Raw genomic sequence first — 51,753 nt, forward strand, 5'->3', positions numbered from 1 at the left:
AACGTTGTCTTGCACTTCAAGCTACTTCAACTTTCCTTGACAAGCTCTAAAATCTTCGAGTTCAGAAATCGCCATGACTTTCGAGCAACATGTCTTGTTTCTCCTCAACAACCAAAACTTCGAAAGTTCAGTCGGGCCGAAGTTGGGAACTTATCGAAGTTCGCAATTTGATTCGCAAACTCGCAACGTAATTGGCAACTTCATAACCAAGTTTCCAATTTCCCAACAAACTTCGCAAAGCGGGCGGCCAAAGTAAACTGAAATCAACTGTAAAACATCTCGTTCAAACATTTAATGAACCGGTACAAGTATTAACTTTGCTGTTAAAAGCAACTACGATCGAGAGCAAAAACAGAATACGAGCGTGCCATTCCGTGACAATTCGATAACTCAATTAGTTCTTGTTTGTTGAATAGAATTTAGGTTGTGAATGAACGAAAATCTTTGTCGAACAGTTCTGACAGATTTTTGATTTGATGCGTTTATTACTTCGTTTATTATTAATAGTACTTTTCGTTCAATGTCTTTATGGAATCGTGGCTTTTTCGAGAAAAACAAGGGTATCGTGTTACGTTCGTTTTTAAAAAACAGAGGTCTCATGTTACAAAAGTGAGAAAAACAACAATATCATGTTTCAGTGTTTGGCAAAAAGCCAAAAGTATTCCGTAACAAACAAAAGTAACACGTAACGGTTGCAACAAAGCTAGCAACAAAATAACCGCTTAAACAGAATAAGAACGTGCCATTTTGTGACATTTTGATAATTGAATTAGTTTTTGTTTTTCAATTAAATGATGAAAATTTACATATTGAATAAAACATTTCTGATGTATCAAAATGCACGTAAAAGTTATTTTGTTTGCAAGCAAATTTTGTGCAAAAAGTGACTTCGTGGGCCGCCATACACAAATAGCTCAACCCATGGCATAAACTATCCCAACAGGACAATCACCCAGTTTCACCCCAAGCCACCCCATAAATTGAAAAAATAACTCCTGCACGCTTAGCGTGCCTATGTTTTGTAACGGGTTGTTAAGCTGTTTTTCTAAAAGTAGGAGTGATTGTTCCTTTTCAATATCAGTTTATTGAACATTGGAGAATGCAAACCAAATGTTTGTTTTGTTTTGAATAATTTACCTTTCATAATTGTGGTGTTTTATTGTGATTCTATTGTTGGGCTTAATTTTTTGTGGTCTTTTATATAGTCACATGTGTAGTTATGTATCAGTTCCAAAATTTAAATGACCAGGGGGTTGCCTGGAAGGGATGTTGAACTTTCGATTTGACTGATACATTACATTATTCTGTTATATTTCTTTAGGTTGGGCAAGCCAGATGATGCCTAGCAGTTAAAAAGGAGTTCTGCAGAGAAAAATAATTATTAATCCTTCATCTTTGCTGGAGCTGTATATTTTCACAAGGATGATGTTATTTTGAGTATAAAGAACATGCATAAGAGAAATGAAGGAATGCAGAAAGCCTCAAGCCCTCCCACAATATTGACATGCTGTAATAAAATAAATCCAGTTAAGAAATATAAACTCAAACAAATTTTAAAAAGAAAATTCTCAATTTTATGTTATTTGTCACTCTGTGATTTCCCTATCCAGCTTGTTGTCCTCTTAGTTCTTACCCTCAATTCCTCAGTTTTCCCCTGCATATCCATGCTAACAGTTGCCGCCAATATAACCTACAAATACACATCAAAATGATAAAACGAGTTCCTAAAGTTCACCAATGGCTATGTTGTCGTTCATTTATTATCCTATGTTCAATTTTTATTTTTTCTTCTGTTTTGTTTATGGTAATGTATGATCATTAATCAGTAAAAAAAGGGAAAATAGCAAGCCACAGCAACTATTTTTACAGTGCATAGTTTAATTTCTTATACATCATAAGCATGCCACTTCCAAAACGAGCTAAAAAATGCCACTCCAGTCTTGGAAAGTTGCCCCAAAATCAAATTTCAATGAAACAATCTCATGCAGAACAGAATACAAGACAGTAGGGTACCAACAAACTATATTTTAATCCTCTTGGAATAATGAATACATACATGTATTTCAAAATATCTTGATCGAAAAACAGTTCTTGGTTATTAAACAACATGGGCTTTTGTTTTTAGCTTTGCCTTGCAAAATTCCATCTCATCGTATCTGCTTTCATACGCGAAATTTAATTCCTGAATGAACTAAATAGGACAAACTATGCAGAGCGACCTCTCACAGTCCTTACTCTCAGTTCACTGTAAAAGTCCTCTCTTCCGAATATCAAAATTGAAGCTGCTCTAAAACAGCAACTACAGTGTATTGTCACCTGAGTCATGTTGTTTATACTGCGTCTTAATAGTCGTCGAACTCTCCCAGATGTTCTTCTGGTTAGCACATATCTGCCGAAATCGATGGAGAAGAAACATGCGAGGTAATCTCAAAAAAAAACCACAACTAGTTTCGGGGCATCGACAAGCGTCAGAAATCCATAAATTGGTCAACTTGCACCTTTACGCAACTGCTCGACTATCCGCCATATTGGATTCAAAAAATAATTATGCACGCATGCGCATCCTGTTTTTGTCTAGGCTTTCCCCGGTCGTTCGTCCCGGATACGTCACCGAAACGAGTAGTGACGTCAGTAATACCGTGAAGGCCTGGGGAAAAAGCCGTACAGGAACTAGGCAACAGGTTTCCATCGTTCTTGCTTACTTCGACGTAGATTTTTCGTAAAACCGCTCCAAGTCCTTCGCTGTGGCTGGATCAGGGATATTTTCCTCTTGAAGATACGCTTTCAAAATAAATCGACTCCCCTTCGTTGTTTTTTTCCGTGTTTTGACTTGTCTTCTAATAACTTAAATATGTTACCTCTTCATAATGCTCAAATCTAGCTCAAATCTGCTCGGCAGCAAAGCGGTTCAGTTGCGTGACGTCAGCAATCCTTGGGAACGAGGTTGCGATCGGATAATCATCCTTGGGAACGAGGTTGCGATCCAATATTTAGTAAATAAACCCCTTCGAGCGGCTGGTATATTGGAGGATAATGCCCGAGGCTGAAAGATTGTCGAAAAATAAACAATTGGCCGAGAAGCGAAGCTTCGAGGGCAACTGTGAAATTTTGAGAACAATCTTTCAGCCAAGGACATTATCCTCCAACATACCAGCAAGCCAGAAAGGGGTTTATTTATTTTATAACCCTCCAATTAATTTCTACAACGCGCTTTATCGCCAGTAAATTTATAGGAAAAACCTACGTAATAAAACCGGCGTAACTGTGGTTGAAACAAATGCAAATTGATTGATTTACGGATTTTTTAACTCTGTGATTTTATTAAAAGTTAAAATTGAATAAGGTGACTTCATTCGTTTGTTTTGTGCCTGCCTACAAAATCGGGCGACGGATATCAAATCGGACGGGGTATATTCGCTGATACCCGTCGTCTGATTTTGTACCACGTGATGCGTTTTGTCCAATGAGCGCGCGCAAAAGTTAATGGGTGGGTTATAATTTTTGTTATTATACATTAGAATTACTTTGAAACATGTGATTGGTCGAGAGCATTCAGTCAATATACAGTAGCATGTGAACTTGACATGATAACCCAATATCTGCAGCAGATATTGGGTTATCATGTCGAGTTCAAAGTCCGCCTAGTTTCCAAGCCCCTCGTCCGTGTAGTGCTGTCAAACTTTTGAAAATATGTCGAGTGGTTCGCCTCCGTTTCCAAAGAGGAATTGAAAGTTTTGATCGAGAACAAAGATTGTAAACATCAAGAGAACAAAAAAACAAGTGTAAAAATTCTGAATGATTATTTGAGGAAGAAAAACCTGGAGGAACCACAAGATAAAACCGCTTTGGCCAATGTTCGACGAAGTCTTACGCCGGCGCTAGAAAAAGTGATGGCAGTTTTCGTTTGCAAATTGTTTGAAAACGTATAATAAAACAATTATTGAATTCGGTTTTCGCATGATATCGTGAATTATCAAAACCTCGTGTCTGTGTTATCTGCCGAAGCCGAAGGCTGAGGCAGATAACACAGACCTCGGTTTTGATAATTCACGATATCATGCTCAACCTCATCCAATAATTGCTTAATATTAATGACGTCAATTGTCCAATAATTGGAATTTCTTCCAAATTTGGTCGGCGCTAGCCGGTTAGCTGGAATTAGTCGGGGATCGAAAGCCAATCAGAAACAGAGAAATATTTTGAATGAATAATAAAAGCTGTTATTATTATTATTATTATTATTATTATTATTATTATTATTATTGTTATTATTATAGTTGAGTTGCTATCTACTAAGAAAGGAGAAAGCTATGCGAATACCATGCAATGGGTGAGAGCAAGAGTCTCCTTTGCTCTAATACGCTCGGCCTTACTGTGCCTTAGAGGATCAAGATCCATAAGAAGAACACAGGACACTAACAATGTAGACATTGCAATAGATAACGCAATCGCCCGCCTAACTTAGTTTTGTCGAATTTTCATATTTTTATTTATTTTTTCTTTTTGTTTTTATTTTCGATTATTTTTTAGATTCATATTTCGCTATTATATATTATTAATTACTCTGTAAATAGACAACCAAAAATAAGTCGTATTTGTAATGTATGCTCAAATTTAAGTCAGAATGTATTTTTAGCCATTGTAAATATTTTAGAAATAGAGAAATAAAATTATTTGTATAATTTTATTTTTTTTAATTTAAAAAAAAAAATTATTATTATTATTATTATTATTATTATCTTCAGAGCATTTTCTGCCTAAAACAGAAAAAGTTGCTCAATATTAGTTATAGAGCAGCTGCTTACGAAGAGATACGAAATACGAAGAGATTGATTAAATTAGAGCAGTGTTTAACTAAATATCGACGATAACACGCTACTTAGTTAACAAGCGAGTTTAAACCTCTAGCAGCTAGTACCACAAGAACAACATAGGGTTTTCTGTAACAAATATGTACCTTATCAGAGGAAATTAACGCTCGTGTTAATTGAGGAATTTGAAATAAACGCGACTTAAATTAACGCGAATTGGAGGAAATTTACGCGAAAGAGGAGGTAAATTTTAAACTGAAGAAAATTAACACAAGGAAGTGCAGTTTTTGGTGACAACAAAAACATTTTTTTAAACATTTTTTTGGCCGAAGTCATAAGACGTTGATGTGTCAGATGTCGAACTGTCCTTCCGAAAGCGGGTTGTAAACAATATTCATGAGAATTTTACATTGCAAAAGATCGAAATACAGTTTTCAGAAAGGAAAGTCAACTATGTCTGGACTGGATCTAAAATTGAGGTAAAACGTGTGCAATAATTATTTAGAGGGGTGGTTGTGAAATGGATACATTAATTAATTAAGTTGCACCCCCCTCTCGCTATGCAAAAATTAATTTTAACACACCACTCCCTCACCAACTGATAATATTAAGATCACCCCCTACTCCTCATTGCTTTCCTCAGACCTATTAAATTAACGTGTTTTATGTCTTTCTCTGGCACAAACAACGTATGCGACCGCGCCTCTCCATCGGAATCACTTGACTGTGATTCTGAAGTTGTAGCGACTTCACACGAGTTATGAAATTCATCATCTTAAGAACGTCTCTGGTAGTATTCCTACATGCGTGGCTGAGAAGTCTTTTAGTTAAATGGGCCTTTTTGCATCTCATCTTGCCGGAGACCACTAAATAACCAACCTGTTGCCAATAAAGTAGTCCCATTTTAATAAATAACAGAGGTATTCATTTCCAACTGCCTGACAGACAGGAAAAATATCAAATAATCAGCCAGAGATCATAACACCTGGAGTTGATGTTTTCTCAAGTTTAATTTTAGTATAAGCAAGTATAAATACTAACTTGAATTCTAATTAACAACTAGACCACAAGCCCACGTTTTCTAAGAACATCAAATTTCCAAGGAGCATCTATCGGGCGTTATAGTTCGCCACTAAATTTTCTCCGATTCTGATTGGTTTAAATTGAACACGTGACGCGATAGTGCCCGTCCGCCGGAGGGCACTATCAGCCCATAGTGCCCTCCCGTGAAAAATGCCCGGATCGATAGTGCCCGCCCGCGACTGTTTTTTGTAAACAAGCTGCCTGCAGACAAAAAAAACCCAACCAAATTCACTGCATTTAGTGGGTTTCTCGTCTGGTTTTGTTTCGTTTGTTAAATTTCGGCTTTCAATTGAGTTTTTTATCCTCAAGAGTAAAAATAATGCACGATGCTTGTTTTTGTATGTGCGCGCGGAAGAAAATTTAGTGGTGAACAATAAAGACAATAGAGTGTTTCTGTCTCGGAACTATCGGTCTGATAGTTGCCCCTTGGAAATTTGATGTTCTTAAAACTAGCATATTTGCCCTCGAAGCTTCGCTTCTCGGGCAAATATTTGTTTTAAGAACATCAAATTTCCGCGAGGCAACTATCAGCCGATAGTTTCTCGACAGAAACACTCTATTGTTAAAATAGTTCTTTGACAGAAACACTCTTTTGTTTAAATAGAATATTAGTGATCTCTCTCTTTCGAGCGCCCTTTTAAGGGGTTGAAACCCGCTTGGGTTCAGTCCCTTTGCAGGGCGGGGGTAAGGAGAATTTAGGGACTGGACTAAGTTTCTACTAATAGCTCTTCTTCCACTTTTCCAGTTTGTGACAAGGAGTGAAAAAAGTAATGCCCCCCCCCCCCCTAGGTATTTAATTTTACACCCAACCCCCTCTCTCTAGTTGTGATTTTACCCTGCCCTCTGGTTTCCAATCCTTTCCTCCAGGTAATTATTATAAACAAAGTGGTCCTTTTACGTACAGCGTTCGAATTACTCTCACAACAACAACCATTTTATTTTGCCAAAATAAATAGAAATAACATGGGTTACCAAGCTTTTGCTGAAGCGAGAAGTCCTGGATGCTATAATATAGCCCACGAGGTTCCGTTTTCGTTTGGGTAGGTATGGACTTGTAGCAAAACGAATTTGCATATGGTGTTTATGTGCTATAATCCGCTTGGTAAGCTAAGGAAATAATCTCTTCAATCGTTTGATCCATAGGTGGCCATATTTTTCGTATTCGCTTTTTTCACGATCCCATAATACATCTTGTTTACCCCCCAAATTTTTTGCATAAGCATTGTCTTCAATTTCTCTTGGGACGGATGTACGTCATTGTAAATCCCAAGAGAAATTGAAAACAATTATGCAAAAATTTTGGGGGGTAAACAAGATGTATTATGGGAACGGTGAAAACAGCGAATACACTCAGAAACGGTACCCGATTCTCCAATGTCAAAGTTGCACGCCGTATGTAAATAACTGTATTCTATAGACATAGACATAGTTTAAACCACGAAGAGCTTAGGAGCCGTAGCTCGTTTAAGCGCTCTCGTGAAATAAAAAGGTTTTTTTCAAAAGGTTAAAAGTGTATATATGTACAAAATTTGATTATGATATAAATATATAGAAATCTATATAATTATAACTTGGCCTTGGCGATGAAGTGGAGGTTGGTGATGGAGTTCCCCAGAGTTTCCCTCAAGGATCACAAGTGGCGCCGGTTTTGTATACTCCTCAGGCGTCGGGACGATTAGAGAGACGTGATACACAGTAGACTGTGGCAAGAACTACGGCGAGCTTGAATGTGGTTGGAAATTTCTCAGACCGTGAGCCTGTTGTAAGCGAACCATTGCCAGAGGAGGACAGGCTTGCCGGAGGCATTGAGGAAGATCAATTGGCTGGGGTTATACGGGAGCCTACATACCTGGATGGCCATGAAGCGGCACGAACTGTGGCGGAAACAACGAAGTGAATTTATCGCGCCTATAAAAGGTTTGAAGATTTAAAGTTCTGCCCAACTCCTAAAGACCTGAATAGGTATAGCTTACGTAAGGATATTTTAAAATGAATTTATTAGACGTATTAGACTTAAGGAGTACTTTTTTAAGGGAGATAATGTTGCGGGGGATTTTTCGAGTGTTCCCGCTTTTAGGAATAAATCGGTTTGGTGTTCTGAACGGGGTAGGGAGTTTGCTATAGAGGCATATGCAGTAACTTGTCGACCTCGGAGCGCGAGGCCTTACAGTGCCTCTTACAAAAGCGTGAACACTAAAAATATGTCTGGAATGTTTGTGTTAAGCCAATCACATGCGAGAACTTCAGACCACAAAAACCACAGACAATCAATGGGTTTCCAAGGGTCACGGACCAACTTTGGTTCTTGTTTTGTTGCAGGATACACGCTCTGTCTTTTTCAGGAATTTGAAGAACTGCTATTCTTACTTATCGAGGGCCACATCCAGTACATGGTTATGTTCATTTACAATATTTGTTTCACATTGGCCCTGAAAAACCCCATTGGGGGAGTGGTCAATTAAGTATATTATATTATTATTTTTTTAAAGAAAACGGAGATGATAAACGATGATAACCAGCCGTTTAATTTTTTGGAAGTGCTCACAGTCGTCATCAAGGGACTCAAAGAGATGGGAGGCTGAATAGGATGGTATTTCTGTTACCTCTTTAAATGCCAGCCACGCGTGCCCTTTCCCCTAAAACTGGATGTGATGTTACAACCATACATAGCGTGGAACATTGCCAGAGAGCTTTCTAGGTACAGATGGAGGAATCGTTACTGGTGGTGTACTTTTATCTGGTTGGTTCTCAGTTGGAAACTGGAGGAGACTGATGCCAGTTCCATGAAAAGAGCTTTTTAAAGTAGTAGACGACGGATTATGGTCAAGGCTGTCTAAGACACCAACAGTGAACATACCTTTATGCAGGCAGGCAGGGGATACAACTCCATCTTCGTCAAAGCGTTCGCACAAAGCTTCTGCTCTGCCTCGTCCCCAGTCGCTCGCAATCGTTAGGAGAAATGCTAGTTAAATATTGAGGAAAGCGGGGACGAAATGAGGCACGGGAAGGAAAGGAAACTTCCCATCACCCGCGCTCGCGCTTCGCGCTCGCTCCCAATCCTCCCACTCGCGACTCTCTATCAGAACCCGCGCGATCCGCGCTCAATCGGCCTTAGAAAAGCCTGTGGAGCTCTTCAAGATGTATGACCCTGTCATAGGAAATAGAAATTCCCAGCTGGTGTAAATGCTGGATGATCCGCTTACTTCTCGCCAATACATGTATGTTCAAGTCAATGAAGACAGGCAAAGGCGGCTCACTCAACGATGAGTGCCTTTTTTCTGTATAGGATTCCTTTGATTTTTTTCTTAGTGCTGTAGACAATAGGCTGGCCAACGGTAAGACATGTTTGGGACTCGTGCTTATCTTGCTCTTTCAAACCGACGCCATTGAAAATTAAGGAAATAAAGGTTTTGAGGCTTTATGGTAACGACGCTTCTTGACTACCTTATTATAGGAAATTAACGCTTGTGTTAGTTAAGGTATTCGAAATTAACGCGACTTAAATTAACGCGAAACGAAGGAAAAATTACTTCCCAATAAAGGAAATTAATGCGAAATAGAGGGAAACGTTTTAAAATGAAGGAAATTAACGCGACGTACACAAAGAAAAACACTTGTTGAGAGAACAGGAACAAGTTTATTGCAATACTAGGCGTATAATCTTAAACGGAAACAATGTTCGTAATGCTTTACCCAGACGTATGGGTTAAGCGAAGGAATCTGACCGCTTCGAGCGTTCTTCGCAGTTTTAGTGATACTGATAGATTTTCACCAAGATGAAATAATTTTTTTGTTTTTTTTGTTTTTGTAAATAATAAAGATCTTTTAATTAGTGTTGATAGTATTTACAAGATTAAGTTACAGTAGACCATACAGCGTGCATATAACAGAAGCGTTTTACAGGATATTGAGATTAGCTACTTGAGATTATAATTTTATGAACAATGCATATAACTATCATATTTAGTTACAATGAAAAAAAAAACAAGTTACGACAAAAGAATTTAGTTAAAAGAATAATGCACAGAGAAAAAAAAAAAAAGGCAAAAATATAAAAGAAAAAAAAAATTACAAGAGATTTCCGTATGTTTGATTGAACTTATTAAGACTGTTATTTTGTATGGCAATTTCTCTTTGTATAATAAGTTTGTCCATTAAGAGTGCGAGAAAGCTGTTGAAACATAATTTTTCGTCGTGTAAGCTTTTACAGTATATGGAGTACTTAGCAATAAGAAGCGTGTAGTTTAAAGCGTACATGTGAATCTTGTTGTCAAAAATTCCATATAAAATCATAGAGTTTAATAAGGTAATATTTTCTTTAGTTTTGCTGGACCACCAATTTTGAAATAATTTCCAAAAAGCTAAAGTTGAAGGACAGTGCAAAAACATGTGATCTAAAGAATGTCTGTCAGTGAGACATTGAGGGCATATGTCATTATCCGATATTTTGGCCTTAAAAAGGCTAACCTTTGTTGGAAGAATATTATGAATAATCTTGAATTGAAACATTGATATCTTAATGTCATTTTTTATCTGGAAAGGTAATTCATAAACTCTGTTTATGTTTGCTGGATTAAAACCATACCTTAAGATTTTGCCTTCAGCGGTGGGGGGTAAAAAGGCGTTTTTTTTATCATAACGGAGTAGACGGTTTTGGTAGAGATTTGATTAGTTGTATTTTCATTTTCCGGCATTTGCCGGGGATTTCTTTTTATTGCTAATTTCCAATTCGACGGAATGCAATTTATCAATCCAAAATATAAAGTGAAAGGTGTTTCAAGATGAAATTTTTCGGAGAATTGATTAAAAGAAAGGAAATTACCGTCGTCTTGAAGAAGGTCTTTAATACGTAGAATATTTTTTTCGAACCAGTTTTTATAAAAAGGTGTTTTGCCTTCGATTTTTATGTTGCGGTTATTCCAAATTATTTCATTGTGTGGAGATGTAACGTTTTGAAAAGGTTGTTTTGTGCTTTGCCAATGTTTTAAGACTTCGTGATAGAAACTTGGGAGTAGGCTTTTATAGATTGTGCTCCTAAAAGTGGCATATTATGCTACTAGCAGTGCTCAAAATTTTGCCAAATTATGCAAAAATTATGCCAGAATTCCCAAATTATGCTTCTGATTTCCGAAATTATGCTCACAAAATGACGTAGATTCTATACATAGAGGTGCACAATAACGACACCAAATTATGATGTTTTTTAAATAAACTGTTGTTGTAAATTTATTTGTGTTTATGGCAGTTTATCACGGCCGTCAGCTGTCCAAATTAGCTGCTCGCATCTCTAAACCGTTTGTAAAATGCCTCCAACGACTTAACAATCACAATTGTATAGCTAAAACACTTATTGCAAGAACAAACTACCTAAATTTCATTTATTTCTGAAGAAAGTACACCATATTTACTACATTTTATGAATTTATGCTCCAAAAAGTGCTAAAAATTGCTAATTATGCCGTGGCAGTGCTCGTTTCACAAACTATGCTTTTTAGCTCCAATTATGCCAAAAATTATGCTAGCACAATCTATAAAAGCCTACTTGGGAGGCGGTTAAGTTGCAGGGAATTGATATCATAATTGCAGTGTGTCAGAAAAGACAGTCCTCCATAATTTTCCAACGCAATCTCGGGGATAATCTTCCAGGATGCGTCAGTTCTGGTTTGCAAACGTGGTATCCAAGCGACTTTTAAAGCTTTATTCATTAACCAAGATGAAATAATGCTTTTTCAAAGGAGATTAGAACGACTGGACTGTATCGAAAAATTGGGGCCAAAATAATGGAAATTAAGGTCGCGAAAATTAGCGCTCCACTTAAATTAACGCTAGGCGTTTTGGGGCGATCTAAAGACGCATATTGTGCGTGTTCCAAACGGTGATTTTTTTAAAAATTGGCACATGGGCAGGATTTTTCTGTTTTTCTCCCGTATGAAAAAATCATCAAATTTTATACATACATTAATGCAGTTGGCGTAAAAAAACGAAAATTGCGAAAACCGCCGAAAATTATGTACAAATTTTCTATAGCTTTGTCGGCAGAAACTCTTTAGATGTTTACATCGTTATACCAAAAAGAGGGAAAATTCACCGTGTAGAAAGCTAGAAAAACCGTCTTGAAGTAAGCTTGTGTCTCAAAAACAGGCTTAGCATCTCTGGGGCAGCTGTCCCTCCAATCCATACTAAGCTCTCTTATTTTAGCAATTTCTAAAAGTGAACCATACCTATGCGTTTAAACCAATAACTCTCGAATTTGGTTGAGTTACTAATTTTTGGATGCTCTTTCAGATGACGGGCCCAGTTTTTCAGTGCAATCGATATTGAATATTCGTACCCAGTCCCCTGCTCGTTTTGAACATGGCTAATTCCATTACGTTGTTGTCAAAGAATGTGCTAGCTGACATGACAACTCTCACTTTGACAACTTTGCGTATCCTCTGATCTTTTTCTTCTTTTTTGTCTTTACAAAGACTGTTAAGTGTGAATTATTCGATTTTAAAGCGTTTGACTCACGGAAAATGATAAATTTCCACGCTTTTAAAGAGAAATATAATTCAGCGGGACAGAATCTGTGAATGAATACAATTACGTTGGTGTAAAAGAATGTGCTGACATGACAAGTTTCACTTTCGATAGGCTAGACCTCGAGTCACGTAATTTTTCAAAGCTATCCAGCCACCTTTGAAATCTTTGCGAATCCTTTGGTCTTTACTTAAACATTCAGTGTGAAGTATTTTGAAGCGTTTGAATCGAAGAAATACTATAATTTCACGCTTTAAAAAAATACGCTTTAGCCGGCAAGAATTTACATTTTTTTACATTACGTTTGTGTCCTGGAATGTGTCGGCGTTGAATGCTGATTTAAAAGATTTTTTTTTGTTTCACGGATCAGGATCGTGGGAATTAAATTTGGCCACCATTAGCATATAAGAAAAATATTTAATTTCGGATGGAACTAGTCTACCATGAAAAGTCACGCAAGGTGTTTTCTTACCATCTTGTTTGTCAGTCGCAACATTGTTTGACGCAGGTAAAGGAGATAAGGGGAGGGGGGGGTGCATTTTTTTGTTCCCCCCACATGGCTCCCCTAAAGTGCACAAGAGACAAGCGCAGTTGTAAGCTCTAAGAGCTCTTGTTAACTGCGCTGCGCAGTTCTTGCTCTGCACGTCCTTTTTTTTTTTTTTTTTTTAACTGCGCTGCGCAGTTCTTGCTCTGCACGGGTTTTTTTTTTGTCGGTGAGTAGACTGATGCCCCCGCTCGGCCAAACCTCGAGTCACGCAACGTTTCGAAGCTATAAATCAGTTACCTTTGGAAACTTTACGAAAACAAGTCCTTTATTAGCATGATTAATGTAAAATGTTCGATTTTAAAGTTTTTGACTTAAAGAAAATACTAAATTGTCGTGCTATTGAAGAAAAATATATTTTAGCGGACTTGATACTGTGCGTAAATACCATTTACGTTCGTGTCAAAGAATGTGCTGACATGACAACTTTCACTTTCACAATGCATTGATTGTGATCGGCCAGTCACGCAATGTTTTAAAGCTGTTATTCAGCTACTTATGAAAAATTTAAGAATCTTTGGTCTTCATTTGGAGGTTTAGTGTGAAATATTCTATTTTTAAGCGAAATGTATTTTTCTTTTTTAACTCTGCTAAAAACAGCTCAAGTGTTCTTCTCAAATTTGATTTAAATCTTTGCTTCAATATTCCATTCAAAAAACGATTGTTTAGTGTTTAAGCATCAATTCGATACAACACTGGATACCGATTTAATAGATCGTCTGGCTTCACGGATTAGGATCGTGGGAATTTGGCCACCACTAGCATACAAGAAAAATATTTAATTTCGGATGGAACTAGTCAACCATGAAATGTCACGCAAGGTATTTTCTTACCATCTTGATAGTCAGTCGCAACATTGTTTGACGCAGGTAAAGGGGATAAGAGGGGGGGGTGCATTTTTTGTTCCCCCCACATGGCTCCCCTAAAGTGCACAAGAGACAAGCGCAGTTGTAAGCTCTAAGAGCTCTTGTTTTTTCTCAGTGACCAGACTGATGCCCCCGCTCGGCCAGGCTGGGGTCACGCAAGGTTTAAAAGCTAGAAAACACTTACTAATGGGAAATTTTCAAATGCTTTGGTCTTAATAAGCATGTTTAGCGTGAGATGCCCGATTTTGAAGCGTTTTATTCAAAGGAAATTCTAAATTTTCATGCGTCGAAAGAAAAATATATTTCAGCGGGCCAGAATCTGTGAATAAATACCATTACGTTGGTGTAAAAGAATGTGCTGACATGACAAGTTTCACTTTCGATCGGCTAGACCTCGAGTCACGTAATTTTTCAAAGCTATTATCAGCTACCTTTCAAATCTTTGCGAAGCCATTAATCTTTACTTACAAAATTCAGTGTGAAGTATTTTGAAGCGTTTGAATCGAAGAAAATACTAAAATTTCACGCTTTAAATAAATACGCTTCAGCGGGCAAGAATTTACATTTATTTACATTACGTTTGTGTCCTGGAATGTGCTGGCGTTAGCAAATTTTTACTTCACAAGGCACTGATCGGCAAAAATCACGCAATGCTATGAAAGGTTTAAACCTGCTACAAACGGAAACTAAACAAATCCTCTGGTCTAAACTTAGCATGTTAAGTGTGAAATATTCGACTTTTTAGCGTTATTTATTTTTGGAGCTGTGTCATCTATAGGATACCTGAAATCTGATGGAAAACCACTGAGACATACATGCCCTGACTTGCAAGGGTTACGTCTTTGGTAAATTAATTCCCCGGGGAATTGCCATTCAGCAAAACACAGGTCTAGTGTTCTTCTCAAATTTGATTTAACTATTTGCTCCAATATTCCATTTTCGGAGCTGGTTATTCAATCTTTAAACGGTAATTCAAGACAACACTGGATGCTGATTTAAAAGATTTTTTTTGTTTCACGGATCAGGATCGTGGGAATTAAATTTGGCCAGCATTAGCATATAAGAAAAATAATTAATTGCGGATGGAACTAGTCAACCATGACATGTCACACAAGGTGTTTTCTTACCATTTTGTTTGTCAGTCACGACATTTTTTGACGTAACGCGGGTAAAGGGGATGGGGGGAGGGGGTCATTTTTTATAACCCCCACATGGCTCCCCTAGGGTGGTCACGTGACCAGCGCAGTTTTAAGCTCTTAGAGCTTCTTGTTATTATTATTTTTAGTTTTGTCGGTGACCAGACGCAGACCTCCACTCGGTCGAGGTTATGTCACGCGATGTTTAGAAGCTATAAATCAGTAACAAATGGAAACAAATGGTTATTCTTTGTCTTTACAAAGAATGTTTAGTGTGAAATATTCGAATTTGAAGCCTTTGACTCATGAAAAATACTAAATTTCCACGCTTTCAAAGAGAAATGTAATTCAGCGGGCCAGAATCTGTGAATAGATACCATTACGTTGGTGGAAAAGAATGTGCTGACATGACAAGTTTCACTTTCGATCGGCTAGACCTCGAGTCACGTAATTTTTCAAAGCTATTAATCAGCTACCTTTCAAATCTTTGCGAATCCTTTGGTCTTTACTAAACAAATTTATTGCAAAGTATTTCCCTATTTTATGTTATTGAAAGGATTTTAAAGATATGAAGAAAAATTCCCTTCACAAACATGCCCTGACTTGTACCGCTTACGTCATTCGGTAGGCTTGGGGAATACCCTCTGTGCTAAAAACGGCTTTGCGTCCACCCGTGGGAATTCGGCCAGAATTTGCATAAAAGAAAAATAATTAATCGCGTCTGGAACTAGTCAACCATGAAATGTCACACAAGGTGTCTTTTTTTTTATCATCATGTTTGTCACTCGCTACATTTTAACAACCGCCTATTGTAATACAGAAAGAGGGGCAACAAGCCGGAAGGCGAGATCTGGCCAAGTAAGAAAATTCAATTCTTTTGATTGGCTGTTTCAAAGCATGGCTGTCACAGCGCTATAATTTGAACGTGCGATGCGGCCCCAAGGGAATTCAATGTCTGTTTTTTAGGCGAGGACGTTAGTCTCGAGCCTTATGTTATGAAGCGATAAATTGGTTGGGTTTACAACGGGCGATGTGATGATTCGAACCGAGGGGGGTTGGTAACTAAGAATATGGCTTGAGATTGTTTTCCTCCGCCATCTTGGTTATTCGAGACTTTTTCGCAGCCAGAAGCCTTGACTCGAAGTAAGATTAGTAGCTGATATTTTTTTGCGCTCACTTACAAACATATTGAGATATCATAGTACACAAAAACCTTATCGACACACCGAACTAAATTGTGGTTTACGAGCTGGGAGTCAGCTGGCGAGTGCTGTTTCGGCAGACCTTTGCCTTTCAAGACTGAAGTTGAACTGGATATAAAGCATTGAAAGCAATATAAACACGGCTAATTAAACATCAGGATTGATATATTTGTGATCTGAACTACTGGCGACATTGTAACCTGAGCTTTAACTGAAGAGGAGAAGTGCAGAAGAATATATTGCCACAACTGCTGAGGTGAGCTATCAAAAATTTATATCAGTTTGCTTGTACATGTACTTTATTGAATAACATAATGGACAAAGTATTTATGGAATCGAAATAACGATTTTAAAAGGCTAAATATCTGCTAGATGTTATTATATTTAATTTGCTGGAATTCATAGATTACTAAGCATTGAGAGAGCTTCATTCGCGATCCCTTCTGTCAACAGAACGTTTTCGTGTACTACTAGGTCAGATTTCAACATTGATTTTAATAATGGTGTGCAAAGCAGCAGTAAATATAAACAAGTGATTGTAAAATATGGATACAAACAAACTTATTTCAGGCTTTACCACTGATAAAAGAACTACAATTGATCACATTTATACAAATCTAAATAAATACTGATAAATCAAGAGTCCAAACTGGTGTTCTCAAGACACACTAAAGTGACCTTAAAGCTGGGTGGTTTAATAGCAACCAAAAAAGAGTATATACATTTTTGTAGATCATAATAACTAGTAAATGATTTAAGAAGCATAGTGTACATGTAGAAAGATGTGTTTCAGAAAAAAGAAATTTTTAAGTAACTACTTATGTTGCAATAAATTGTTGCAATGTTGCAATCAATTTTAACAATTGATTCTTTATTTTATTATGTTTACAGAACAGAATTAAAAAACAACAGAAAACATCCAAAATACAGTGTTCAAAGAATCCACTGACAGCTGTGTTTTGTCCTAATTGCTTCAATATGTTTAATCTGCACTTTGTCAAGGAGCAGCATGAATGTGTGAATGTGGCTATTTCATTTGGAACTGCTTTGACTGGAACTGGTTATTGGCCTCTATTCTGCCTCTATGCAATATATAGAAAGTCCAATCCTCACTATGAATGGCAGATATATTTAAACAAAACACAGCGAAAACCATGTAGCAATAACACCTAAGTTAAAAAAATAAACTGTGTAAAACATCTCTGGATTTGCTACTGAAAGATCCTCAATTCAAATTCATTACTGGCAAACCACTATATCAACTCTACTTCCTAGACTCCACATGTACTGTATCAAGATGTTGGACTTATTGGACTTACTTGCATCACAAATTGTACAGAAAGTGCAAACAACTTTCAGCCCCAAAGTACTGTACTATTTTAAAATTTTTATTTACCTGACAAACCCATTTTCCCCCCTTTTATAGCAAATGTCTCAGTGTCTCAACTTTCGACTTACAGCGAGGAGCCCAAAAGGGTGACCATTTTTAATGTACTAACAATTTTTGCCTTGCACGAATTAATGTGAATTAATTAAAAAGTGGTCACACATTTGGGCTCCTTGCTGTAAATCACACATCTTTTGAACTCGCATTTTCACTCAATATACATTTTTGGCTTTGTCAGTGTAAATAGCCCATTTCAAAATCACATGATGCTCCCCAGAGAACTTGTTTTTAACTATCTGAATACCAAGAGAATTTTTCTGAATTTGAAAGTAGTGATTCTCAAGAGTGATGTCACAGTCTGAAATAGGACAACAAAAAAACGAAGCCCGAAAGGTCTCTTCTCAGTTCGTTGTCTGGAATTTTTAACATACTGTCTTGCTTTACTGGAACGTCCTCGCCTTAGTATGCATTGCATACCGGTTATTATGCAAATTATAGATCATGCACGCAATCATAATATATTCGTTTTTGAGACGTTTCGTTGTTTACAGTCGGCCTCAAAAGAAAAGAAGGTTTCTGACGAATAACGATGTTTAAAGACAGAGAATCCGCCGTAAGAATATTTATGTTTGATTACGTGACCGGATCAAATTTGCATAAAATCTAGACATGTCTCGCCGCCAAATGAACAATTTTTTTTAAATCAAATAAATATTTTTACCCGACCTAAAGCTTTCATGATTCCCTTCTGCTTAATTCTTTAGTAAAATTACCTGCTAGATATTATTCCAGGAAAGACGAGAATGGTAAAGCATTCGTTATTCATTTGGTTGAGGATTGCATATTCATTTGATTGCCATTTTCTTAGAATTGTCTAGGGCATGCGCAATTGACTCGCCTGCCACATTCCTGACAGGCAATCACGTGGTGCAAATCGGATTTGACCAGATCTCGCCTTCGGCTTAGCCCACGAGATCTGGGAACGAGATTATTCTGTGCAAAGAGAGAATACTATCGAAATTCTCACGGATACTTACGTTCCTGGCGTGAAGCCAGACGCCAGACGTAATGAAATCAATATTCGGGGTTTGTTTCGAAAGCGGGTGTTTTTTTTAGGGCGACCATAATTTGTTTGAGGCGGGTTAGGGTAAGGGGGGGGGGGGGGGGGGGTCAACTTTTATGGCAAAGGCTTTTTTTCCACTGTCAGGATGTGGAATTTTTTATTTATTTATTTTATTTTTTCCCCATTTCACTTCAAGTTGTTCAATATTTTTTAGTTATCTTTTTTTCATTTCCCCGCCATGGCTCCCTTAGGGTAGGGCTTTCCACAAGTTGCTCGAGATTTCCCAAAAAGTTGCTCAAAAGTTGCTCCAAAAATCCAAAAAAGTTGCTTCTGATAATAAAAGTTGCTCGAAAGTTGCTCCAAAAAATCCAAAACGCTGCTTCTAATCAAGTGAATTTCTCTAAATATATAATAATTTCACTTTGAGGGTAAGATTTCTAAGCAGTTTTATGTAATTTATCAGCAAAAAAGTATCTAAATAACATATTAAGGGGAAATTTGTTAAATAACAAGGATTTCTTTAACTGAGAAAAGTCGTGAAGATATCGATGACGTCATGTTTGCTGACGAGTTTTGTAATGCAGAATGAGCCAAAGTTGAAACGTCTTCAGATGTTCCTCGAAAGTCTTCGGCAAACTTCGTAAATCTTCGGAAACGTTCGTATTGCCTTTGAACAACACTCGGATAACCTTCGGAGATCTTCGGTCTGGAAATTGTTCAAAATGCAACAAGTTGCTCGAGAGGAAAAAAGTTGCTCGGAGGGGAAAAAGTTGCTCCAATCATGAAAAGTTGCCAAAAAGTTGCCGAGCAACTTGTGGAAAGCCCTACCTTAGGGTGGTCACGTGACCAGCGCAGTTTTAAGTTCTAAGAGCTTCTTGTTATTTTTCGTTTTGTCGGTGACCAAACCTCCACTCGGTCATGCTTAATGACACGCGATGTTTAGAAGTTACAAATCAGTAACAAATGGAGAAATTTTCTTAATTTTGTCTTTACAAAAAATGTTTAGTGTGAAATATACAATTTTGAAGAGTTTGACTCGTGGAAAATACTAAATTTCCACGCTTTTAAAGAGAAATATATTTCAGCGGGCAAAAATCTGTGAATAAATACAATTACGTTGGTGTAAAAGAATGTGCCGACGTGACAAGTTTCACTTTCGATCGGCTAGACCTTGAGTCACGTAATTTTTGAAAGCTATTAACAGCTACGGTTCAAATATTTGCGAATCCTTTGGTCTTTACGTAAAATATTCGATCAGCGTGAAGTATTTTGAAGCTTTGAATCAAAGAAAATACTAAAATTTCATGCTTAAAAGAAAAAACGCTTTAGCGGGCAAGAATTCAAATTTATTTACATTACGTTTGTGACCTGGAGTGTGCTGGCGTTAACAAATTTTTACTTTCACAAGGCACTGATCGGCAAGAATCACGCAATGCTCTGAAAGCTCTAAAAATCTGTCACAAACGGAAACTAAACAAATCCTCTGGTCTAAACGTAGCATGTTAAGTGTGAAATATTCGACTTTTTAGCGTTATTTACTTTTGGAGCTGTGTCATCTATAGGACTTCTGAAATCTGATGGAAAACCACTGAGACAAACATGCCCTGACTTGCAAGGGTTACGTCATTGGTAAATTAATTCCCCGGGGAATTCCCATTCAGCAAAACACAGGTCTAGTGTTCTTCTCAAATTTGATTTGATTATTTGCTCCAATATTCCATTTTCAGAGCTGGTTATTCAATTTTAAAACGGTAATTCAAGACAACACTGGATGCTGATTTCAAAGATTATTTTGTTTCACGGATCAGGATCGTGGGAATTAAATTTGGCCACTATCAGCATATAAGAAAAATGTTTAATTTCGGATGGAACTAGTCAACCATGAAATGTCACGCAAGGTATTTTGTTACCATCTTGTTTGTCAGTCGCAACATTGTTCGACGCAGGTAAAGGGGATAAGGGGAGGGGGGGGGCGGTGCATTTTTTGTTCCCTCCACATTGCTCCCCTAAAGTGCTCATGAGACCAGCGCAGTTGTAAGCTCTAAGAGCTCTTGTTATTATTATTATTATTATTATTATTATTATTATTATTATTATTATTATTATTATTAACTGCGCTGTGCAGTTCTTGCTCTGCACGGGGTTTTTAACTGCGCTGCGCAGTTCTTGCTCTGCACGGGTTTATTAACTGCGCTGCGCAGTTCTTGCTCTGCACGTCCTTTTTTTTAACTGCGCTGCGCAGTTCTTGCTCTGCACGGGGTTTATTATTATTATTATTATTATTATTATTATTATTATTATTATTATTATTATTAACTGCGCTGCGCAGTTCTTGCTCTGCACGGGGTTTATTTACTGCGCTGCGCAGTTCTTGCTCTGCACTCGGTTTATTAACTGCGCTGCGCAGTTCTTGCTCTGCAAGCGGTTTTTTAACTGCGCTGCGCAGTTCTTGCTCTGCACGTCCTTTTTTTTTTTTTTTTCTCAGTGACCAGACTGATGCCCCCGCTCGGCCAGGCTGGGGCCACGCAATGTTTAAAAGCTAGAAAACACTTACTAATGGCAAATTTTTAAATGCTTTGGTCTTAATAAGCATGTTTAGCGTGAGATGTCCGATTTTGAAGCGTTTTATTCAAAGAAAACACTAAAGTTTCATGCGTCGAAAGAAAAATATATTTCTGCGGGCCAGAATCTGTGAATAAATACCATTACGTTGGTGTTAAAGAATGTGCTGACATGACAAGTTTCACTTTCTACCGGCTAGACCTCGAGTCACGTAATTTTTCAAAGCTATTAATCAGCTACCTTTCAAATCTTTGCGAATCCTTTGGTCTTTACTAAACAAATTTATTGCAAAGTATTTCTCTTTTAAGCGTAATCTATTTTTAGGCTGTGTTATTGAAAAGATTTTAAAGATATGAAGAAAAATTCCCTTCACAAACATGCCCTGACTTGTACCGCTTACGTCATTTGGTAGGCTAGGGAAATACCCTCTGTGCTAAAAACGGCTTCAGCGTCCACGCATGGGAATTCGGCCAGAATTTGCATAAAAGAAAAATAATTAATCGCGGCTGGAACTAGTCAACCATGAAATGTCACACAAGGTGTCTTTTTTTATCATCATGTTTGTCACTCGCTACATTTTAACAACCGCCTATTGTAATACAGAAAGAGGGGCAAAAAATTTTGAACTGTTAAAGAGATTCAAAAATAATACTAACAGTCTAGAAACTAGATTGGGAAACATTGTCATTGGGCAAAATTTCAGTTCTGTGCAAAGAGAAAATACTATCGAAATTCTCACGGATACTTACGTTCCTGGCGTGAAGCCAGACGCCAGACGTAATGAAATCAATATTCGGGGTTTGTTTCGAAAGCGGGTGTTTTTTTTTAGGGCGACCATAATTTGTTTGAGGCGCGTTAGGGTAAGGGGGGGGGGGGGGGTCAACTTTTATGGCAAAGGCTTTTTTTCCACTGTCAGGATGTGGAATTTTTTATTTATTTATTTTTTTATTTTTCCCCATTTCACTTCAAGTTGTTCAATATTTTTTAGTTATCTTTTTTTTCATTCCCCCGCCATGGCTCCCTTAGGGTGGTCACGTGACCAGCGCAGTTTTAAGCTCTAAGAGCTTCTTGTTTTTTCTCAGTGACCAGACTGATGCCCCGCTCGGCCGGGCTCGGGTCACGCAAGGTTTAAAAGCTAGAAAAAACTTACCAATGGGAAATTTTCAAATGCTTTGGTCTTAATAAGCATGTTTAGCATGAAATGTCCGATTTTGAAGCGTTTTACTCAAAGAAATTTCTAAATTTTCATGCGTCAAAAGAAAAATATATTTCAGCAGGCCAGAATCTGTGAATAAATACCATTACGTTGGTGTAAAAGAATGTGCTGACATGACAAGTTTCACTTTCGATCGGCTAGACCTCGAGTCACGTAATTTTTCAAAGCTATTATCAGCTTCCTTTCAAATCTTTGCGAAGCCATTAATCTTTACTTACAAAATTCAGTGTGAAGTATTTTGAAAAGTTTGAATCGAAAAAAATACTAAAATTTCACGCTTTAAACAAATACGCTTTAGCGGGCAAGAATTTACATTTATTTACATTACGTTTGTGTCCTGGAATGTGCTTGCGTTAGCAAATTTTTACTTTCACAAGACACTGATCGGCAAGTATCACGCAATGCTCTGAAAGGTTTAAATCTGCCACAAACGGAAACTAAACAAATCCTCTGGTCTAAACTTAGCATGTTAAGTGTGAAATGTTTGACTTTTTAGCGTTATTTTTTTTTGGAGCTGTGTCATCCAGAGGATTTCTGAAATCTGATGGAAAACCACTGAGACAAACCCTGACTTGCAAGGGTTACGTCATTGCTAAATTAATTCCCCGGGGAATTCCCATTCAGCAAAACACAGGTCTAGTGTTTTTTCTCAAATTTGATTTAATTATTTGCTCCAATATTCCATTTTCGGAGCTGGTTATTCAATCTTTAAACGGTAATTCAAGACAACACTGGATGCTGATTTAAAAGATTTTTTTGTTTCACGGATCAGGATCGTGGGAATTAAATTTGGCCAGCATTAGCATATAAGAAAGATATTTAATTTCGGATGGAACTTGTCAACCATGAAATGTCACGCAAGGTGTTTTCCTACCATCTTGTTTGTCAGTCGCAACATTGTTCGACGCAGGTAAAGGGGATAAGGGGGGGGGGGGGGCGGCGCATTTTTTGTTCCCCTGACATGGCTCCCCTAAAGTGCTCACGAGACCAGCGCAGTTGTAAGCTCTAAGAGCTCTTGTTATTATTATTTTTTTTCGTTTTGTCGGTGACCAGACGCAGACCTCCACTCTGTCAAGCTTGAAGTCACGCGATGTTTAGTAGCTACAAAGCAGTAACAAATGGAAACATTTTCTTTTTTTTGTCTTTACAAAGAATGTTTTGTGTGATATATTCGACTTTGAAGCGTTTGACTCATGGAAAATACTTTATTTCCACGCATCAAAGAGAAATATAATTCAGCGGGCCAGAATCTGTGAATAAATACCATTACGTTGGTGTAAAAGAATGTGCTGACATGACAAGTTTCACTTTCGATCGGCTAGAGCTCGAGTCAAGCTATTATAAGCTACCTTTCAAATCTTTGCGAATGCTTTGGTCTTTACTAAACAAATTTATTGCGAAGTATTTCTTTTTTAAGGGTAATCTAATTTTTGGGCCTGTGTCATCTAAAGAATTTTCTTTCAGGTGTCAATGTGAAGTTTATTTATCGTGCTACGCGAGCGTTTTAGCAACACGTTTTTGCAGGCGTTTTGTCCATTATTTTTTGAAACAGCCTTATAAAATCAACCACACTTATTTCAAAAGAACCTTTCTAATTGTGGAGAGATAGTAGCGGCTTTAGAAGACAAGTAAAACACCAAGAAACATCAGAGATCTTTGAAGTGCCAAGCTTGCTTGGGGAACTTGGTAACCAAGCTACACGTGCTTGCAATCTTGCCAGGTTACTAAGTTACGAAGTTCGTAGCAAGAAAGATCATGCATGAAGACGTTTTTCTTGGGTGGATATACCAGCTTTGTTAGTGGAAAATGTCAGCTCTTTATTCAAACCTTGTGCCAGCGAGTTTCTACATATTAAGCGGATAAATGGTAATGAATTTCGACTCGAACTGCCAATTTAACGACACAAATAACAAAGTGAAAGGACGTCGTTACTTGTACTTCTTTCGAAGCGGAGCGTATAAATGCGCTGTTTTAAACGCAATTTTCCTGACTTTTCACATAATTTCTAAATTTTTTACCTCTTAAAGATTTTAGGATCAAAGGTCATTAATATTCATGGTAAAACGGGACCGGAGAAAAAGTCCGGATAATCGAAAAGTCCGGATAATCGAGGTTCGACTGTATGTCGAAAAATTCCTTTCACAAACATGCCCTGACTTGTATCGCTTACGTCATTCGGTATGCTAGGGAAATAACCTCTGTGCTAAATAGAGGATATTACATGGCTGCGCGGAGATATGAAATTTATCTTCGAGTGTTCAAATCGATATCTCACGAGTGAGCGCAGCGAACGAGTGGGATATCGATTTGAACACGAGAAGATAAATTTCATATCTCCAAGCAACCATGTAATATTCTGTTTATTATATAAACCTACTAATTACGATGTTTTTGACGATTTTCCGAAGATTGCCGACCATTTTTCGAAGATTTCCGAAGATTTGCAAAATGTTGTCCGAAGGTCGTACGAATGTTTTCGAACATTTTCCGAACTTTTCCGAAAATTTCCGAAGATATCCGAAGATTGTCGAGGAAGATCCGAAGATGTTTCGACTTAATATCGATTTACTTTGCCTCATTCAGCATTGAAACAGGGAAAACTTGTCAGAAAATGTTTCGAAATCGATATCTTCACACGTGAAAATAACATGTTATTTTCACGTGTGAAGATATGATTTTTTCGCGCGAAAGATTTCCTGGTATTTCGCTGATGTTTATATAATAGAAACAGCTTCAGCGTCCGCGCGTGGGAATTCGGCCAGAATTTGCATATAGGAAAAATTATTAATCGCGGCTGGAACAACTCAATCATGAAACGTCAGAAAAAGTTTTTTCGCTGCATTTTTACAACCGCCTATTGTAATACGAAAACCGAAAGAGGGGCAAAATAATTATTTTGAACTGTTAAAGAGGTTTAAAAATAGTACTAACAGTATAGAAACTACGAAACATTGTTATTGGGCCAGTTTTCAGTTTTATACAAATGGGGAATACTGTCGAAATTCTCACGGATACTTCTGGTTCCTGGCGTGAAGCCAGTGAATTGATCTTACAGACCCAGGGGCAGTTGTTGTAACCTTTTGCCCGAAAAAAACCCGTCGTCCCGATAAACGATTTTTTTGTTTTACGGATCAGGATTGTGGGAATAAAATTTGGCCAGCGTTAACATATAAGAAAAATATTTAATAGCACATATGCACGATGCCGTCATTTGACTACAACTACCAGAATTCATTTCGCTTTTCTTTTATTATTCAAATTTTGAAACCGCAGTGGGGTTTGAAAAACAATTGCTCTAATTAGAATGATTAAAAGAAAAAGCGAGTGTTTATAGCCAGACTGATCCCCCTATATAGCGCATGGAATGGAGAATTCAGCGATATAATGATTTATTAAATTCTCAACCTCGGATATTGCATTTCTAGCTTTCTGATTGGTTTACTGAATCCCGGTTATCAGCTCGTATACCTATGTTTGACCTTATATGGGAAATGAGTGCGGCAATTGCGGCTCAGCGTAAAATTTTTCTGCGGGAAGCGACAGTTCCATCAGAAAAATGGTTGAAAACAGCAAATTTGGCGAGCTTTATGAACAAGAAATAATCAGCGGTGCCTACAAAAACCACAGAAATGCCATAGTAAAATTAACTACGCAAAACAAAAGGATTGATGCGTAAAGTTAAATTAATAATACTTGTAAACACACAACAACAAAAGCGAGTGAATAATAAAAGTAGAAAAGCAGCAAATAATTTACGAAAGAAAGGCAAACTGACACAGTTTCATTCAATGTACGTCATAAAACTAGGCTCAGCACTTCAGTAAAGTTTGTTACCTTTCAATCTTTTGTCCTTTTATACTTCAATAAACCTGTTCCCCTTTGAGCTCAAATTCGCTTCAAATAATAAAGCATGCAGTCTTGATGACAGCCGTGGAGCCGTAAAGAAGTACAATGTAAACACTTGCTTCGTTCGACTTGCACAAGACTTGTAGTTTCCAGAAAAGCTTTTGCTTCGGATCTTCTCGTAAATCTTAACTGTTGTCACAATTTCCAGGATATTTAGACGACTTTAGAGGAGATTGTTCGAGGAAAATCTTGGGAAGAAAACTCTCTCGCTCGCTTTCCTCGTATGTTTCATTCAACTCAAGAAGTGTACACAGCGCCAGAAATTTTCGCGCCTCCTCATACTATCACTTCGTTTACATCAAAATGAAATATCCAGTCGATTTAAACTTGAGAAGAATTTAATAAAACAATTATTCCATTCGCCCTTGTTGGATACGAGTCGTTATAGCCAACGAGGCGCTTCGCGCCTCGTTGGCTATTTACCACCTCGTATCCAACGCGGGCTCATGGAATAATTGTTAAATAACGACAAAGTTGTGATTTTTAGCCCCTGTGATGTTGTGTAATATCACTGATCCCCCTAATGTGGTTTCCTATTTCCTCTTTAGAAATCTCCACGAAATGTAACCAAATTTCACTAAGACTTTTTGTTTTATTCCGCCCAAAATCACATGAAAGTGAAAAGTGTCAATAAACACACGAACCTGCAAACTACATTCCAAGTCATCTCATACCTCAACTGTCGTCCATAATTACCGTTTCCCTCGAGTTCACAGCCTTATTAAAACTCTTCTTCCCTGCAAATTCTTCCTGCAATCCCTTCGGGTTCATTTGGATTCCAAAACAGAAATTTCCCCGACTTCTCATCATTCTCGTCCCCAGAGTCCACGATTCTTCTAGTCTCCACCGGTCAAATATGTCCCACGTTCAAAATGGCCGATTTGGAACATAGTTTTTCACTCTTTTCGTACCTAAAAATTCGCATTCACTTGCTTCTTCCCCTGCAGTCTAACTCGCTTCTACTGCCTATTGCGGATGGATCTAGTCAACCATGAAATGTCACAGGTGTTTTCTTACCATTTTGTTCGTCACTCGCAACACTGTATGTGCAGATAAAGGAGTTGGGGGGGGGGGGGGTGGGGGTTGATGCATTTTTTGCTCCCCCCACATGGCAACTCTAGAGTGGTCACGTGACCAGCGCAGTTTTAAGCTCTACGAGCTTCTTGTTATTTTTAGTTTTCTCGGTGACCAGACGCAGACCTCCACTCGGTCGAGGTTATGTCACGCGATGTTTAGAAGCTATAAATCAGTAACAAATGGAAACAAATGGTTATTCTTTGTCTTTACAAAGAATGTTTAGTGTGAAATATTCGAATTTGAAGCCTTTGACTCATGAAAAATACTAAATTTCCACGCTTTCAAAGAGAAATGTAATTCAGCGGGCCAGAATCTGTGAATAGATACCATTACGTTGGTGGAAAAGAATGTGCTGACATGACAAGTTTCACTTTCTATCGGCTAGACCTCGAGTCACGTACTTTTTCAAAGCTATTAATCAGCTACCTTTCAAATCTTTGCGAATCCTTTGGTCTTAACTAAACAAATTTATTGCAAAGTATTTCTCTTAAGCGTTATCTATTTTTAGGCTGTGTTATTGAAAGGATTTTAAAGATATGAAGAAAAATTCCCTTCACAAACATGCCCTGACTTGTACCGCTTACGTCATTTGGTAGGCTAGGGGAATACCATCTGTGCTAAAAACGGCTTCAGCGTCCACGCGTGGGAATTCGGCCAGAATTTGCATAAAAGAAAAATAATTAATCGCGGCTGGAACTAGTCAACCATGAAATGTCACACAAGGTGTCTTTTTTTATCATCATGTTTGTCACTCGCTACATTTTAACAACCGCCTATTGTAATACAGAAAGAGGGGCAAAAAATTTTGAATTGTTAAAGAGATTCAAAAATAATACTAACAGTCTAGAAACTAGATTGGGAAACATTGTCATTGGGCAAAATTTCAGTTCTGTGCATAATCTCGTTCCCACATTTGCAGGTAGACAAGCCGGAAGGCGAGATCTGGCCAAGCAAGAAAATTCAATTTTTTGGATTGGCTGTTTCAAAGCATGGCTGTCACAGCGCTATAATTTGAACGTGCGATGCGGCCCCAAGGGAATTCAATGTCTGTTTCTTATGCAAATTATAGATCATGCACGCAATCATAATATATTCGTTTTTGAGACGTTTCGTTGTTTACAGTCGGCCTCAAAAGACAAGAAGATTTCGTTTTAGTTGTTTGTAGCATTATAAAGCTATTTCTGACGAATAACGATGTTTAAAAACAGAGAATCCGCCGTAAGAATATTAACGTTTGATTACGTGACCGAATCAAATTTGCATAAAATCTAGACATGTCTCCCCGCCAAATGAACAATTTTTTTTAAATCAAAAAAATATTTTTACCCGACCTAAAGCTTTCATGATTGCCTTCCGCTTAATTCTTTAGTAAAATACTCTGCTAGATATTATTCCAGGAAAGACGAGAATGGTAAAGCATTCGTTATTCATTTGGTTGAGGATTGGATATTCATTTGATTGCCATTTTCTTAGAATTGTCTAGGGCATGCGCAATTGACTCGCCTGCCACATTCCTGAAAGGCGATCACGTGGTGCAAATCGGATTTGACCAGATCTCGCCTTCGGCTTCGCCTACGAGATCTGGGAACGAGATTATTCTGTGCAAAGAGAGAATACTATCGAAATTCTCACGGATACTTACGTTCCTGGCGTGAAGCCAGACGCCAGACGTAATGAAATCAATATTCAGTTCTGTGCAAAGAGAGAATACTATCGAAATTCTCACGGATACTTACGTTCCTGGCCTGAAGCCAGACGCCGGACGTAATGAAATCAATATTCGGGGTTTGTTTCGAAAGCGGGTGTTTTTTTTAGGGCGACCATAATTTGTTTGAGGCGGGTTAGGGTAAGGGGGGGGGGGGGGGTCAACTTTTATGGCAAAGGCTTTTTTTCCACTGTCAGGATATGGAATTTTTTATTTATTTATTTATTTTATTTTTTCCCCATTTCACTTCAAGCTGTTCAATATTTTTTAGTTATCTTTTTTTCATTCCCCCGCCATGGCTCCCTTAAAGTGATCACGTGACCAGCGCAGTTTTAAGCTCTAAGAGCTTCTGGTTATTTTTCGTTTTGTCGGTGACCTGTACCAAACTTCCACTCGGTCAGGCTCATGTCACGCGATGTTTAGAAGCTACAAATCAGTAACAAATGGAAACATTTTCTTATTTTTTGTCTTTACAAAGAATTTTTTGTGTGAAATATTCGATTTTGAAGCGTTTTATTCAAAGGAAATTCTAAATTTTCATGCGTCGAAAGAAAAATATATTTCAGCGGGCCAGAATCTGTGAATAAATACCATTACGTTGCTGTAAAAGAATGTGCTGACATGACAAGTTTCACTTTTGATCGGCTAGACCTCGAGTCACGTAATTTTTCAAAGCTATTATCAGCTACCTTTCAAATCTTTGCGAATCCATTAATCTTTACTTACAAAATTCAGTGTGAAGTATTTTGAAGCGTTTGAAGCGAAGAAAATACTAAAATTTCACGCTTTAAAAAATATGCTTTAGCGGGCAAGAATTATTTACATTTATTTACATTACGTTTGTGTCCTGGAATGTGCTGGCGTTAACAAACTTTTACTTTCACAAGGCACTGATCGGCAAGAATCACGCAATGCTCTGAAAGGTTTAAATCTGCTACAAACGGAAACTAAACAAATCCTCTGGTCTAAACTTAGCATGTTAAGTGTGAAATATTCGACTTTTTAGCGTTATTTATTTTTGGAGCTGTGTCATCGAGAGGATTTCTGAAATCTGATGGAAAACCACTGGGACAAACATGCCCTGACTTGCAAGGGTTACGTCTTTGGTAAATTAATTCCCCGGGGAATTCCCATTCAGCAAAACACAGGTCTAGTGTTCTTCTCAAATTTGATTTGATTATGTGCTCCAATATTCCATTTTCGGAGCTGGTTATTCAATCTTTAAACGGTAATTCAAGACAACACTGGATGCTGATTTAAAAGATTTTTTTGTTTCACGGATCAGGAACGTGGGAATTAAATTTGGCCAGCATTAGCATATAAGAAAAATGTTTAATTTCGGATGGAACTAGTCAACCATGAAATGTCACGCAAGGTGTTTTGTTACCATCTTGTTTGTCAGTCGCAACATTGTTCGACGCAGGTAAAGGGGATAACGAGAGGGGGGTGCATTTTTTGTTCCCCCCACATGGCTCCCCTAAAGTGCTCACGAGACCAGCGCAGTTATAAGCTCTAAGAGCTCTTGTTTAGTTTTGTCGGTGACCAGACGCAGACCTCCACTCGGTCAAGATTGAAGTCACGCGATGTTTAGAAGCTACAAATCAGTAACAAATGGAAACATGTTCTCTTTTTAAATGCGCTGCGCAGTTCTTGCTCTGCACGGGGTTTTTTAGTTTTGTCGGTGACCAGACTCAGACCTCCACTCGGTCAAGATTAAAGTCACGCGATGTTTAGAAGCTACAAATCAGTAACAAATGGAAACATGTTCTCTTTTTTTGTCTTTACAAAAAATGTTAAGTGTGAAATATTCGATTTTGAAGCGTTTGACTCATGGAAAATGCTAAATTTCGACGCTTTCAAAGAGAAATATAATTCAGCGGGCGAGAATCTGTGAATAAATACCGTTACGTTGGTTTAAAAGAATGTGCTGACATGACAAGTTTCACTTTCGATCGGCTAGACCTCGCGTCACGTAATTTTTCAAAGCTATTATCAGCTCCCTTTTAAATCTGCGAATCCTTTGGTCTTTACATAAAAATACAGTGTGAAGTTTTTTGAAGCGTTTGAATCAAAGAAAATACTAAAATTTCATGCTTTGAAAGAAAAATACGAGTTAGCGGGCAAGAATTTACATTTATTTTCATTACGTTTGTGTCCTGAAATGTGCTGGCGTTGGCAAGTTTCACTTTCACAAGGACGATCGGCAAGAATCACGCAATGCTCCGAAAGCTTTAAATCTGCTTCAAATGGAAACTAAACAAATCCTCTGGTCTTAACCAAAGTGTGAAATGTTCGACTTTTTAGCGTTATGTATTTTTGGAGTTGTGTCATCTAGAGGATTTCTGAAATCTGAAGGAAAACCACTGAGACAAACATGCCCTGACTTGCAAGGTTGACGTCATTAGTAAAATAATTCCCCGGGGAATTCCCATTCAGCAAAAAGCAGCTCTTGTGTTCTTCTTAAATTTGATTTAATTATTTGCTCCAATATTCCATTTTCGGAGCGAGTTATTCAATCTTTAAACGGAAATTCAATACAACACTGGATGCTGATTTAAAAGATTTGTTTGTTTCACGGATCAGGATCGTGGGAATTAAATTTGGCCACCATTAGCATATAAGAAAAATGTTTAATTTCGGATGGAATTAGTCAACCATGAAATGTCACGCAAGGTGTTTTGTTACCATCTTGTTTGTCAGTCGCAACATTGTTCGACGCAGGTAAAGGGGATAACGGGAGGGGGTGCATTTTTTGTTCCCCCCACATGGCTCCCCTAAAGTGCTCACGAGACCAGCGCAGTTGTAAGCTCTAAGAGCTCTTGTTTCTTCTTTACAAATAATGTTTAGTGTGAAATATTCGATTTTGAAGTGTTTGACTCATGGAAAACACTAAATTTCCACGCTTTCAAAGAGAAATATAATTCAGCGGGCCGGAATCTGTGAATAAATACCATTACGTTGGTGTAAAAGAATGTGCTGACATGACAAGTTTCACTTTCGATCGGCTTGACCTCGAGTCACGTAATGTTTTAAAGCTATTATAAGCTACCTTTCAAATCTTTGCGAATCCTTTGGTCTTTACTAAACAAATTTATTGCAAAGTATTTCTCTTTTAAGGGTAATCTATTTTTGGGGGGGCCTGTGTCACTGAAAGGATTTTAGAGATAAAAAGAAAAATTCCCTTCACAAACATGCCCTGACTTGTACCGCTTACGTCATTCGGTATGCTAGGGAAATAACCTCTGTTCTAAAAACAGCTTCAGCGTCCACGCGTGGGAATTCGGCCAGAATTTGCATATAAGAAAAATTATTAAACGCGGCTAGAACAAGTCAACCATGAAATGTCACACAAAGTTTGACAGACGCTGCATTTTTACAACCGCCTATTGTAATACGAAAACCGAAACAGGGTCAAATAAATTTTGAACTGTTGAAGAGGTTCAAAAATAGTACATACTTTATAGAAACTGCGAAACATTGTCATTGGGCCAGTTTTCAGTTTTATGTAAATAAGGAATACTGTCGAAATTCTCGCGGATACTTACGTTCCTGGCGTGAAGCCTGACGTTCTTATGAACTGATCTTGCAGACCCAGGGGCAGTAGTTGTAAACTTTCGCCCGAAAAATCCCGTCGTCCCGATAACCGATTTTTTGGTTTCACGGATCAGGATCGTGGGAATTAAATTTGGCCAGGGATGTAGCATTAGCATATAAGAAAAATATTTAATTGCGGATGGAACTAGTCAACCATGAAATGTCACACAAGGTGTTTTCTTACCATTTTGTTTGTCAGTCGCAACATTATTAGACGCAGGCAAAGGGGATAAGGGGGGGGGGGTGCATTTTTTGTCCCCCCCCCCACATGGCTCCCCTAAAGTGCTCACGAGACCAGCGCAGTTGTAAGCTCTAAGAGCTCTTTTTGTCGAATAATCACTGAGGCGAATAATTGTTTTAGTATAATTTTCAGAGGCGAATATCAAAAACTGCAAAATAACAATAGAAAACACGAAAACAACAAACAAAAGTGCTCGCTTGCATACGTGTAAACCAGTTTAATTCATCGATTGAAATCCTAATTTACACTCAAGTTTAAGCAATAAAACGGAACAAAACACTACGAAAAAGCTAGTTATCCCGGTACCTTTGTTTAATCGTTGGTGACTTCTGAGCAATTGTGTGAATCCTCTCGAAATTACTAGCTCCAGTAAGAAGAAACTAAATAATTTCTTGACAGTCGAACTGACTGAGTACATGGCCGTGTGCGATCTCCAAAATTACAATCAATTCTAACGCCTTGAAAACCATCCCTTGAAAATATTTTCGGTCCAAAAGCCTTGGTAGTAAATTTGAAAAATTCCCAATGTTTCAAATATCCAGGATTTGGAGTGATTTCTTTTAAATAAGCGAAATTTTCATTCAGCAAATGTCGCCATGTTCACTGGCCTGGATGTCAAACGTGGCATGGCTTAGTAGCCAAACCTTCAGATGCAATATTCACCGCCTAGCGCGGTGAATATTGCGACATAGTCCGAGCTTCTAGACCAATCAGAATTGAATTCACCTCTGGAAATTATACTAAAATCACATACAATACAGTTTAAAAAAGGTGCCCTTAGGATGGTCGGCAAAAGAGATACATCAAATCAAACATGGCAGACCATGTCATCAGCACAAGTCAACCCCGGGGAGCGGGGGCGGGGGCACTCCCATATGTGAGCTATATAGGTATGTGCCGCTGTGAAGGGAATATGGTAGGTATGTGTAGGTATGTGCCGCTGTATAGAAATCAGAGAGTTTTGGTCTAGAAAAGGATTAGCTGCGAAACTGATCGGTGGTATGACGAATTAAGTCCAGAATAGGAACAGAAACTCAGAAGAGAAAGAGGCTTTCCTAAACGTAAATAAAATCATTGCGGCATCATTGTTGACAGATGGTTTGCCATTAAAACACTGATAGTGATACAGTTCTAAAAATATACGTCGGAGATAGGGAAGGGAATTTTCGGTGTCTTCTCCAGTATAGGGTTGCAAAATCAGTCTGGTATAGGGTAAGGGTTTCAAATTCCCAGCGGCACACCCCCACCGGAAAATATACAGGGTGCCCCCCGGGAAGTCAACAACCAAGTCAATCACTTCTTGCAGTCAAATAGTCCTTTTCACCCCTTTTAAAGCAGGAAACATACGTAAACACCGAAAGTGGCAACCCATTCCACATGTCGACAATCCTTGCGTTAATTTCAAAGAGCTTTTAATTAAAGGAAAAGTTCACTCCAGAATACCCATTTATTGAGTTATTTTTTCAAAAATAGCTCTTAGTCGGCGTGATGGGCCGTGTAATCAGTCAGTCAGTCAGTCAGTCAGTGGGTCAGTGAAGTATGTTTGTTTGTCACACCAATCAGATTTCAGGTACTATCAGAACCAATCAAATTGTAGTTTATAAGGCGGAAGCAATGTGACACAGTTGTAGTGAGCGATTTCGTTCGAAGATTTTAGATTTGTAGGAGGCGGAATTGGTGAGTTGTGAATTAACCCTGGATTAAAAACGTTTTTCGTAACGCTCGCCTGCTTACAACGCACACGCCGTGAGCAAAAGGCCCAACAATAACTTGTTATTTGTCTTATTCGAGCGTACGTTTGGAGAGGCTGGCTTTCCTAACCGTAGTAAAAATTACATATAACATTTGCACAAAGTAGATTTGAAGAATAATGTTGTCATTACTTTTGCCGCCCGCTTTGCGAAGTTCGTTGGGAAATTGAAAAGTTTGTTACGAAGTTGCCAAATAGGTTGCGAGTTTGCGAATCAAATTGTGAGCTTCGATACAAAGTTCCCAACTTCGGCCCCAATTTATTAAAGCCTTCTGTTGTGATATTGAATAAGTTTGCATATTTAAGTTTTGCACGTGACTAAGATTGTTATGTAACCGCGCCTCGGTTTCGCGTGGTCTTGTTCGTCAGCCATTAAAAGTTGTTGTGTTTGCATGGCCTCGGAGTCTTTACGTTGATCGTAACACCTTCTGTAATTATGCTATCAAAAAGGGCTTTGCTACGCTAAACTGTTGGAAACAAATGTCATAAAAATAAAAAACTTTTATGTTCAGCGAGCCGTAAACATGTTGTCTCGAACAAATTAGTCTTTCCTGTCGCGTCGCGTCGGCTTCGATTAAAATCAATTTTACATATGGGTAAACCATCCAGTTTCATCCGGTTTACAAACGCAGAAGACTTGAAATTGAAGACAGTAAAGATTATGCCTCACAGAAATCGTCAAATACCGTAAAATTCCGGTTATAAGCCTCGCCGCTTATAAGCCCTCCCGGTTATAGGCCCATCTACCTGGAAACAAAAAAATACATCCGATTATAAGCCTCCCCGGATATAAGCCCCCCTCAGCCGCATGGCAGTACTGAACAGCGTTAAATGTTGCTTTATTATGTGTTTTTAACTAAAAAACGTATTTCGATGAACATTTCCGTGGCTCGTTCCGAAACGGATTTTTTATTCCGCTTATAAGCCCTCCCGGATATAAGCCCCTCCGCTTATAAGCCCTCCCAAAACCCCTTACGAATTTGTATAAGCCCAGGGCTTATAACCGGAATTTTACGGTATGTGTTTTCATACAAAAAAGTTAAAATTTGACCAAATTTATACATGCATAAAATTTATTTATCGGCAAATTACTTGTGTGATCGCTGATGCGAAACGTTGTCTTGCACTTCAAGCTACTTCAACCTTCCTTGGCCAGTTCTAAAATCATCGAGTTCAGAAATCGCCATGACTTTCGAGCAACATGTCTTGGTTCTCTTCAACTACCAAACTTGAAAAGTTCAGTCGGGCCGAAGTTGGGAACTTTGTATCGAAGTTCGGAATTTGATTCGCAAACTCGCAACGTAATTGACAACTTCATAACAAAGTTTCCAATTTCCCAACAAACTTCGCAAAGCGGGCGGCCAAAGTAAACTGAAATCAACTGTAAAACATCTCGTTCAAACATTTAATGAACCGGTACAAGTATTAACTTTGCTGTTAAAAGCAACTACGATCGATAGCAAAAACAGAATAAGAGCGTGCCATTCCGTGACAATTTGATAACTCAATTAGTTCTTGTTTGTTGAATTGAATTTACGTTGTGAATGAACGAAAATCTTTGTTGAACAGTTCTGACAGGAAACAAATACTGCAGGTGTACTGCGCTTTAAAGAACTTTCCTGGAGAGAGTGGTTTTTGATTTGACTCGTTTATTACTTTTCGTTCAATGACTATTGAGCGTGTTAAATGGAGACATGGCTTTTTCGAGAAAAACAAGGGTATCATGTTATAAAAGTGAGAAAAACAATAGTATCATGTTACAGTGTTTGGCAAAAAGCCAAAAGTATATAATTAAATTAGTTCTAACTTGTTTTTCAATTAAATGATGAAAATCTACGTTTTGAATAAACAGTTCTGATGTATCAAAGTGCACGTAAAAATATTTTGTTTTCAAGCAAATTTTGTGCAAAAAAGTGACTCCGTGGGCCGCTATACACAAACAGGACAATCACCCAGTCTCACCCCAAGCCACCCCATAAATTGAAAAAATAACTCCTGCACGCTTAGCGTGCCTATGTTTTTCTTTACGCCAATAAAAGGTTTATACAAAGATATATATGTTATTCACCAAAATTTCAGCCTCCAACGTGCTCTATAACCCTACGAAATCTTTCTCTCAAGTAGCCCAAAACTCGACAACTGAACGCCGCCATCTTGGAGCTGGTAATGTAGCGTGACGTCAAAGAACTCAGCCTGAGGTTTGGTGGGAAAACTTTAATAGTCGAAACTCCTTGTTTCTTCACAGGCCGCCCAGACGTTGTATTCGATTTAGGTGATTATAATACACTGTATGAGAATACTTTGAAAATTGGTCTAAATAGTACTTGTATGAAATATTTGAATAAAAATGTCTTACCTTGTTTATCTCGCGTTATTTTGTTCAAATCTTTCAAACAAGTACTATTTAGAGCAATTTTCAAAGTATTCTCATACGTTGTCTTATAATCACCTAAATCGAATACAACGTCTGGGTGGCCTGTGGTTTCTTGTAGTGGCTTTTTTTTGTCAAAATGCCTGTTTGTGCAGCTCCATTTTGCTTAATCAGAACTCCAAGAAATACAAAAATAGGTATTTCTTTTCACCGTCTTCCAATATTTAAAAGAACATTTGCTCAAAAGTGGACACAAAGTACAAATATTTGTGTGTTCCGAAAACTATATGGAAGACTGCTTCAAATTAAAGTAGATCACAGATACAGTCTCCTGTGTGGGTCGGAAATACCCACAAAAGAAAGAAAAAGCCAGACGCAATATTAACCATTTTTTAAATCTCCTTCTGTAACTCCCTTCAAACGACATGCAAGCGAAAGGAGGCGAAAGAATAAGGAAAGAATAGTCAGAGGTTAGTCGTTTTGCCTACCGTATTTTCTCAATCAAACACCCCCGGCGTTTATTTCAAACTTGGCCTGGTAAACCCGACGTTAATTTGAAGACGGTTTTTAATCGGGGACCGATGTTAATTAACGAAGAGCAATTTTCTGTTATTTTTTCAGTTTGATTTATTATTTTCTATCAGACCATAGGCGTACGAGGCGGGGGGGCTGCAGTCCCTCCAGTGCCGAAATTTTTCGGGCAAAATGCTTAGAATTCGGGCAACAAGCCTAGAGAAAAAATAGAAAATAGGCCGACAAATCTCAACATTACGTTCAAAACGAATTACATCAAAAGAAAAAGTGTTGGAAATATACCGAACTTTGTGGTTGAAAAGTCTAAATTTCTCATTTATCTGCTTTCGTTTTAAATTGCTATAATCATGTTCGATTTTTCTAGTAATTTTTGCGTGACCCCTCAGTTTTATTCAGTTGCAATCATTTCGAAGTGAATGGGAGTTGGGGAAGGCGACCAAAAATTAGGATTTTCCATAGCTTGAACGTTTGCGCGCGGTGGATCCAGTGTAAGACCTCGAAACAAAGCTGTTAGAAATGTGATGAAGCTATAATGCTTTTGATTTAAATGTTAAGTTTTAAGGGCTAAAAACGAAATGTTTTAACCCATTTACCCCTGAATGTTTCACACGCTTTTATATAACTTTCAAGTGGGGCAAAAACAATGTAAATTGGCTTCCCAAAAATACTTTTCAAAAATTAGAATTTTTGCTGAACTAGAGTGAATATAAAATAAAATATCTCCGAATTAAAATGGACTCAGTGCTTGACATCTTCGGGCTGTATCACCCACTAATGTAATAATTAACCACTTATGTAATACTAACAACTAATGTAATAAATATCAACCACTAATGTAATACTAACCACTAATGTAATAAATATCAACCACTAATGTAACTAACCACAAATGTAATAACTTTTTAACCTTTAATGTAATAAAAATCTTAACCACTAATGTAATAACTTTGTGACCATTGGTGTAACAATCTTACAGTTAAATCCCGATGACCTTCAAGGGAAATCGAGAAAGGTTCGATTTTTCGGGAGTTTAAGTTACTAAAAACTGGAAATGGGTTACTATAAAGTTACAGAATGCCCTTTTTTACACAGCCTGGTCTCACTAGGCTGTGGTGGCTTATAATGAAAGAGGAAAACCAACAAACATGGCTACACGTATCAAAATGCCAACCCAGTGTTCGCAGATATTTTTCATGAAATTGTCAACCCTTGTATCAACCTGAGTTGCAAAAAGGGTTACCAGGCAAGAACAGTTGACCCAGGCCGGAAAGACTTTTTGTTTAAGCTTACAGAGGATTGACTGAAAAACTGTCACCCAAAATCGAATGAATTCTTTTAAGGAGGAAGAGGGAATACAAGGGAAATTTTGCCGGGAAGAAGAAGACATGGACCCCCCATGGAGGTATTTTCTTTCCTGAAGATAAGCTTTAAAACCGAGTGACTTTCCCTCAAAGCTTAGTTTTTTGTGTTTTTGTTACCTTTATAATGAAATAATTTGGATTTTTTTCATAATTTTGGACGATTGACGTCAACCGTCCAATGCCGTACCTCCATGTGCTTTCATTCAGAAAGATCAGGCTAGTGGTTACAACATGGGTAAAAGTATATTCTTTCAGATATTGTTGGATGGACATGTTCTTCTTTGTTGAACGTTTGTTGAGTCTCATTACATTGAAAATAAAATAAAAAACAATGTATGTTAAAACATTTTTTTGTCCTTGGGCAAGTATAGGCGACTTACTCTCAACTTGCGTTTACCCATTGTACGGCCATTTACGTTGTTGTTGTATTTGATTCAGGCTTTATACAGTTGAATCTAGAACAGTAGATACCTTCCAATAAAAAAGGGACGTTTCAGTTTTCATTCAAAATGCTTCTTCTATTTACGATTATGCGACCTAACGGCACGTTTCTTAAAGTTTGTTACATTAGTGGTCACCCGGTTATTACATTTGTGGTTAAGAGTTTTATTACATTAAAGGTTAAAAAGTTATTACATTAGTGGTTAGCATTTTTATTACATTAGTGGTTGATATTTATTACATTAGTGGTTAGTATTACATAAGTGGTTGATATTTATTACATTAGTGGTTAGTATTACATTAGTGGTTAACAAGAACTTTAAGCAGTTTATAACCGGGCGGTTAATGTTGGACCACTTCTTTCAGCTCTTTGGCTAGAAAGGCACGGCGCCGCTTTGTAAAAAAAAAAAACTTTAGAAAAGCAGTCACTTGAGAAACACACAAGCCGTGTTTGCGTCAGTCACGGAGTGTGCGTGACATGAATTTTCGTTATCACGTCATCTCTTGCTTTAAACCATATGCCTGGCCGGACAAATTTCTGCTTACGAATGTTGAATAAAATAAACCCAAACCAGTTAAATGGCATTAAAAAGAAGTCCATTTCATGCCAAAATAAAGACTAGACTAGGGCCATCCCGTTGTATTTCTTCGTTTAGCGTCGTCTGGCGACTTAAGTCCGGGGTTTGCGTGAACTGTAGCAGTGAGCGAAAATTCCCTTACTCACGTCATCCCTTTCTTTAATAAACTTGCATCAACAAATTCCTGCCTGGGCTTGCAAATTTTTATATAGTTCCGAATCTCGAACAAACTACACTTAAACCACTTGAATGACATAAATTAGGTTAAAATTAAAGAAGTTTTAAAATCAAGTTCTTGAAGTTTAACTGCTATTTCCCCAAAAAACATAGCTTTCAGAAGCATTTGGGAAGTCGCATGATTCGAAGCACGTAAAATAGAGCATTTCTAACTGCGAGATTCGCTAGGTAATTCCCCTTTTCGTGATGGCGTGTGTCCTGTGCCTTGACAAATTTTTGCTGGGTTTGCAATTTTCGTTTTGATTCCAAAAATAAACTCAAAACACTTGCAAAACACACGAAAAATAATTCATATTTCCATTTAAAAATAGTTTGGACATGTCAAATCACAACGTGAATGTTCAAGCCCTGAGACAAACGCTTGAATAACAATTAAACGAGCGATCGCCAGAAACATCAAAATTTGTGTGACCGTGACCTCCTTCTGGAACGATTTACCGACAAAAAAACGACAAAAAAAAAAACAAAACGCCAGGCAGATTATGAACCGGGCCCAGGCCCCGCCCGGTTAATTATTACATTAGTGGGTGATACACGGGCAACGCCACGAAATTAATTAAAGAACTATCGTTTCCTTTTAGCAAGCAGGTAAGGTTTGTGTTATGTATGGCATACCTCAGGCCATTATGTATGATTGTTCACATTAAACCATGCGGTTTTGTAGATCCAACATGGCGTTCACTTTGTGCTTATGTAACATGGTGATGATAGTGGGATTTCGAGCGCCACCGACTAGAACAGAGCCTTACGAAATGGCAGAAGGTTACACAAACTCGTCGTTTAACTGGCCAAGAATGAACTGGGACGCTTCGGACCTGAGTAAAGAATGGGAAAGGTTTTATCAACACTACGAATTCACGTTCGGAGGACCGCTCAGCAAATGCACCGAAAAGGAGAAAATATGCAACCTGATGAGCTTTGTCGGCGATAAAGGCCGGGAAATCTACCTCACCTTCCAGTGGGAAACTGTGAAAGTTGGATCCGGAGAATCCGCTCAAGATGTAAGTGAAAAAGACATACTCGTAAGAGTCGTCGGAAAGTTCACAGCTCACCTCGAAGCCAAGAAGAACCCTATTATGGTGGCAGTTAAATTTGATCGAAGACGCCAGTTGCAAGGAGAAACATTTGACTCTTTTGTCACTGATCTGAAACTGCTGGTCCGAGGCTTGGATATGACAGAAACGAATAAATTCATTCGGAACGCCATTGCTTGCAAATCACTGGACGAACGAGTACGGCAACACTGCTTGGAGAAAAGTAAAAACCTTACCTTGGAGATGGCAATTGACATCGGTCGGATGTTCGAAGCGACCAAAGATGGAATGCAAGTGATGTCTGGCGAAGACCCGAAAGTGGAGGTCAATAAACTTGCATGGAGGGATGGCTCAACTAAGAGGTCCAAAAGGCGCGGGAAACAGAAGACACCGAAGGAGAACAATGATCAAGTTCAAAAGTGCGGTAGGTGTGGATACAAGCCACAAGACAAATGTCCAGCTAAAAATGAATCATGCAATAAGTGCAAGAAAATTGGACATTTTGCCCAAGTGTGTAAGACAAGTAAGACAAGAAATGTCAACCTGTTGAATGAAATGCACTATCCAAGCGAAGATTATTCTAGTGATGAAGGTCCTGACAGTGATGTGCAATTGCTTCATGTAGCAAGCCTAGAGATGAATAGCATCGATAATAAACAGAGCCCCCGTGGAAATGGTGAATGGTGGGAGGTTGTAGAAGTAGGCAACAGTTCCCTGTACTGTCAGCTTGACACCGGTGCCTATGCGAGTGTAATCAACACAGCTCAGCTCAAGCAAGTAGCACCAGATGCCCAGATCAAGCAAACAAAGAAGACCCTGGTGTCATACAGCCAACACCGAATCAAACCAAAAGGCTACGTCACCCTTCCCGTAAGATTCAAGAACAAGGAGTTAAATGTGGACTTCTATGTCATAGAGAGTAAGCAGAAACCAATATTGTCAGGCAAAGTTTGTCAAGCCCTCAACTTGGTCCATCGACTACACAAGGTGCATGTAGATCCGAACCTTAAGGAACTGCTTGACCAACATCCAGATCTTCAAAGTGCATCTGGAGCTATGCCTGGAACCTACTCTATCAAGATTGACCCCACAGCAACACCCGTAGAACATGGTCCTCGCAGACAATCGGCAGAACTCCTTCCAAAGATTGTAGCCAAGCTCAAGGAGATGGAACAAGAAGGACATCTAGCCAAAGTTACACAGCCCACTGACTGGGTTAATTCCATGGTAGTTTCAACTCGAGGTGAGAAGATCAGGATCTGCCTGGACCCGGGTGACCTCAACAAAGCAGTAAAACGGGAACACTATCCAATCCTCACTGTAGAGGAAATTGCAGCCAAGATACCTGACGCAAAAGTGTTTACAGTCCTTGATGCTAAGAGTGGCTATCTCCAAATGAAGCTTGACTATGAGTCTAGTTTGCTGACAACCATGAACACTCCAATAGGCAGATATAGATGGTTAAAACTGCCTTTTGGAATCAAATCAGCTCCAGAAATGTACCAAAGAGCAATGGATGAAATGCTGGAGGGCATTGATCATGCATACGCCATCATGGATGACATACTGATTGCAGGACGTGACATCCCCCACCATGATTCGGTCCTAGAGGCAGTGCTCCACCGTGCCAAAAGCTACAACCTCAAACTAAACTTTGAGAAAGTCAGAGTGCGAAAGCAGCAAGTCCAATATGTAAGCCACATCATCGCAGCAGCAGGACTCAAATCAGACCCAGAAAAAGTCAGCGCGATGAGAGACATGCCAGCTCCTGAAACAAAAGAGGATGTGCGTCGTTTTCTGGGATCTATTCAGTATCTAGCCAAGTTCCTTCCGATGCTAGCAGAGGTTGAAACACCACTGAGGGAGCTCACCAGAAGGGATGTACTCTTCCACTGGGACAAGCCCCAAGCAACTGCCTTCCAGAAGCTTAAGGATATGTGCTGTGAAGCTCCAGTGTTAACTTACTATGATGTCAGAAAAGATGTGACAATACAATGTGATGCCAGTAAGAGTGTCGTGGGTGCTGTCCTACTGTAATAGGGAAGGCCAATAGCCTATGCGTCCCGTAAACTCCGAGAATCTGAGCTTTCCTGGGCACCAATAGAGAAGGAAATTCTGGCAATCTTGTTCAGTACACAGAAATTCCGAGAGTACATTCTGGGGAAAACAACTTTGGTCCAGACCGACCACAAGCCCCTAGAGACAATACTCCGCAAGCCTATGGCAACAGCACCATTAAGACTGCAGGCCATGATGCTGAAAGTGAGTGGCTACGACCTTAAAGTGGAGTATCTTCCAGCCAAGAAGCAAGTCCTTGCGGACACTCTCAGCCGAGCATGTCTAAATGAAGTGCCACCGGAAGAAGAGGAAATACAAGTGAACATGCTGGAAAGAATCTCAATCTCAGAACCAAAGTATGCAGAACTCCAGTAAAACACAGCTAATGAGCTCAATGAGCTGTACACTATTATTCAAGCTGGGTGGCCAGAAACAAAGCAGCAAGTCCCGCATAGCATCAGGCAGTACTGGGACACACGTGATGAGCTTGCAGTACTTGATGGCGTGATCAATCGAGGAATGAGGATTGTAGTACCCCCATCCATGAGACCAGCCATGCTTGAGCTAATACATGGAACACACCTTAGAATCGTTAAGTGTAACCAAAGAGCCAGGGAAGCACTTTACTGGCCTGGAATGAGCGCACAGATTGAAGAAAAAGTCAAGGATTGCACCTTGTGCCATAATTATGCCTCTGCACAGCCAAAGGAGCCACTGATACTAAGTCCTTTCCCAGATCTGCCTTGGGCAATGGCTGCATCGGACATTTTCACTTTTGAAGGTGAAAATTACCTAGTACTAGTTGATTACTTTTCCAAATACATTGAGGTGACCAAACTAAAAGACCTCACATCCCAGGAGACCATTGAAGCCCTGAAAGAGCATTTCAGTCGACATGGCATTCCAGCTAAACTAGTCACTGACTGCGGCACCCAGTACACAAGCAACGAATTTGAGACCTTTGCTCAAAGCTATAGCTTTGAACATGTCTTAGTGAGTCCAAAGCACCGCCGTGCAAATGGAGAAGCAGAAGCGGAAGTTAAGACGGTTAAGTCGCTATGGAGAAAAAACAGAGACAAGAATAAAGCACTCCTGGAGTACAGAGCCACTCCAATTCCTGGGATTGACCTGTCTCCATCTCAGCTATCCATGGGACGCCGCCTAAGAACGACACTACCAATAGCGCGTGGTCTACTGGAGCCTGAGACATACAACATCAAAGAGGTAAAGGCAAGAATGAAGCATGGCAAAGAACAGCAGAAGTACTTCTATGACCGCCAGGGCACTAAAGACCTACCTCCGCTGAAACCTGGTGATCCTGTAAGAGTGAAACCTGAGCCTGGGTCAAAGGAGTGGAGAGCAGCGACAGTAGTGCAGAAACATGCCTTGCCTAGGTCATATGTGGTGGATGTAGGTGTTAGAAGAATCAGACGAAACAGAGTGGCCCTGAGGACTCAGCCCCGTACACAACTCGAAGTGGCAGACGAGTCAAGAAGCCAAGCAGACTAAACTTGTAACAAAGCTGCCTTGGAGCTATGGACAGTTGTTCAAAATGAACAATAATAGACACTGTTTGATTAACATTGAGACATTTCTTTTACTTTGATTTTCTGTTTATTTCATTGTTATTGTAATGGGAAGGGGGGATGTTATGTATGGCATACCGCTGACCATTATGTATGATTGTTCACATTAAACCATTCGGTTTTGTAGATCCAACATGGCGTTCACTTTGTGCATATGTAACAGTTTGTATACAGTTATTTCAATGCACGTTTTGTTGTCTATTTTATTTGCCTCTTTATTCCGCTTTCGACGCAAGTCTTTTTTTCCGGGCAATAAGGACTCCGACCCCTTCCCCAGGTTCCGAAGGTACCCGTACGCCTATGCTAGAGACCCAGGACTTTTTCTCGTCGTCCCGCTCGACAAACTGTTCCTGGGTCTCCGAGGATGATTATTACCAAAGTAACAGTATTGCATATGGCACGTGCATGTTGCAATCAAGATTTGTTACAAACAGTACATAAACAACCAATGAGTCCATAAACCTCAATGTCGCCAACGTCCTCCGCGGTTATAAACTTCCTCCTCCACTGTTATAAACAATAGTGCGTCAGTCATGACGACACGAACGCCAACATTGCTGTTTCATATTGTTTACAGCATCTATCCTAGTTATTTTACGCAGAAGGTTTCCTTGAACATTATACAAAAATACCAAAAGAGCAAACCATATCAGTTTGTCGTAGCAGTGCTATTTAAGAGAATATATTTACTTGTTTGCTTGACCACAAATAAACGTCGGGGCCTCGATCAAACGCCCCCGGCGTTTATTTAAATGTTAGAAGTTTTGACCCGCCGTTTATACGAAGCCGGCGTTTAATCGGGGACCCGCGTTTAATCGAGAAAATACGACGAGGGCAATAAACAACAACAACAACAATAACAACAACAACAAAAACAACCATTATATTTGCCAGAAAAATATAAATTATGAGAGCATGAACAAAAATTGACTTTAATTTGGCAAAAAACTTCAAAGAATAGGAATAACAGAACGGGCTGAGTAGTTAAAAAATTCTGAATACTATGACTGAGTTGTACATGTAAATTAATGTAGAAGGAAAATTACAAAGAAAAAGATACAAACAAGTAATAAGTAAAGTAAAATTTGGCTTGTTCTAAAATGAAATAATTCAAACATTTCTAGCTCTGTCAGTCAACTACAAATAATGACATAAAGCTCACTTTGGGAGTTGCGATCTTATATTTGATCAAGAAGAGTTTCTCTGGTTGATTAAAAAATCCTCCTTGAAATTAAGTAAAAAGTGAAATAACATAAACGTAACATTGGTTAGTATTGCGTCTGACTTTTTCTTTTTGTGTGCGGGATTTCTACGCAGGAGACTGTATCTGTGATCTTCTTCGAAGCAGTCTTCTGTATTGTTTTCGGAACACACAAATATTTGTGTCCCCTTTGGCAGGAATTTTTCGTCCCTGCCCATTCTTTTAAGCTATTCTTGAGCAATTTTTCTTTTAGATATTGAAAGACAGTAAAAAGATTTTTGTATCTCTTGGAGCTCGCTCTGTTTGAGCAAAATGGAGCTGCACAAGCAGGCATTTTAACAAACAAAAGCCACTACAAAGAAACAAGGCGTTTCGACTATTATATTAAAATTTTCCCGCCAAACTTCAGGCTGAACTCTTTGACATCACGCATACATTACCAGCTCCAAAATGGCGGCGTTCAGTTGTCGAGTTTTGGGCTACTTCAGGCAAAGATTTCCTAGAGTTATAGCGCACGTTGGAGGCTGAAATTTTGGTGAATAACATATCTTTGTAAAAACTTTTTAATGGCGTAAAGAAAATAAATAGCCATTCTAGAGTGAAAACTCCTTTAACCGCAAAGCCGGTATAGCCTGGGGAGGAGATTACAAAAATATGTATCTCACAATCGCACACTGATTGTGTAAACAGATATGGTAAATGATAAACTGAGGTTAGATTTCATCAATATATTCTCCACCGCACTTCTCAACGAGTTTGTTCTTCGCCCGGGGTTCTTCGCAAATAATAGTCAATTGATCAACGCAATTTTTATGAAGGCTACTGAGCTATTTAGCTAACTGACGGCACGTTGTATCAACTGTACATGTTTCAACTGGCGTTTCAACGGTGCACATAGTGGGACTGCATGTACGTACTCTGTAATGACTGAATTAGTTATTAAAAAAGATAATTTTGAGGACTTCTACGACATCTTTGATGAAATTGGCCGGTAAGTACGTATCAGAAATTTAGTAAGTTCGGAGTGCATCACTGTAATTTGTTATTCTATAGCGTAGTTCATGCTTTCTAAGACGAAGTAATTTTTAGTTAATTAAACTTAAGATTTCATGCATTGTTTACTTCCAGCGGGCAGTTTGCTGTGGTGAAAAAATGCGTAGAAAAAAGCACAAGGTCAGAGTTTGCAGCCAAATTTATGAAGAAAAAACGGGGAAAAAGTTCAAGACGAGGAGTTACAGTGGAACAAATTAATCGTGAAGCAACCGTCCTTCAAAAGGTTCGACACGATGGAGTTATTTATCTTCACGAAGTTTTCGAAACCAGTGCAGAATTTACATTAGTCATGGAACTGTAAGTGTTTGAAATTCTTCTAGTGTACTTTAGTATTGTAGTAGTGACCCACTAAAAAGAAAAATAATCTATGTTCATCAAGTACATAAAAACGATATCCCCAGTAGTCTTTGAAAGTTTTTACTTTGGCAAAGTAAAAAAGTAAAAGGTACCCAGAGGGTACGTGTGTGGGACCTGAGACAATGTTTTTAACTTTGCTTTGCTACGACTTAAGTATACATCTGTCGCAACTGACTCGTCCCCAGTCGTCTCTTATACGAAAATTGCAAGACGTGAAGGATTCCCTCCATGTTCAGCAGTCGACTCAAGACGGACTCAAAAGACGACTGGGGACGTGTCAGCTGTCGTAAAACAACTCATGACATGTAACCTTAGTCAAAAATCTCTTCGAGATACCGACTTATATATTTTGCATGAGGTATGAGTAGGGGAAATGATAATACTGAAAGCGATTTGCGATGCATTAAATCAACAGGTTAAAACCGATCTTAAAGTTTGACTGCCACTTTGCTCCAAAAGAAAGGTTATCAGTTGATTGATTTTCCTGATTATCAGCTGGTTGGGAATTTTTCCTTGTCAAATACCTGCTGATCATGCATGAGCCATAAACCAAGCATCTGTCATTATCGTCTCAAGTTTCACCTTTGTCTATTTATTTACATTTTGTCAGAGGCACATTGTGGTATAGTTAAAAAAAAACCTTTCGATCCGTTAGTTGACCTCATCCTTTTATAAGCGACGAGCAAAAGCCAGAAAAGCAAGTACAAACAAACTAAAATGATGGTGTTTCAGTGATTATCGGGTAGCTGCAAATTTCTGCTTAGATTAATGAGTTTATAAATAGACGTTATTACGAAAGCCTCCTATGCAGACGTTCTTTTGGATTGCAAGACGAGCCTTAAGAATCTCTGTGTCACTACATTATGTAACAACAGAACCCATAAGGGTTGAAACGTGTAACGCGCGCGCACAGCGTTTGAATATTCATTTTGCTAAGTACCATATTTGGAAACACGAAGAGTTTGTACGCGAATGCTTTATACACGTAATGACACACGCAACATAATTTTTGGTTTTGCGATAAGTTGCTTGAATTTCGACCTAAATGCCGTAAATTTCTTACAGAAACTAAAGAAATACATTAAGTGCATTGAAGCGAAGTTCTCCAGACTACTTCAAAAAGATGAAACAGGAGAATTTAACCAAATTTAACTTTATTCAACCAAGCTTGTTCAAAACAAGATTACGCCATCGAGCGCGAGCTAGCGCGCGCTGTGAATTTAATCCAAATATAGTAATTTTGATTGGTTAAATGTTTCTCGTGATTTTCCAAATATGGTATTTAGTGCAAACGAATGTGCAAACGCTTTGTACAATGCAAATCATAGGGAGTTACACGTTTCAACCCTTATGGGTTTCTAGTAACAATAGATCATCGCATTGGCCAATATCCTCTGACAATGAAGATATGCAGTAGTTTTTCAGCATGTTAAAGCTAAGCGATTCAATCGATTAATGGCAGCTATCGTTGAAAAATACCTACCTCTGAATTGCAAAAGGTTAGATGACGAGCGACACATGAAAATGGAAAAAAATATAGACTGTAGTCTCAACACGGACCCCTGAGGCCATCGAAATTGCCTGCCTTGTCCCTTTTTCTTTTGTTGAGGCCATCAAGAAATTGCATAACACTTCGGAATTGGAAGTGCTGACACATTCCTATTGAGTGACGTTTTTTATCACCCACAGCGAAAAGTATTCCCTTGGGAAATTAAAATATTCCCTTGAGAAATTAAAACAGTCTCTTGAGAGATAATTTACACAAATTCGAAAAATTGGGTAAGAGAGTGCCGTCCTTGTCCACCTGTCCAGTACTTTTGATTAAGGTACTGAGAATTTCTTTTCTCAATGAGTTTGCCATGGCAGGAATTCTGGCATTTATGGCTAGAACGATTCAACGTAAATCAAATACTGACAAACTAATTAGAAACATATCTTGGCGTTTTGCTTACCGACAAAACAAACACACTGGTCTTGAAATTAAAAATATGACTCTACAAGTGTTCTGTATCAAAACAACATCATTTATTTACAGAAGCATACAGAGAGCGTCAGCTTTAGTTCACAAGCAAACTATGTGAAAATTCTTCTGTAAAATGTTTTGAAAGGAACAACAAATACATAACAGAACCCTCATGCGCATGCGAAGGAAGATGTGAACTATCTCTTGATCATCTGGTCAAATATTAAAAAATGAAGCATCAGCTGTTTAAACACAAATTTGGTTTATTTTGATACATCTTTTAAACATCAAGACATGATGTTACACGCCATACGATACATATATCTCAATAGGTCCCATGCATTGAAAACAACAATGGGACTCATTATTGTCTTACTAGCAGTCAACTTGAGAGTCCTAGAGGTCTCTTTGTTTAGTAGCGGAGCTCCCAAGCAGGCCTGAGTGGAGACCGATTACCATAGAAAAGGGTCAATCGTGTATGCATAGAAATAGAAGAACCACCAAGCAGCATGGTTCTTGGACGTGTGCGCTCTACGTAGGACGATGTCGCGCAACATGGCGGCCATAGTCCAGAAATAGGTTAATGTTAACGTTACATCAGCTTGCATGTTTGATATTCGACGTTCATTTTATGGTCAACTGATAGCTGTAATTTTTCTGTCTTAATGGTCAGTTAACATTCAGATTTACGTAGAAGGAAAGTAAATAACTGGGGAGGTCCACTTTTAGGCTTGGCTGAATCTATTTAATAATTCTTAATTAAAATAGTATAGTTTGAATTGGTTAAAGCCATTCGATTTTTTCTTGTGCATTAATAGATAATTTTCACTTAAAAGAAAAGAGTGCATACTTGGTCCAAAAAGCTTTTTCAACCAACAATAATGTGTACAACTTTAGGGCATTAATGCAAGCGATATATTAGGATTCTTAATTTCGCATTATTTCTATTTGTAGGTTAAGTGGTGGAGAACTTTTTGAGTTCCTAGTGGAACAGGAATATCTAACAGAAAGTGAAGCTATGGATTTCACCCTCCAAGTTGTGGAAGCAGTAAATTACCTTCATGATTGTCATGTTGTACATTTAGACATTAAGGTGAGCTTTTTAGGACTAGAGAATAGGATGCATATGTTTGGTGTCAAAGTCCAGATTGCTTTTGCATAAGTTGTGGTTTATGTTGTTCTTCAGTTTAAAACTTTTTACTGAACCAGTTTTCCCTTTGTTTCTGAATATAACCAATATGTGACAAGGAAAGTTATAAAAGGCTGCACAGTACATTACATGCAGAGACAATTACATTGCGCACACTAACTGAGTTTTCCTGTATCTGCCAGGGGAATGCGATTGTCAAAATGCGTGTTTGGTGGGATATTTAAAGAAGAAATATTTGAATGGTAAAAGATAAGCTGGTCTGTGTATTTAACTCCTCTACTGAAGAGTAAAAATATGTTAATTATATGTCTAAGTTAGATTTCTTCACAGTACAGTTGTCAATACAGTGACAGCAAAAAGCGATTGAGGCAGGTGATTTTTAGCCCTGCCTGGGACAACTTGTGGTTTTCAATCCTCTTTTTTTTTCTATCTTTGGATGCTGTCAAAAAGTAAAAAACTAGTAGTAGTTCTCACTAAAGCTTCCCCCGCCTTTGTTTAATTGTTTTACATCAATAATCTAAGATTAATGGCGTCCATTTGATGCCTAAAAGTTAGTTATTGAAATCTATGGACTACACCATAAGGCTTCTGTTATTACTGTGCCGAATACGTCATAACATTGTTTGCTGAGGAGTTTTCCTTGTTGCGTAACACTGCTCTATCTTAAAAATATTCAAAAGTACAAGTCGAATATGTAAACTAGCAGAAATAATACATTAACGAGTGCATTCAGATATTGGTAGGCTTGATAGGCTACCAGAAAATACTTCAAAAATACAGGCAGAACACGTGAACTTTGAATTCGTGGTGACTACACACGTAAGCTTATTACATTCAAAATGAACTTACATTAATATCCTCGCCAGGACGATATTTTTCGCGCAGTCACGCCTCGCCCCACCTCGTCCCCATTCTTCGCCAGGTCATTTATTTTTTAGCTTTACACTTGACAGCACTCTGCAAACGCTCGACGGAATCTACGAAAAAATAGTGTCTGCTCATAGTCTACATGCAGTGCGATGGCCATATTTTTTCAGAACCTCGTGGCAATGACTCTGCTCCCAGAATTCTTCGCGTGTTTATTCGACTGGCCGCTTCAAAAGTCAGCGTTTTACTTTTTTGCTTCAAAAGTGTTTGCAGTGAACTTTCGGCAATCCTTTGCGTACT

The 51,753-nt window shown here is 38.4% G+C and overlaps 2 protein-coding genes across 3 annotated transcripts; both read left to right on the forward strand.

The window, feature by feature from the left end:
• Positions 1 to 44,064: 44,064 nt before the first annotated feature.
• On the forward strand, positions 44,065 to 44,785 carry LOC144645288 (uncharacterized). Its single transcript, XM_078504810.1, has one exon. It carries the CDS (start codon positions 44,426 to 44,428, stop codon positions 44,783 to 44,785), a length of 360 nt encoding a protein of 119 aa, XP_078360936.1. The 5' UTR covers positions 44,065 to 44,425.
• A 1,948-nt stretch (positions 44,786 to 46,733) lies between these two features.
• On the forward strand, positions 46,734 to 50,613 carry LOC144648856 (death-associated protein kinase 2-like). 2 transcript variants are annotated; one of them, XM_078508312.1, is made up of 3 exons: positions 46,734 to 47,058; positions 47,192 to 47,413; positions 50,391 to 50,613. In XM_078508312.1, the coding sequence occupies exons 1-3, from the start codon at positions 47,042 to 47,044 to the stop codon at positions 50,596 to 50,598; spliced, it is 447 nt and encodes a 148-aa protein (XP_078364438.1). In that variant the 5' UTR covers positions 46,734 to 47,041; the 3' UTR covers positions 50,599 to 50,613. The 2 variants fall into 2 exon arrangements, with proteins under 2 accessions (XP_078364438.1, XP_078364431.1); XM_078508305.1 differs by having other exon boundaries at positions 46,734 to 47,054.
• The last annotated feature ends 1,140 nt before the right edge of the window (positions 50,614 to 51,753 follow it).

Source organism: Oculina patagonica, chromosome 1, assembly GCF_052425735.1.
Source record: "Oculina patagonica isolate OP01 chromosome 1, crgOcupat, whole genome shotgun sequence".
Lineage (NCBI taxonomy): Eukaryota > Metazoa > Cnidaria > Anthozoa > Scleractinia > Oculinidae > Oculina > Oculina patagonica.

Excerpts from the sequence above, each read along its gene's own strand:
- LOC144648856 (XM_078508305.1), top strand. The coding sequence starts at position 46,987 with ATGACTGAATTAGTTATTAAAAAAGATAATTTTGAGGACTTCTACGAC. Across the intron at positions 47,055-47,191 it reads ATCTTTGATGAAATTGGCCG|CGGGCAGTTTGCTGTGGTGA; the intron begins GTAAGTACGTAT and ends GTTTACTTCCAG. Across the intron at positions 47,414-50,390 it reads TTTACATTAGTCATGGAACT|GTTAAGTGGTGGAGAACTTT; the intron begins GTAAGTGTTTGA and ends TTCTATTTGTAG.
- LOC144645288 (XM_078504810.1), top strand. The coding sequence starts at position 44,426 with ATGGGACGCCGCCTAAGAACGACACTACCAATAGCGCGTGGTCTACTG.